Raw genomic sequence first — 72,089 nt, 5'->3', positions numbered from 1 at the left:
TTGCAACAGGCCACCTACGGACCCCTCAAAGAGTTGTTGCAAGGGTTCTTAACGTGCTAAGAACGTGGCACTCTCTTTACACGAGGCATCGGATTTAACGTCCCCATTCTGACCGGACGTGACTGCGAACTTGTACATCCCGCACAGTCAAACGGACGCCCTACTTTAACGAGGGTTTTACCGCCGGTCGGAGGAAGACCAATGGTGACCATATTTCTATTCCCCAGTCACCCTTGGGGTAAAAAAAAGTGGATTGCATTCCTAGAAGTGTGCAGCTGGTTGCGGCCAATAATGAACTGCCCAAAAACTTAGAAACTACTGTGCTTCTAAGACCCAAGAAGGACTCTTTCATTTCTGGACTGTAAAACAATGACGGCTGAAAATATTGTTAGGTAAATACTAATATTTATTTTGTTTTACCCATTTTAAAGAAATATTTAAGAAATAGGGGAATGACAAAACAAAAATCAACTGATTTGTACTGTTATTTTACCCCAAAAATAAAATTAATTCAATTATTTTTATGAAAGAAAAGCAAACTTTAATGAAAATAATTGTCAAACTTACTACATTTAATACTTTAAGACTTCTTTTCTATATTTTAATACACAAATTATACCTGTTTAGCTATTGAAATATATTTTTACACTATTTTAAAAATCTGGTGTAAGGGAGATTATTCTCGTTGAAAACTTCAGTCTTGAAAAAACTTAAAATTTTCCATTTAAATAAATTTTAACACTATCCCTGAATAGTTTTTTTTTGTTACGGTAGGGCAGAACAAGACACATACAGACTGGTACATTTACAAAAAATCATTGAAATGTGGAATGAAAGCTTTCGACAACATCTCAGTTAAAGTCCAACCTGTACAGGCAATCTTTAGTGGAATACTGATAAAGAAGAACAAAGAGGCTTTTGTATGGGAGCTACACTCAATTGTGATAATTGCAATTTCATTTCCAAAAAGTACAAGTTATAAAAAGAAGTCCAAACAACAAAAAAGGATCCAAAGCCTGCTGCAATTAATTATGGCATGCAAGTTGGTCTTCGCAAGTTTCAACGGGTTCGTCAGGCCTTCGAAAAATTTTATTGAGCGGCAATATTGCTGCTCCATCAACAAAGGGTATGCAAAATTCTGCCAACAAAGTGAACGAAAAGATTGAAATTCAAAATGTGGCTGATATAAGAACTGAACTCAAAACAATTAATAAAATGCGGGGTCATCCAGAATCTCATATTGATGTTGAAGGCGATGGATGTTATAATAATCCCCTATACAGTGGTATTGGTAAAACTCCATTTCAGCCGGCAACCCAAAGTTGTTATGTTGTTGTTGAAAACATGACAGATAAAAAGCTGTTAATTAATCTTGTCACAAAAAAAATAAACTGTGCAGTCACGGGAAGGATCATAGCAATGAAAATATCAACAACAAAATTGTAAATGCACACAAAATTTCCAAATGGTTGAAAGCATTGGGAACGAGCAGCGGAGTGCAAGCTAGAGTTTAACAAAACTGTACAGTGAAGGTTTTAAAGTGAGACACATCACTACAGATTCTGACAGCAGTGTCTACAGAGCAGCTGAGCAATTGGCATCTAATTATGATGCAAAATTAACACTAGAGCATCTAATAGATACACGACACTTTTAGGACAATCACAGAAAACATATAAAGAAAAATGAAATTTTAACAAACTTAATGCCGGCTAGGAATACAAAACAGCGAGATGATCTGATTGGCAGATTTGCATTAGATATAAGCCAAAGATGTCATGCTGAATATAAATCTGCATTAAAACATTGTGACGGGAATTTCCAAACCTTCAAAAGAAAGCTGTCTCACACAGTTGATGCTATAATTCTTTGTTATCAAAGTAAACATTGTATCTGCAAGAGAAATTCCGTTGTTTGCAAGGGGATAGAAGATCCATGGATCAACAAAAGCATCTATTTGCCTAAAACTTACAAATTAAATCTTACTCTCAAACAACAGACAGAATTAAGAAAATGTATAAATTATAGACGAAGCCCGAAAGAGTTAGAGCGCACTAAACTTGGAACCAATACCCAAAAATCTGAATGTGTCAACAGAATTATAAGGCGTTCCTTACCTAGAAGTAATACCTTCAGTAAAAATGTCCAAGGCAATGCCAATAGCGCTGTATCTTCAGCAAACCATGGCCCAGGTGAATCCGTGATGGCTTTATGCTTGTCTGTTGGTGCTCCGGTCACAGCTGGATCAAAAGTACACACACACACCTCTCATTTCCCGTGGCAATCTAAATTTCTCCGACCTTAATCCAAGACGCCCCTATAACAGAACCTACCTATTGTATTTATTGTTCATTTGTTCTCGTCCTGAATATGCATGAAATATTTGCCACTGGACGTTAAGCAACGAACAATCAATCACACACACCCTACAGCAAGAACAAAAAATATATGAGAACCACAAACAATATAAAAAATTAGCTAAAGATATGAAGAATAGGAAACAAAAAGCTAAAGCAAAATTTGTATAACACTCAAAAAATCAGGAGGAAAATAAATATGAGAAGGGTATGCTACTTCAGAGCAAAAAAAATATTCGACAAAAACTGGCCGACACAACAAGAGGTGATCATGAAGCGTACACAAAGAAGGCTAAAAAATCATAGGAATACCTTATGTATCAAACCATTCAGTGCGGATAGTGCAGTTTTGAACGGTTTCCTTTTTTAAAACATTCTTTTCTGTCCATATTTATGCAATGAGGCTCATGCACTAGATGTTCAATTAGAATACATTTCTTATTGTTGCATAGATGACCGACACCTAATTGTTCTCCATATTCATTTTTATTTTGTAAATAAGGATGTATTATTTGATTGTGTGCCATATATACAAGTCTATGAGTCTTTTCAACAGTCTTTTTTCCATCTGGCCAGGTTACTCTCTTTCGGCCAGATTCAGAACGGTCACCATTCCACTGCATGCATTTTTTGCCGAGGGGTAAAATCGATCTTCTTTGATATAGTAGTTAACCTCAATAATGAGTACTCAATACGTGTGCGTTACGTAGGTTTTGGTAATGTCTATTTACAATAAAAGATCAAAGATCAAAAAAAGAAAATATGCTGCATTCTGTACCTCGGCCTGGTACTGGATCCAGCTGTGGCCAGTATTACTGCCCAGTTTGCGTTCTTCACTGGAGGGTGATGGCAACCCTGATCTATTGGTTGCCACCCTCAAAACAGGACCTGCTGGCCACAGAGAAATTCAACCCCCATGGCCGAGGTGTAGACTTGGAGGATCTCAATCTCAGGAATAGGCAGTTTTTCCAGCCCTCAAAGGTAGCCACAGTGGTGGATATTCTAGTTCCAGCTGGAGCAGAAGGCGGAAGCTGTGGCCCTCAACAGAAGGTTGAGGAGTCAGTAGACATTTTTTCTGCAGCCTTACAAGAAGAGGAGGTTGCCCTGCAACAAGAAGAGGAGGTTGCCTTGCAACAAGAAGAGCAGAACAGCTCCATGTCCTCGGTTGAGGAGGTGCCACTGGAAGAACGACACATTGTTATCCTCCAGACTGGAGCCGAGCGGCGGATGGTGCCTACGCACTCGTTGAGGGAGCTTCGTCTGGTTGCCGAACAACGTTTCCCTGGCAGAGGAGAGGCTAGCCTGTTCTACCAGGGTATGGTCCTTGACCACTTGTTGACCCTGAAGGATATCATTGGGATGGACTCCAGACCTACCATCGAGGTCTGTTTTACAGAATCAACTCAACTCTGAGTGATTAAATCTCTGGGAAGATTAGATACCCAGTATGGGTTTGCTAAAGAGACATAGCCCGGGGATGTGAGGCCGTAAATTAATACTATGGGATTATAAATATGATAAAGTGAAACATTTATAAGTGTAACTATCTTATCATGTGAACAACTGGGCTTTCATATAATTAACATGGACATATATGTATATACTGTGAACTTTATTCCACAAGATGAAAGACTCTAATACTTGTGACTGGATTTATCTATATATATTCGTTAAAGGATCAATATGTGGAAAAGCATTTTTAATTTTTATGCTTGAACTGTTCGCTTCACATCCCATGTACAGTGTATACTTCGTTAAAGTAGTTCAACCGACAAGATCTGATAGCATCATCATGACCACTGTATATAGAAGTGTTCCTAGTAGAGTAGTTAACTTGTTAAAGCAGTGATGGTGGGATTGGACCAAACGTCATCTTTATTTAGTCACTTTCTTTTGTTGTAAACAGGAAGTTCATATTTTGAAGTCCCCTGTCGCCAATGTCAACAGTTGTGTCCAAATTTTTGTACAGTATCACCAGTTTAAACCACAGAACAATGTGATCTTGAACTTCATCTTTGTCCTCACAGATTTCTTCCACGGTAAGGTCACCAAGGTATTGACTTCTGTCTCGAATGATCCCCTTACAGCTGTTCAAACTGTTGTGAGGAGAGGCAGAAACAGGAAAGTTTGTAATTGTTGTCAGTGTAAGCAAACTTGTTGATTGACTTTTGTTGGAACATTCAACCAACAAATTGCCTGATCTCATTTTTGAAACTTTTTTTACAGTACCAGCAACGCTTTGAATTTGTTTGTGAATCACAAAGGGAGATATTTTGGAAATTGGTTTTTCATCTGTTCCTTTTATTACAATAAATCTGGGCCAACTGTCATCTTCCTGACAGGGCACTGAATCATCACATTTTCTTTTTTTATGTATTAAAGCTGATTTAGAGGGTTGGTTTTGTTGTGCCATAGGAAATGAGAAAGATTCACCATTCTTGTCATCCACCCACCTCGGAGTGCCTACAAGGGCGATGCTGTGTTTCCGTGGCGAGCCGGGGTCAAGTGCTAATGCTGAAAACGAGCTCCAAGTATAACATGTATAACGTAGCTGGTCCCCAAAATTAGCACCCAAGATCCACTGCGGAAAGCACCAGATGTTCCAAGAATGGTATACTCAAGCAGAGCGTATCCATCAAGCGAAATAGAAAGCGTACCACTTGATTGACCCATGAGCCATCGCCTTCTTCAGTTATCCGAAATATAAATAGCTTTATTTAAAACACATGTGTATATCATGAAAATTGTTACAAGAAAGCTTATTGTTGAGGATTAGCTGAAGGGCTCGACATGACCAGCCGATTGATCGAACCGGGTCCATCCGACCTCCCGTTTAGATGATATTGGAGCCAAAGCAGCTTATTGAACTATAGTCTTGTCCGTCCGGGTATTTTCTGACCGTAAGGAGTCTGGCTACAGCCCTCATCCGCAAGGATCTCGTCAACCACCGACACGGGTAGCAACCCACGGCCAACGGGTTGGAGAGCCTATTTTATTCAAAACATCGGGCAACTCGTACGATGTTCGGATCACTTTAGTCTGGTCTCTACCCTTCGACCTGTCCAGCATGGGTAACCCTACCAGGAGACGAAGCTCCAACTGGCATAGCTCTTGGGGTCACTGAGACACGCAAGCCCCCCGACCACGGCAAGGATAGCGATCCACCGGGGGGCGAAAGGTCAAGGAAGGACAACTTCTAATTTTACAAGAAGTCAGCATTTTTTGCAAATTCTGTCTTCTGAATAATGATATTTTGTATGGACATATGGAAATCTGTTAGAACAGATGTTAATAGTAACTTTTCAAAAGCACTTTGAAATTTTAATGTCGGATTTTTATTAAATAGCGCTGTTTTCCAGAAGCACCTGAGATCACCCCCAGTTTTTGGTGGGGTTCGTGTTGCTTAGTCTTTAGTTTTCTATGTTGTGTCATCTGTACTATTATTTGACTGTTGGGTTTTTTTTTTTTTGGCCATGGCGTTGTCAGTTTGTTTTCGATCTATGAGTTTGACTCGTTTTTGTTGGTAGCCACTTCGAATCTAGACTTCATTTAAAAACATTTTGCAAACAAGCTCACGGATCTGCTCGGCTGAAAACAACAACTCATTTTAATGTGGAATTGTCAGTTATGATTGATTGATTGTTGGTTGCTTAACGTCCAGTGGCAAATATTTCATGCATGTTCATGAGAAAAAATTAACATTAAATACAATAGGTAGGTTCGGTAATAGAGGTCAACTGGGTTGCAGGTCGGGAAAATTTGGACTGTCACAGGAAAATGAGGGTAAATTGGAAAGGGACAGAAATTTAGTCTTGCAACAGGCCACCTACGGACCCCTCAAAGAGTTGTTGCAATGGTTCTTAACGTGCAGAGAGCGTGACACTCTCTGCACGAGGCATCGGATTTAACGTCCCCTTTCTGACCGGACGTGGCTGCGTACTTGATACATCCCGAACAGCCAAACGGACGCCCCACTTTGGCAAGGGTTTTACTGCCGGGTGGAAGAAGACCATATTTCTATTCCCCAGTCACCCTTGGGGAGTTGTCAATTATGTGTTTCCTGACCATTAGAAAGCAGATAGCACAACATCGACAGTTTCCTGTCATTCTGCATAGTCTTGATAAAGGTAATGGTGAAGCAGCAGCCCTTGATTTGACCAACATTCGTAGTGGTTTTGATGAGTAACAGTTGAGGACTTGAGAAAATGACTAAGGATTCCTCGTGTTTTTTTATGGATAACTGGGAAGTTCTTGAAGGATATACCTGTTAACAGCAAAGATGCCAACCCCCATTGAGTGCAATCAGTAAAACGGTATTCACATTTCCGTAATTTGTCTTTTTTCAGTAATCATATGAACAACTGGGCACATAGTGATATGATTGATTATTGATCGCTAAACGTCCAGTGGCATATATTTCATGTATATTCAGGAAGAGAACAAATTAACAATAAATTCAAAAGGTAGGTCCTTTAACAGAGGTTGTCCGGGATGAGGGTCGGGAAAATTTACACTGCCACTGAAAAATGAGGGTATATTGGATATGGGACAGACATTTCGCATTGCAACAGGCCACCTACGGTCCTATCAAAGAGTTGTTTCAACGGTTATTATCGTAGTGTGTGTAGCACTCTTTTTTCAAGAGGTATATGAATTAACGTCCCCATTCCGACCGGACGTAGCTGCGTACTTGTACATCTACCACAGCCAAACGGACACCCAATTTGGCAAGAGTATTACAGCCTAATGGAAGAAAACCTGTAGTGACCATATTTCTATTCCTTAGTCACCCTTTTGGGTGTCATTCAGTGACAAAACGATGTCAGTTATTTATCAGAACTACGATTCAAAGTTGATTAGCACATGACCATCGCGTTAAATGGAAATAATTTTCATAATATATACAAAAGGCATAATGGTCCGGCTTTCTAGTTTTCTTTCTTTGTTTCAGAAATTTAAAATATTACACCAGACATTGTAAAATTAAAAACAAAGACTTGTTTCGTTCATTAATTATTCAATATTAGAGTAGTCCCGATTGATAGTTGGTTGCTTAATGTCCAATGGCAATTATTTCATGCTTGTTCAAAACGAGAAGTTAACAATAACTTCAATAGGTAGGTATTACAATAGAGGCTGTCCGGGATGAAGGTCGGGACAATTTAGAATACCGCGGGAAAATGAGGGTACAAAAATGTATATTGAATACGGACAGAAATTTAGCATTGCAAAAGGCCACTTACGTACCCCTCAAAGAGTTGTTGCAAGGGTTCTTAACGTTCAAAGAGCGTTGTACTCTCTCTACACGAGGCATCGGATTTAACGTTTTCATTCTGTCTGGACGTGACTGCGTACTTGATACATCCCTCACAGCCAAACGGACTCCCCACTTCGGCGAGGATTCTACTGCCGCTCGGAGGAAGACCAGTGGTGACCATATTTTTATTCCCCAGTCACCCTTTTAAGGCGTCACAATTATCAAAAATGATTTATAAACGAAGAACTGTTCTGGACAGGTAATGACCGTAAATCCGTAACAAATAGAATGTTCATCGTAACACCGTAATTTGGGTCCAAAAATCGTAACAATTACGGGAAAATCGTAATGGTTGGCATCTATGTGGTTTATAGATATCACGTGACTTTTTAGATCGAACATGCCGACAAGATGGCGATATGTCGAGAACTGATAGTGAATTTCAAAAATGGATTTTGATCTCTTTACATAGAGAATAAAAGTTTTTTTATTTATGAACATGTGGTTTTTTATGCTTAAAGAACAAAATATCATTTTTTATTTTTTTGCGGAGTTTTCCTTTAAGATAAGCAATAAAAAAATGAACGCAATGCTATGATAATGTCACAACACAAAAAGAAATGACATTCGTCATCTAGGACTGCATGTTTTACATAATTTTTGTGCTCTTGGAATGTTACTGTCTACCCAATTCAATGCCTAGGGAATGATCACTAAGTCTAAATTTTTATGAAAATGGAGATATTTTATGAAAATAGATGATGGTGAAGTGCAGTTTCCAATGCAGTTCAACAATAATAGTGAACACGCTTCAAGGTTTTGGAACATGTTGTGAATGACCAATCTCTCTTCTGTTTTCTACTTACTTCAACAAAAATTTATAACAGAGGGCCCAAGATATTAGGTTTCAATAAGGTTTGCATGGGAAATGCTGAAATTAAAGACGTCTGTAGATATAGGAATGCAGAAAATCTAGCCAGTTTGGCAATTCCGAAGGAGAAATAAGTGCACTAGAAGAGCTCAATAAAAATCGGAAAGTACTAGTAGTAAGAACTGTTAATTGTTTACGACTTTGTGCTGCAAGTGAAGACAGATGTAATGTTTGTTAAATATATAGAGTACGGCTGCATTCCGCTACATCTAAACCAAACCTGACACATAGACTCGATTACATGAATCCTAACATGTTACGAGAAAGATGCATCATCTCGCGTGATGAAATATGACGGCTGAAGAGAAGAGTTGATGTTCTGGATGACCAGATACAAACTGATCAGCGATTGGGTTTTGAGCACTTGTTCACATTTAAAACCCGGTCATTTTCTGCATGTGCTTGACCCAAGTCAGAAACAAGTATTTTGCTGGGGTGAATCATATTTTTTCTTTCACACTTACATATGATTGACCCTAGTCAGGAGCTAGTAATTCGTTGCTGTCAATTAAACGTTTTTTCATCTCTAATCATGACACAAACATTTTTAAATACCACCTTAAACAATCATTGTAAATGTTTTGTCTTTGAGGTGTTTTCTTGATTTACCTTCACCAAAATTCATCATGCATGAAAAATTTGCCACTGGATCAAATTAATTGCATTAATAACTGCACGCTACATTTTCTGAATTTATAGTATCTTAAGTTTAATTCAGTAAATTTTATTTTATACAAGTAGAACACTGATTCAATTGAGGTTTCTTTCCGCGTGTATATAACAATTGCCTTACCCACTTCCAGCCGAAAACCCATGCATGTCACTTTCTTATGCGTCTCTTCGTCAGCTTGAACTTGAATATGTTCGAATTTAAGAAGATGTCTGGGTGTGGGTGTTCTACATGTGTCTTCAGTTTTTGGTGACATCCGTCTGAATGGTTATTCCTTGGCTCATCCCCCCAAGGGTGACTGGGGAATAGAAATATGGTCACCATTGGTCTTCCTCCGACCGGCGGTAAAACCCTCGCTAAAGTGGGGGCGTCCGTTTGGCTGTGCGGGATGTACAAGTACGCAGCCACGTCCGGTCAGAATGGGGACGTTAAATCCGATGCCTCATGTAGAGAGAATGCCACGCTCTCTGCACGTTAAGAACCCTTGCAATAACTCTTTGAGGGGTCCGTAGGTGACCTGTTGCAAGGCGAAATTGCTGTCCCTATCCAATTTACCCTCATTTTCCAGTGGCAGTGTAAATTTCCACGACCTTCTTCCCGGATGGCCTACATTACAGAACCTACCTATTGTATTTATTGTTAATTTGTTCTCGTCCTGAATATGCATGAAATATTTCCCACTGGACGTTAAGCAACCAACAATCAATCAATCAATCTTTGGCTTACTGTGATAGTCTCAAAGACGGCTGTAAGTCTCAACCCAGTATTCGGTAACATAGTCTGTAAACTCAATAAAGTGTTGATGTTTGTGTGGGTTTTTTCAATTTTTTCTAATGAATTTAATCGAACATCCTCTATATTCTGCATTGGTACAAATGAAAGAACTGCTGCACGTGGAACCAATCTGTTAATGTAATTTTTGTTCTTGTAATGTGTCTGGAGACCAGTATCTTGTGCCTTTCGCCATATTCATTGGGTGTAGTGAAAGAAGCAACCTTTACCAGTTATACCATGAAATGTTTGACAAGCTGCGTTATACACTGCTACTTATAATCCAAGAATATAAAAGTTGGTTGTAGTTGTATTATATTTCCCTTTTTTATTCTTTTTTTATTATGACATCTATGCGTTCGTTTTAAGTATTTTAAAAAAGTTCAGCTCCTGCTCTTTCATTTTCTTTTTGGCATATACTTTTGCTTGCAGCTGTCTTATTCTTCTTTCTGATTTATTTTTGTTGTATTGAAACCCCTCAACAGTCTAAAATATAAAAATGTTGTATAAATTTAAAATGATTCTAATTTTCATCACGTTATCTTAGTTTTGAATTTTATTTGTAAATAATCAATTATGCTTTAGATTTGAGTTTAGTATATTGAAGGACCTTTTGTCTGATTTTAAAAATATACTTTAAATTGCTAAGGCGGCGTAAAGCAAACATCAATCAACCGACAGTATTGCTTTGTATTCGTGGACCTTCAAATGTAAAAACCATCATCATGATATGCTTACATGAATTTGCACGTAAAAAAAAAGCTTAAAATCAATGTAAGATAAAAGAAAAAAGTTAAAATTATGTGGCGGCTCTTTTAGGGGATGATTACAAGTTGTCCTCTTATAAAAGAAATAATTAATCTCTTATATCAAATGTGATGAATCCTGGTGTGGAATTTCGGAATGGTAGACAGATCTTTATCCACGTGTGGCAGTTCCATGTCTTGCTCATTAAAGTAAAAACCCGCCTTACGCTTAAGGCGCAGTATCCAAAATATAAGTCTTCATTTTTTGGCAACAACAACAAATGTTTTAAAATTTCATAAGGATTGATAAATCGGAATTAAAGCCAACTTTCTACAGCCCGTACAATGACAAGTTTAATATTATGTCTTATACGAAGAGTAATTAAAAAACTAAATATTGCCAAATTGCAGAAAATCCTACCATGTCTTCTTCTAGATATTTCCTTTAATAAATGAAGATCTATCCTCCTCAGTATTTGTCTTCTAGTACTTCCACACCTGTTTGGAATATTGAAGGAAAAAGATTGAAACTGGAATACTAGTAGTTTGATGCAAAAACCATGCCTTCATGCCAGAAATAAATAACAGGCATCAACCATTAAGAATATATAGTATTACCTTGAAACTATTACTATATTTAAAAGAAATATTCATTTTGTACCTGAAAAACAATATTCTTAAGGATTTCATCCAGTGTAATTTTTTGTGGCAGTTATTGTTTGACAGCTAAAAGCAAATATAAATATGTTCTTTTAATAATAGAAAATTCTAGTAAAGAAAGGCAACAGTAGTATACCGCTGTTCAAAAGTCATAAATCGATTGAGAGAAAACAAATCCGGGTTACAAACATAAACCGAGGGAAACGCATCAACTATAAGAGGAAAACCAAGGAACAACAGGAACCCTGAAGTGCAATAAAAACAAGTAAAAGATCGCCCATCACTCATAAGGTTGCTTGAAATGTTTTTACGAAATCCTGAAAGTGTGCATATTTAGAAGATTGATTGATTGTTGGTTGCTTAACGTCCAGTGGCAAATATTTCATGCATATTCAGGACGAGAACAAGTTCACAATAAATACAATAGGTAGGTTCTGTAATAGATTAAGGGATTAAGGTCGGAGAAATTTAGACTGCCACGGGAAATGAGGGTATATTGGATAGGGACAGAAATTTAGCCTTGCAACAGGTCACCTACGGACCCCTCAAAGAGTTGTTGCAAGGGTTCTTAACGTGCAAAGAGCGTGGCACTCTCTTTACACGAGACATCGGATTTAACGTCCCCATTCTGACCGGACGTGGCTGCAAATTTGTACATCCCGCACAGCCAAACGGACGCCCCACTTTAGCAAGGGTTTTACTGCCGGTCGGAGGAAGACCAATGGTGACCATACTTCTATTCCCCAGTCACCCTTGGGGGTCATATTTAGAAGAAAAGCAGCATGAAACTATAAACAAATATTTTGTTTGATCCTATCACACATCAAAATGAAAACGGAACGAGGAAAACGATTTGGCTTCAGCACCATGGTTAGAAATTGAAAGTGCAAAAAAAACCAGTAAAGGACATAAAAAGACTTCGAAAGTAAAGTTACAATGTATGTGACGTCATCATTGTTTACCCGGAATTTATTGACAGTCCCCTCGGTAAAATTGGTCGGGAAAAGCGGTCTCAACATTCCTCAGAGAAGGTGTACATGCCTCCATCTTCTATGTATATTGAATTTTCTCCGCTGAAAGACTTCTTACAACATGTCTTTAATCTGTTATTTTTTTCTTGAGCTCTTTTCAGTAAGGCATTTATATATTTTTTAGGAGATATGTTTGGTAATGTCTCTTTGAGTCCTAACATTGTGGATATCTCATTAATCTACATTGTATTTGATATTAAAGATACAAAGAGGAGACACGTACTTAAGATAAAAATAGATAATATATAATTATCACAGCTTTACTGCCTAGATGTCCAGTACATTTTAAAATATTTGTTTACAAATACTAATGAATTCTCCACATACTAATATTCATTGCAATATGTGGAATTAGTTGGAAAAAACTAACTCTTGAAATTTCTCCTCTTACAGAGATTCTTCTACCTACTGGTATGGTGCATACGTTGTCAAAAACATCCTGGATTTAACTGTTAATCTGATATAACTTGGTAGGTGTGTCACATTGCACCCAAGGGTCTTTACTTGGTCTGTTGCACTCCAGCATGTCACACATTGTTCGTTGAGCTTTAGGCTTCTTTGCTGATCTCACAATCTTTGAAGTGACATACTGTCTCATCATCAATGCACATTTTTGGGAAAGGTAGGATGACATGATACCTTTTGACAATGCTAGTGCATTCTGAAATTACAGAGAAAGAAAAGGAATCAAGAAACAAATTTATATATTTTTCATGTGAAAGTTGCAGTTCATTAATTTTGTTTTCGCACGTGTGACATCAATAATCAATTGCTCTGTTGCAAAAGAATGACCAATAGGTTAAGGTCAAGTTATTATATCACATCATATCTAACAGACAAAGAGACAACTACAACATTTAAAAGCTTCCATAAAGTTCCTTTATAGGATGATAAAGTACTTTGACCTCTAAAGGTTGTAGTGTGTCTTAAGTTGATAAACATTAGTATTGAAATTATTAGTTTTAATGTTAAGAATACCACTTGCAAAATGATGACATCCTTCTGGCATTTAGTTTGTGGGTGCTTTTTATTTGTACCTTTTGGGATATTTGTGTCTGATTTTTATTAGTGGCCTTCCCAAACTTGCTTTCTGCTTTGGGAGCTCCCACTTTTGAAGGCCTTATAATTGTTAAAGAAAGCCATCTCTTTGGCAATTGGCAAAAATGGTTGCAGGACAGTTCATTTTCATCGTTGTTTGAACATACTTACAGATTTAGCGGCTGGTCACTTCTTTCTACGACGTCGTCCAACTTCTCCTTGAAAATGTTGGCACAGCCATTATTGCAGCACAGCATGTAGCATCTAAATTCCGTAAAACATACATGAGAATATATATGACACAACGTTCTAATTTCCCCCATGGATATATCATAAACATTATTTTATGGCTTACATCATTCAAGGCAAGATGTTATGGGTTCAAAGATAATAAACAGAAAAGGAAACAATGTGTGTAAGCCAAGGCTCTGTGTTGAAGACTGTACTGTAACGTACAATTGCTTACGTTAACTACATTGTGTCTTGGATGTACATAAAGCTTTACTTAGAGTATGTATAATCCATACAATTACAAACATAAGCCCTGAAGAGCTTTTAAAACCGACAGAACATCCATGACTCTGCAATGTTTGTTGAATCATTTCCTTCCAGTCTTTCACTCTTTGTAGCAAGTCTATTCAATAGGACTGTAATATCTGATAGCATTTGCTTGTCTAAGTCAGTATATATTAAATTGCTACTTAATTCCTCCTGAACTAATAAAGATGTACCTTCTGACCAAAGCAAGCTTTGACTTTCAAAGATGTCTGGAATATCATTTGTACTAAAATATCACTACTTGATATTTCATTAAGTTTCTCATTAGCTTTACAAAATTTACTACAGTTTTTGTGATTACCAAATATGTGATGAACAGAATTTATGTCATGTGCCAAAAGTTTTATAGCTTCAGATCGATTAGACTCCTTGGACCTCATTCTAATAGCACATCTAAATGCACTTACAATTTTTACTCGGGTTGTCTTGATTAGCTTATTTTGACCCTTATAATTTGGATTGTCATTTACCAGTTTTTCCAAGTTTGAACGTAAACACTTACATGCATGATTCAAGCATTCCATTTTTTTCACGTATTTACCCCACATAGGTACTTCTTCCTGAATTTTAGCATATACCGATGAATCTCCATCTGCAATTAACTGCATGTATCTCAGACCATGAACTTTTTCTGCCTACTTGAACCCTTCAACTATAATGTCGCTTTCCATAGCCTGACTAGAGCCTGACCAATTTTTTAAACATACATGTTCTGGTGGTTCGGTTTGAGTATTTAACGCCCTGCTGCAGATATAACAATATTACAATACGTACACCTATATATAAAATTTTGCCAGTTTGTTGTCCAACTATGATGGCTAGCCCACCTGATGCATTATAAGTGTGTTTGTGGGACCTTTTATTCCAACCACCATCTGCGATAACAGTAATGCTTGGTACACCTTCATTAAAATTGTTGTTTTCAATCGCAATACGCTTTTCCTCTGCACCTGCTGCTAGCATTTCTTCTTTTAGTACCGTATGCCACATCTTACCTATTTCTTCTTCAATACTATTAAAAGTAGTTCGTCTCAAACCCGGTGAATTCATTGTCCCTAACAGTTCATTTAAATGTGATGCCCCATTGCCAGTCAGCATACTTCCTCACACAGATCTTACATTAACATCAAACCGATTAATCTTGTCCTTAGAGGTTTGTAATCTTGAACTTGTGTTCATTGTATGTATAAAATTACACCCTTTACATTTAACGACAAGAATACAGGCTATCCCATAAGATTTCATTTCAGTTAAATCGGTGTATGGAGATATACCTTTTGATGCAATTTCAACAGCACGTTCACATGATATGGAATGTATGGTTATTTGAAAAATGAATGATTGGATTTGTTGAAGATCAATAATGCGATAACCATTCTGTGTTGGAAGTTTTTTCTTTTTTCAAAATTGGCTTTAAATAGTTTGAATCTCTGTATACAATATCATATTGAGCATAAAAACATGATTGGTTTTTTGTTCTATTGATCTTTTGGTTCAATTTACATCTAGAAATGCAAATTTTAAGCCTGCTTCTGGCTGTACAGTTCAATTTTCTATTACTGTTACACGTAAATGAGTACACTGGTCTAACCCTTTTTACGGTATATTTCCCTTTTCTGATAGATGTTCGTTTAAAACGATAACCACCACCTCCTAAACCAAACCAATTGGTTCTCTTTCTATACTTCATGTCACTTAATATAATCTAATTCTATTCTTATCCTTCTTAATATAACTTTAAGCTTATGTGTTGAGGAGTTTAACATGTGTAAGACTTTTAAGACTTGTAACGCCAGCCATACATTGTATGATGTTTACATTCATTTTGGGAAATAGGAAAACAGACTTTAAAGTTTAAATTCATACTATACTCACTTCTGTAAAAGTGTATGAAGCAAACTATACCTTTAAATTTACCACAAAAAAAAATGATTAAAAAGTTAATTTAATACCGGAAGTTTTCCCTCATCAACCCGTTGCATGCGCTTGTAAATTACTTATTTTCGTTCATACCACTTACCCGATCTATAAACAATTTTGCTCTGTGCATAGATAATGCCAAAAGGCAAACATATGTTCTATTCAGTATGCAATTTTCATAAACGATTTTCTAGATTCCTCAATGTTTTCTTTGGTAGCCTAAGAGCACTTCCGGAAGTAAATGCGTAATAGTATAGTTCTAAAAGAAATATTTTTTATATTTTTTTCTTTTTCGAGAATTCATGTATCATTTTCTTTAAAAAACCATTTAGAAGAATTAAGTATAATTTGTTACGAAAAACAAGGAAAATTAAATGATACATCAATACGGCGTAGTAATTTATTCTTCAGCCGGGAAAGACAAATGTAAACATTACAAACATGTTCAAGGAAAATATTTTTTTATACTTTGTAAATAAAGCTGCAATGCAACACTCAGAAGTTCCCACTGAACATGATTGCCATGAAATGTATGTGAAAAAAAAATCAATACCAACCCATTTCGATTCTTCTATGCGTGTATTCTAAACATGTCTATAGTTTTCTAAAAAAAAAACCAAAACATGGCGGTCTCCATCAACACACAGGGACACATGTTTAACACCGAAGTACTGCATTACCTGGGGAAAAATAACAAGAAAAAATGCTAGCACGGTATTTATCATAATCGCATGTATCAATATATGTGAACAAGATTACCGAAAATATGATTTCAATGTGCTGGATTTTCTATAAATTTTGCAATTATTTAAAAAAATAAACCTAAATAGCTTCTTTAAGTACAACTTTTGACAACAAATATTATGTAAGAAACCTTTCCCCTGATATATATTACAGAGATAACCACTGATTCCTTTATTTTGAGTTTGAAAGAGCATGAAGGGGTCATAAACCCTATTTAAACTTGCATTTAAATTTCCCTTGGAGTTGAGTATTTCTGTGATTTTACTTTTTGCACACGTCACAAAGGTAAATATAAAATAATTTTGTCGTTTGTAGTACGACAATAACGTAACTTAGTGTTACCGCCCCATTAGAATGTAGGACAGAAAGTTACAGGACAAAAAGTCACATGTATTGAGATTATTTTTCTTTGGATAAGAAAACACTTATTTTTTAAAAACATTTTTGTATTTTTTTGAACTATTATATATAAAACAACTTTGTATTTAAAATGTATTTAATAAATTTCAATAATTAGCAAATAAGATAACAAAATCTCAAAGTGGCTTGGTACTAGTGGCTTCATGGTGCCAAGAAATATATCTTTTGTATGCTTAAAATTTAATAAATGTTCATTTATCAAGGCTAATGAACAATTTCCTAAGCTGTAAAAGGGATAAATGAAATGAAAAGAATATATGTCTCGATCTTTCACTAATATATTCAAACAATTGTCAACAAATTATTTGTGACTTTTTGTCCTATCAAATTTGTGACTTTTTGGCGCGGAATCACGGTCATACTTTCTCATTGTAGATCATTGTAAGCTGCTTTCATATTCTCTATCATTACAAAGTTTAGCATTTACTGAATAACATCATCTTTATCTTGTTTATTTCTGATTGGTTTTGATATTCCCATTAACTGATGCAGGGTTTCAGATTTTTCCAGATAACGTTTATCTCCTCTGCTGTCTGACCATCAGCCAGCTGGAATTTTCAAAATAAAATTGGTTCTAAATGGTTAATCTATAGAGGGCAGATCACTTACAATAACTTGTCTTGCTTTTGACACATGGAGGATTGCTGTGACTGTCTTTAACACAATCAATAGTATGTATATCCTAGAGCACTCGCTGTTCCTTGATGTCTCCTGCAGATTAATGCATACCAATCTATACTGTATCTCCAACAACTTTCAACTATTTCTGATGCTGCCAAAAAAATTATGTAAAAAAAAAAACTATAATAAATAATAAAAAAAATATGATTTATGGGTTGGTAAAAGGTTATTTTTGTGCAACGTTTTCATCGTTTTTTTATTTGATGACCCGTCAGATGCATGCAGTTATAAGCTCTGGTATGTGACGTTCATTTGAGCCTGACATGTTTTTGCATGAACTTATTCCCCATTCATCGTGAATTGCGTTTTTGTCTCGCCTGCGACAGAAGTCGCGGATAAATAGATTGCTTTTCCGACAGCTGCGGCGACGGCGTAAACTTTTATAAAAGTTATGATTACCTGGAAAAGATAAGAAAAAGTTAAAACATGTATGAATTGAAGGCACATGTTTTAACTGTGATGTCAAATTAGTTATGACATATGTTTCACATACAACTGAGATATCCAACAAATTGGTTTGAGGGGCTTATGTGAGATAGACGGTCTTGCAAAAAATTTGGTGATTAACAACAGATTTAACATAGTACACGTATCTTAAAATACTAGAACACCGATAGATAACTGACATAAAAAGTTTTGTATTTCTAAAAATGCATTTTTCTCCTTATTTTTTAAATAGATTTTGAACAAAGGGTTCAAGCCAATCCCTGGTCGCATAATTTTGAAAATGACGTCAGATTTATATTTCGATGCAATCATCGGAAATCAACGCAAATTTGTTTTTAAAGCGCATTAACCTGCTTGCGTATATATGCAACACTCATAAACGTGTCCATCCCCTCAAACGTGTCCGATTCCCCAATACGTGTCCATATAACGTCACTGAACTCCAAAACATGTCTAGTTGTGTATTAACACCTAATCCATTTTTATAAAAACGCCCATATGAAGCCTAACTTTTTCTTTTCTCTGAAAGCTCAACCGTGTCCTTATTTTAAAAATGTCCAAACGTGTCCCCCGTTATTTGGTTATTGCTCTTTCACTGACGTATACTCCTTATACTATTTCATTGCAAATTGAAATATAGTCCTTTATGTCTTTATCAAACTAACAGTGTAACCCGTGCCAAAGTGGGGCGTCCGTTCGGTTGTGCGGGGTGTTAAAGTACGCAGCAATGTTAGATAATAATGTGGATATTGATTCAGATACCTCCGCTATAGGGAGAATGCCCAATTTGCACATTAAAATCCTTGTAACAACTCTTTCGGGGTGCCGTCGATAGTATGCAGAAAGCCGGCCGTGCAATATCCCCATACATGATTAATATAGTAAGGAATCACCGCAGTTTTTTAGTACAACATAATTTACTCAGTAAACGATTAATTTTAACTGTACTAAACTAATTTGTTACGTTCCCTCTAAATATGCATGAAATACTTGCCACTAGACATTAAGCAAGCAACAGTCAAGATTTTTTTACATGTTGCTAATCAATTTTTAAATCATGCTAAATATAAACAATTTGCGTTGAACAAACTAGTGTTAATACATTTTGAATGTTCTTCTTTCAACTCTGTTCCGTTTTTAAGTTCGGTTAATTGTGCCCAAAAAACGAACACGTTTGAGAGTGTTACATATATACAAAGTATATGCATGCTGAACTAATTTGTATAGCTTCATTAAATTGAACGTATTTTTTTCCGGTCTTCAACTGTTATGTTGTGTATGTGCTACTTTTACAAATTCTCCAATGCTAAGCATAATTGTCTCGAACTCTGCATTGCTTTAAGCCCTTAATGGTGTTATTTTCCTGTATGTACATCTCATATAAGTTGCTAGGTCTCAGAATTCTTATCATGTCCAAGGGCTTCACTTATCCTTTTTTTTTTACTATATTATGTATTCCAAATATTGAAATCACTGTCAATTAGCGGAATTGCCACTTTTGCAGAATCTTCTTTTCCAGTTGGTTATATCATACTGATATAAAACAAAATGTAGCATACATTATTGTTGTATCTGAAAATATTTTCATCATTTCTATCATTGGATTCCCTCTATGAACCTAAATGTTCACAGAATCCTCGTGTAACGGCTAAACCAAAAAATGATCATTATTTATTTCTCCAGGATCATTGGCTATATTACTATTATCTGGCTGACTGTCAGACTGAGTGTGGATATCATACAGAGGAATTGTTGAATTATAGATACATCTTTTTTTGCATCAGATGTGTGTACATTTTCAATGCTACTGTACACTGTGAACTTTTCCATTTGTTCCATATCTTGCGTACACAATTTCTTGGGACTGAATGGCCTTGTCGGCAGCACCATCTTTGATAACAGATATACAATTTGCGTCTTTAACATTGCCAGGTTTTGACCTCCTAGTAATGGTAGTTAATATTTCATTGGCGTAAAATATAAGTCTTTTTCATTTTTTTCTTGACTGATATTTGAGAAATACCGTAACTTTTTTAATATATTCAATTCATTTCCTGAGGTCAATGGCTGTCCTTCAAATATGGTGACAATGTCCCCATTGCTAAAGTATTTGTAAAGTTTTCTCTTAATGTCATACAACAATAAGATTGATTGATTGTTGGTTGCTTAACGTCCAGTGGCAAATATTTCATGCATATTCAGGACGAGAACAAGTTCACAATAAATACAATAGGTAGGTTCTGTAATAGATTAAGGGATTAAGGTCGGAGAAATTTAGACTGCCACGGGAAATGAGGGTATATTGGATAGGGACAGAAATTTAGCCTTGCAACAGGTCACCTACGGACCCCTCAAAGAGTTGTTGCAAGGGTTCTTAACGTGCAAAGAGCGTGGCATTCTCTTTACACGAGGCATCGGATTTAACGTCCCCATTCTGACCGGACGTGGCTGCAAATTTTTACATCCCGCACAGCCAAACGGACGCCCCACTTTAGCACGGGTTTTACTGCCGGTCGGAGGAAGACCAATGGTGACCATACTTCTATTCCCCAGTCACCCTTGGGGGGTACAACAATAAGCCTTCCACGGGTTCGTATACCTGTACTTTGTTCATAATCTAGTATAATCTTTAATCTTAATCAGATTTTAATATCATATTTAATAATCAGTCATATACTCCATACTCGGAAATTGACCAAGGGAACAGTCATGGCAGTGTAAGTGATCTTGAAAAGAAGATAAAATAAACAATGAATTTGACCATGAACAGTATACTTTTAACAATCACTGAAACGTCAGTTTGACTGTTATAATACGCAACCACGTCCGGTCAAAATGGGGGGGGAAATGTAGAAATCATTCGTAGTTGATTGATTTATTGTTTAACGTCCAGTGGCAAATATTTCAAATTGTTTTACCAGGACAAAACAATGCTGCCAAACTTTGAAAATTACCCAGAAATTATTTGTTTACAGTATGAAGTGGTTCAATCTATTCTTAAAACCGATCGATAACTGTGTATGCGGTAGATGAATTCCTCAATAAGAAAGGACATGATTGATTGATTGTTGGTTGATTAACGTCCAGTGGCAAATATTTCATGCATATTCAGGACGAGAACAAATTAACAATAAATACAATAGGTAGGTACTGTAATAGGGGCGTCCGGGGTTAAAGTCGTCGAAATTTAGACTATCACGGGAAATGAGGGAATATTGGATAGGGGCAGAAATTTAGCCTTGCAACAGGTCACCTACGGATCCCTCAAAGAGTTGTTGCAAGGGTTCTTAACGTGCAAAGAGCGTGGCACTCTCTTTACACGAGGCATCGGATTTTAACGTCCCCATTCTGACCGGACGTGGCTGCAAACTTGTACATCCCGCACAGCCAAACGAACGCCCCACTTTAGCAAGGGTTTTACTGCCGGTCGGAGGAAGACCAATGATGACCATACTTCTATTCCCCAGTCACCCTTGGGGGAGAAAGGACATGAAGTACTAAGACTACTCCCTTACCATTATAAAATATAATTATTCTTCTATATCCCATTTTATTAATAATTCATGAATTACTTTAGTAGGAGAAATGCTTCTGGCTACTTAAAAATCAAAGGCAAAAAATCAAGAGAGAAGACATTCCAGATTAAAGAGAATGGGACCTGTTTGATTGTGAATGGTAATTGTATTCCGTTTTGAACATTGATTTATTTATTGCTTTATATTTTGTTCGTATTTCTTAAACAACATTGACCAGTTGATCAGACAAGTTTCAATGTAATTTGTAAGTTTCATATTATTGATGTTTATATCAAAGTATTCTCCATAATATTAATATGTTAATTGGAATTTTAAAAAGATGGAAGAACAGCTTTACATCTGGCTGCTGAGGATTGGCATCTACAGGTCACAAAATGTCTAGTAGAACAAGTTGGTATCAGTCCAGTGGTTAAAACACATGAGGGAATATTTTAGAGATTGATTGCTTATTGGTTGCTTAACGTCCATTGGTAAATATTTCGTGTATATTCAGGACGAAAAACAATTAAAAATAAATACAATAGGTAGGTTCTGAAATAGATCCGTTTGGGAATAAGGTCGGAGAAATTTAGACTGCCACTAGAAATGAGGGTATATTGGATAGGGAGATAAATCTAGCCTGGCAACAGGCCACCTATGGACCCCTATTGGAGTTGTTGCAGGGATTCTTAACGTGCAGAACGCGTGACACTATCTCTATACAAAGGTATCGGTTGAGGCTGAATAGTGGGTACATCCCGCACAGACAAACGGACGCACCGCTTCGACGGCACAAGGATAATAGTTACGCTGAACGGTGCCCACTGGTCACCTGAACAGAAACGGTTAAAATTGAGTCTATACGCGACAAAAAATAGTACATGATTTCCGGTTTAAAGTGAAAGTACGTTACTAAGGGGATACTCAGTGCAGCATACTCAGTTTATAATTGCTGTTATACAATACGGATATGAGCTTAATGCAAAGTTCTGGAATCACCATATTTCAAAGGATACTGTTGAGAGAGGTACAAAAAGTAAAAAATAATACACAAATAATCAATAATCATAATGATTCACTCAAAACAAACAATTGAAAATGCATAGAAGATTCATCTGTAACTCTATTAACGAGTGATATGGCTTATTTTTCAGAAAAAAAATAACCTAATGGCCTATATTGCACTCTCATGAAATATAACTAAAAAGATGGTATGCCTCGAACTCGGGTACCTTTAAACTGCCATTGGTTACCTCTGGTCACCCTATACAGAAAATAATAGTGCATACAGTTACACTGGTCATTTGATACAAAATGCATAGTAACTTTATTAACCTTACTTCCTTTGCAGATAAATTTACAGTGGTTCTTCTAATTAATTGACACAGATATAGATATTGAATGGCCCTTAAACAGATATTGAATTTCTATACATCTTGTCACCTTTTACATAATTAATTGTGGTGACCTCTGGTCACCCAACACATGTATTGAATTGCAATAAACATTATAAGATATTGAATTTGGTTACCTCTTGTCAACCCGGCAAGCCTTCACAGATATTGAATTTTGTTGCACCTTGTCACCTTTTACATAATTAATTGTGGTGACCTCTGGTCACCCTACACATATTTTCTATTTTTTTCTCTTTAGACACTGTGCATAACTATTGAATTTATTTAACTTTAATAACCCTACTTAGATGTTTAATTTGGTAATATATGGACACCCTACCAAGATGTTGTATATGGTTAACCCTAATCACTCTACAATGATGTTGAATATGGTTACCTCTGGGCACCCTACAAAGATATTGAATATGGTGACCTCTGGTCACCCTACCAAAATTTTGAATATGGTTCTTTCTGGTCACCCTACACATATATTGAATAAGGTTACATCTAGTCATCTTACAAAGATATTGCATATGGTTACCTCTGGTCACCCTTCACATATACTGAATATGGAAACCTCTGGTCACCCAACACAGATGTTTGAATTAGTTATAAACTTGCCATCCTACACAGATAATGATCACGGTTATATCTGGACATCTTTCAAATACTTTTAATTGAGTTATGTTCGGTTTCAAAACCTATATACTGGCTTTAACTACCTCTTGTTACCCTAAATATGTCTTGATTTTGGTAATCTCTGGTCACCCTACTAAGACAAATACAATCAAAACCAAGGAGTAAACAGATATACCAAAAGAAATTTACAACAACATTAAAAAAGTAAGGAACAACAGGAATCTTCTTAATCATGTCTTGAACGCTCCCATCGTGTGAGTTCTTTCTTAAGTCCGGTAATAATGAAAATGTACTGATGACTGTGCAAGAGTTTTAATATGATTAATCATACATAAATTACTAAAATATTGAATTTGGTGACCTCTGGTCACCCTATACATATATGAACTTTAAATACCTCAAGTTACCCTACACAAATACTGAATTGGGTTACCTCTGGTCACCCTTCACATATTTTGAATGTGGTTACCTCTTATCTTACACAGATAGAAAACTTGATTACCTCTAGTCACCGTGCATACATATTTAATTTGGTTACCTATAGTTAGCCTACTTAAATATTTAATTTTGTAAACTTCGGTCATAAATTGAACGTGGTAACCTCTGATCAACGTACACAAATATTGAAAAAGGTAACCTCTGGTAAACAATTACAGATATTGAAAATGGTTACCTCTGGTCAACCTACAATAAATTGGCTTATATTACCTATGGTTACAATTCATAAATAATGAATTTGGTAAGCATCGGTTATCCCGGTTCACACTTTTGCGCTACTTTTATAATTAATATAGCAACTTCTGGTCGCTGTACACATACATTGAATTATATTGCCATTGTCAACACACACATATATATATAGCAATTGCCTTTTTTGAATGTGGTAACCTCGGGTCGCCATACACAGATATAAAGTTATTTATCTTTAGACACCATACTTAAATATTGAATGTAGATACCTTTATTAAACCTACTAGTAAGCTGTTTATTTTGGTAATCTCTGGTCACACTGCCAAGATGATGAATGTGGTTACCTCTGGTCACCCTCCAAAGATATTGAATATGGTTACCTCTGGTCACCCAACCAAAACTTTGAATATGGTTACCTCTGGTCACCCTACACATATATTGAATAAGGTTACTTCTGTTCACCCAACCAAAACTTTAAATATGGTTACCTCTGGTCACCCTACTAAGATATTGAATAGGGTGACCTCTGGTCACACAACCAAAACTTTGAATATGGTTACCTCTGGTCACCCTACACAGATATTGAATAAGGTTACCTCTGGTCACCCAACCAAAACTTTGAATATGGTTACCTCTGGTCACCCTACACATATATTGAATAAGGTTACTTCTGGTCACCCAACCAGAACTTTAAATATGGTTACCTCTGGTCACCCTACACAGATATTGAATAAGGTTACCTCTGGTCACTTTACAAAGATATTGCATATGGTTATCTTTGGTCACCTAAAAAGATATTATATGTGGTAACCTCTGGTCTCCCTACACATATATTGACTATGGTTACCTCTGGTCACCCTACACATATTTTGAACATGGTAACCTCTGGTCACCTTACCAAAACTTTGAATATGGTTACCTCTGGTCACCTAACAAAGATATTGGATATGTTTTTTTTTGTCATCTAAAAAGATATTGAATGTGGTTACTTCTGGTCACCCTACAAAATATTGAGTATGGTTAGCTCTTGTTACTCTTCACAGATATTGAACATGGTAACCTCTGGTCAACCTACAATAAATTGGCTTATGTTACCTATGGTTACAATTCATAAATAATGTATTTGGTTAGCATCTGTTATCCCGGTTCACACTTTTGCGCTTCTTTTATAATTAATATAGCAACTTCTGGTCGCTGTACACATACATTGAATTATGTTGCCATTGTCAACACACACATATATATATAGCAATTGCCTTTTTTGAATGTGGTAACCTCGGGTCGCCATACACAGATATAAAGTTATTTATCTTTAGACACCATACATAAATATTGAATGTAGATACCTTTATTAAACCTACTAGTAAGCTGTTTATTTTGGTAATCTCTGGTCACACTGCCAAGATGATGAATGTGGTTACCTCTGGTCACCCTCCAAAGATATTGAATATGGTTACCTCTGGTCACCCTACAAAGATATTGAATAGGGTGACCTCTGGTCACCCAACCAAAACTTTGAATATGGTTACCTCTGGTCACCCTACACAGATATTGAATAAGGTTACCTCTGGACACCTCACACAGATATTGACTAAGGTAACCTCTGGTCACCTTACAAAGATATTGCATATGGTTACCTCTGGTCACCCACACAGATATTGGCTATGGTTACCTCTGGTCATCCTACACAGATATTGAAAATGGTTACTTTTGGTCACCCTACAATAAATTGGCTTATGTTAACTATGGTGACAGTTCATAAGATGAATATCGTTGGTCAATTTAAAAGATATTGAATGTGGTTAACTCAGGTCATTCTACACAGATATTAAATATGTTTACCTCTGGCCCCCCTACACAGATTTCGAATTGGGTAACCCTTTCATATTATTGAATGAGATTACCTCCGGTCATCGTATACATATATTTACTTAAATTACCTCTGGTCACCCTTTACAGATTTGGAATGTGGTTACCTTTGGTCACCATACACAGGTATTAACTTTAGGTTCTGGTCACAATTCATAATTAATGAATCTTTATTGGCATCGATTATCTCGTTTCACATTATCCAGATGTTAAATTTGGTTAACACTTCCCGCAACATTTATATTGAATATGAATATTGCTCATCATAAACAGATAATGATTATGGATATCTCTGGATACCCATCCTATAATTTATTTACTTTTGGTAATCTGACGCAAATAATGTCTTAGGCAACCTCTTATTACCCTGAACTGCAATTCATTTTGGTTAAATCTGTTCATCCTATATATAATTATATGACTTTTAAGGGGTCTCATGGTTTCTCCGGTTATATACAATTAATAAAAAAAAGATTTTGTTGACATTTTAAAAATAAATATGATATATTTCACATTCTCATTACAGGGTTTTTTGTTCGTGAATTAAATAGAGGAAATATGACAGGTGTAACAGGCGATTTTGAAGGTAATGGTTACAGTTTCAAACATAATTATTTCATTAATCATAGTAGAGGTCATATTAAGACCAATATTCAATTCCTAAAATCAGAATTCGAAACGTAGGGTTGATAGTACAAATCAAATACTTCAAAAACTAGAAAAACTGCACAAATTCCAAAATTATAGTTAAGGAATGTCAAATTATGATACATTATCGCGGTGTATATTTGAAACATCGTTATTTATTCCGCCATTTCCATATCTTACAGGTTTGGAAAACTTTAATTTGGAAGACCTCCATGAATTGCGACATGAACAAAAGAAAGAAGTTAAAAAACAGATTGAAGCCATATATATTGAGGCAACCTCTTTGGAGAAAAAAGCCAGAGAATTGGGTATGAATTGTGTTTTCTCATTTATGCCCAAACCGCCACAAATGTCGTGATATTTTTCATACAGTATTGTATAGATTACGCTGTTTAGATCATACAATTGAGAAATAATTCATTTAGGCTTGAATTTATACTGATTTTACCACGGATTGACCTTTTATGCTAAATATTTTACAACGACCGATGGCATGGATAATATGCTCTTCATTTTTTAAAACTTTATTCAGCTACGATCAATTATCCTTGGCCAATTTGTAATGGCTCAGCGACTGCGTATATATTTTTTTTAAAAGTGTTTCAAAATTAGTATCTTATTCCAACAAATCGAAAATTGTTACTGTTTTTGTTTTTTTGTGTACATATGCAAATTGAAAAAATATGATTTATTCTAGGAAATTACACGCACAAATATTATATTTCCCTACCATTTTAGCATGTGATACAAATTCAAAACAGTATATTCTTCGCCACGCACAAACCTTAACAGAAAAAGCAAATGAGATGAAAGAAAAGATATGCTTAGCATCAGGTGATTTATTTCTTTATCTGTATTATATTATAGATATACATTTATAACACAGTAGTGTTATTTTTATGTTAATACTGTAGACTTTTGTAGTTGAATATATCTGTTGGCACGCAAATTGGAAACTGAAAAACAGAAAATTCAAAAGGCACTTAATCAAATCCACTTGTCATAACCAAATTGACAAAGCCACGACAATAAACACAAAATCGGGAACAAGACAAACATCATTCCACGGAATTGGTTTGCGGTTTATTCCTTACTTTATCATTTGTTTATTATCTCAAAACTAGTGTACATAACACACTTTGGCAGTTCACTTAATACTGATCAGTGTTTTATTTCAATTTTCTTATGATGCCCTTTATTAGTAAAAAGAAAGGATTCATATCAAATTTTTACCTCCTCACACACACATACCAGCACACCCACATACACACCAACACACCAACACACATACACACACCAACACACCAACACACATACACACCTACACACACATTTTCTAAAACAAAATGTCAATACCAATTACATGCATCTAGTTGCTGCCATCATTCAAATTTTAGAATGTTTTTGGTTCTGTATCTTCATTTTATTTGTTTAATTCAAAACAAAATAATTTACACAAAACCAGTCAACCACCAGCATATTATCATTGCTTTCAATAATCATGAATAACAAAGTCAAATATTGTTTTTGAATAAATTTATGAATAGCCAAAAATGTCAGACTTTTGTGATACAAATATTTCAGAGCAGAAGGTCTGAAAAAGTTAATTTATAATTCTAAAGAGGTGAATGTCAACAACCTCACAAAGAAATGAAAGAATCATAATTCATATTTTATTGTAAAATTCAGAGTTTACCCAGAATCATATCACTCTTAACAAATCTGTCAAATGATCCCTGAATAAACAAGTAATATTTTCAATGATACGTTTTTATTACAATTGAATACACATAAGTATGTATAAACAATGTCATTTAGCTGTAAATTTGAAGTGAAGAAATTTTAACCTTATATTCTAATATTAAGGGAAATCATTCCAAACACCTGATGAACTACAAATTGCTATAAAGCAATCCATAGCTTCAAACGAGGAACAAACATTAATAGTTGAGAGACTTAAGAGGAACTGTTCATCCCATGGCTTAGAATACAGAGGTCAAACACCAGGGAATGGGAATTGTTTTTTTGAAGCAATCACATGCCAGCTAGATAGAATTGGCGCAGACGTTATTGCTCCCGAACAATTAAGAACAAATGTTGTAAACTACATATCAACACATCCTAGTTTTGAGGTAAACTAATTTACTTGTTAAATACATTCACTAATTATCAAACTCCTCCATGGACAGAAACATAAAGAATTAGTTGGACATGTTTTCAGGGGACAAATCAAAACCGTTGGCAACGTTAGTGGCGCATCAGCACAACTTAAATATATGATTTAAATCAGTTAAGAAGCTATTAACACACAAATACCATCAAAAATACTTCCGACAGAATATTAATTTGGAATTGACGTAACTGCCCGTAATACCTGTGATTAATGCAATTTAATATTTAAAGATTTACAAACTGATAAAAGAATAAGCATCAGTTAAGACTTTCATATCAACCAGAATGCTTTTTTCTGCAGATGTTTAAATAAATCATTTACAGTTAATATAGTACAATGCTAAATAATAGGTATTGACAAAAAACAATAAAATAAATAAAAAATGTATGTTATGATCATGATGATTTTTGATAAAATGTAGTTATAAAAGTATTTGTTTTGTATTAATCAATTTCAATGTACAGTAGTTAATAAAGACTTATGTAAGTAGCTTTCTTTCAATCAATAGGGCAGTCAAGGCATTGTGTTATTAGAAAACTTCGTTGAAGACAATTTTCCGGACTACTGTGACAGGATGTTACAGAATGGAGAGTACGCAGACCATGTTGTGGTCATTGGAATGTCCAGAATGCTACAGAGAGACATAGTTATTGTCACCAGTGCTCCCAGTACCAATAATGAGGATAGTGTCCTTTGGGTAACTGGTTGTGATGGTTTTTCCGGTAATCCTATTCTTCTTGGGCACATTTTCGAAAACCACTACCAGTCACTCCAGCCAAAAGGTAACTGATAATAGAAATTATATAATTTATGATTATCTCTCATAAAGAGATATCTTTACAGTTATAGTTTAAAGTAACGCATATGTAAATCTATGTTAAAAAAATAATGTCTACGGTTGATAGTTGGGAAATATCTTATAACACGAGATATAGTTGTGGAATCTGTTAATCTAATGATTCCAATAAAATTTGATAATTTGTTTAGATTATTTACAAAAAGTCATGCTCTTCTTGTCTGACTTCATCGGGCATGATCACCTATTCCAATGACGTCATTATATAAAATTCAGAGGAAAGCAAAATATTTGTCGTCATTATTATATTTCGACTAAGGAAGGACTTCGATCAAATGACCCACGTTTGGTAAAATGTTGATCAATATTGTGCTCAGAAAGGGATAAATACCATAGAATCAGTAAAATGTCCATATTTATATATTTGATATTTTATCAAATTGTTTTTGGCAAAACGAAATGAAATAAGTTTACTTTAACTTTGTTCTTCATTAGGGGACAACCATTTGATATTCTGGGGGGGGGGGGGGGGGGGGCCAGGAGGATTTTGAAAATAAATAACTCAGCCTTGATAATCACAAAAATAAATGGTTTGTTCTGTGGTAGTTTGAAAATAAATTACCTGACTTGCAATGTATTGAAAATAAATAACTCAGCAGGTCTAATCGAAAGTATGAGATGGCACCAGATTCTTCATAAATTCATCTTTTTTCCAAAAAAAAAAAAATCGGGGAAACACTTCCCATATCTTTTAATAATAAAAGTATAAATATTATTAAAATATACTTGAAATGTCAGAAAATTGGTTTCATTTAACTTGAGGTTAATTGTCTCAGGAACACTTACCTCACTTTTATTAAATCAGGGCCGTAACTACATTGAGACAAATGCCTCATGTAGGAAATTTCAAAACCAAACGCTTGTCTTCATATCAAATTGTGTTCACCGTAAGTGCCTTGCAAGAAGCAAGTTCTGTTCTCCCTCAGACGTAGCCCCTGATTTTTCGGGATCAATGTATCTTATTTATTTGTCTTTTGTTCATTGATTGCCCTTCTGTATTCTGTTAAGTGTTGCATTCATTTGTAATTTAGTAATTTTATTATTAACTTGATCATGAGTTTAAAAAAACACAGCAGCCACAGACTTAACTATGTGCATTACATTTTTGCTTTATCATGCATATTTGTCTTTTGATGTTGTTCCTAGAAACTTAAGTCTTACACTGAATCTATAACGTGATTTTGCTTTGAGACCAAAATATTGTCATTAAATTATTAAAACAGAACTTGCATTTTCAGTTTAAGAAAGGGTCTTGGGAACACCCAGAAGGCATGATTTTGCATCATTTGTTCTATATAGCTTCTTGGGCCTTCAGCGGTTCAAAAACCCTTAAAAAAAAAATTTGCCTCGCTCCGCTCGGCGAATCATGTTTGCCAATACTTTTAAAAGAGCCTTAGTTACAACCAAACTTTAATACTGTGTATGTATGCAATACATGTATATGCATTGGGGGATATAGAAGATTCATATCTACAAAGGATAATAATTAATTCTGATTAAATGGTACATAATGACTTGACTATACATGAATTATTTATAATAAACAAATAATTTAAAAATTGTATGTTTTCGAATATTATAAATATAGTTGTGGAAATAAATAATAAGTCCCTTGCTTTAATGAAAATGAAAAATCTTGCTTCAATAGTGCAGAAAATAGATAATCTGTCCTCTTAGTTTACAAAAATAAATAACCGATCCAAAACAAATCCTCCTGGCCCCCCCAGAATATCAAATGGTCGTCCCCTTAGGCATTTTCACATTTTCGATAGGAGCGACCCTAATGAGTCTTACGTAGACGGAACACATTTTTAAGCCTTATATCTTTGAATTAGGTAGATCATCACTATATATCTGTATATCGCCATCTTGAATTGTAAAATAGCAGCACACAAGCGACAAAGTTCTTTATTTAAAACTGCAAATTTTGAGACATAAATGCTATTCATTTTTAAAACTCTTGTTTGATAAATGTAAATAAGTGCATTATATCATTGAAAAAAATAAGTGTTATTGTAAAAACCGGCTATCAGTCTTTGTTTGATTCAATTTGTCAACTGAGCTAATTAACGGAAGATAACTTATTTGGTGAATTTTCTTTAAAGGAATGATAATGAAATTTCCATTTTTCGCAAGAAAACGAGATTTATTTTCACCCTTTTTCTTTTGATTTTCTACTAAATTGTGGCTATGTATAAGAAAATTATGTCTGAGAAAAAAATTCAGTAATGATCTACCTTAAATCGTTTTACGTTTTTTCACTGTAGACTGTTTTTGAAAAAAAAAAATATTAAAGGAAGTATTGTAAATGTGATATTTATATAAGTTTACTTTACATAATTTGATTGCATAATTACTGCATTGATATCAATCAGCATTAGAGGCAAAGTTTTTCTAATTGGCAAATACATTCAGATGCAAAAAAGCTTTATTTTAACAGATAAACTAGTATTAATTATAAATTATTACGTTTTTTTGTTAATTGTAACGTTTATACAACAAATTTTAGGTGACAGTGGCAAACTTGATCACCACACGAATGATAAGCATGCAACAAATGATGATAACCTTTTTATTCCTGTTGATGTGTGCAACGAAGAACTCAGCAACTATAACATGACACATGATGTTGAAGGTACAATATTGTTCCTTCGGAAATGTTCACTAGCCATACTTATCATCAGTGATTTTAAAATTATTTGAATAACTTATAATTAGCGGGAATTTCTCGCTACATTGAAGACCTGTTGGTGACCTTCTGCTGTTGAATTTTTCTACGGTCGGGTTGTTGTCTCTTTGACACATTCCCCATTTTTATTCTCAATTTTATTATAAAAAGTAAAAGTCATTTTATCATCCACTTTTGTACATAACCTACCATTAGTATACATAGACGTCAATATTCTATAAAAAATAATTAGTTGTATTATAAAGTTGCAGTTTATAGATACTACCAATGAGCATGACTTTATCAAAGGCTTTTCGAAAGTCAACAATGCATTTAAAACACATTTTATTTCCATTTCTCCGTACTTCCAACGACAAAATTATTATACTTAAATTTGACTTTACATGCGAAATTTAAAGTGGTTTATCTAACGTCATTTTGTCGCAATAGTTGTATCATGTGTCCTCCTTTTTTATTATTAACTGTAACGTCTATGTTATACTGCAAATGCGTTTTATTATTGTATTAATACTGTGTCGCGAAGTATACTTATGTTTATAATTGTATTTTTTGTAACTTGTTAATTGTTTTGTCAGAGTTAAGCCATTTTCCATTATTTGCTTTTATAGTGCGTCTTTTCTTTTAATGTTTTACTGCTGTTTTACGTGTAATGTGCAGGTTTGCGCCTGTTGAAACGTTCAAATATATTATATGCAACTATTTTTTTGTGTTATTAAAATTTGCTGTTACAAAATATTAGAAATTATTATAATTAAGGAATGTATCTCCCTCATGCAAAGCTCTGATTTCTTTCACGGATTTAGCTATACTTTTTGGACCTTTTGGATTATAGCTCTTCATCTTTTATATAAGCTTTGGATTTCAAATAATTTGGCAACGAGCATCACTGAAGAGACATGTATTGTCGAAATGCGCATCTGGTGCAAGAAAATTGGTACCGTTAATTTTATTGTGCAGAGGTCGTTTGTTGGTATTTTTCATCGATGTCATCATTTGTTTTTAAATTTATAACAAGTAAACTAGTGTTACTACATAGCAATACATATGCTTTTCTCACCCTAGATATGCCATTCGTAGAGTTTGTGAGATCCACCTTCATCAAAAAACGGAAAAATGGTACTGATTGCATTGTTAGACGTTTAAGGTATGGGAAATTTTATTTTAATCGAAAATATATAGTTTTGAAATCAACTAATTTCTATATGCTACCTTCTTCCTATGACCTAATGGTTTCAATAGAATTAAAAGAAAATAAATATCTATCACAGCAAAACATATACCTTCAGATTATTGAACAATAACTCTGTTTGTTATTCAGAATAATTTTACTGAACTTCAAATAGTCTTACAAAATATAAAAATCACTGTATTAACAAAGGGATCATTTTTAAGAACTCTATTTTTTGGGGGACAATTTAAGTCTATTATACTATGGTGTAACTCTTTCCAATGTTTCTGAATATATGGATGAATTTTTGGTCACACTATTACACTGTAACATATTGTTGTGTTTTATCAGCTAGCATTTGTGACTTTGGCTTCAGTTTTTGCTTATCATTCAACAGAAATGAAGTGGACAACGAAGACGTCATAACCAAGCATTTAATGGATATAACAATCACAGGGAATTTTATTCACAGGAAAGCAAATAAAACCACATTGCAATACAGGTGTGAAAGGTAACTTTAATCATCTAAGTCGATAATCTATAAAGGAATTTTATCTTGAAATAAATCCACTCTTGTTTTTCTCCAAATAAACAATAAATAGAAAAAGAGAACAACTTTAGTAACAATCGGAAACATTCTTAAAGAATCTATTTACATATCTTGCATATCAAATTTGCAAGACAATGCTGAGTTAAAAGATACATTTGTGACAGAAAATAATATTGGTATAGTTTTGAAAGAGATGAGTTGTATAATCTTGACTTCTGGTTGTATGTTATTCTCTTGCTTTTTTTCAATAATATACGTTTTGTGTTATAGTTTATACAGTAATTATAGTATGGCCTTTAATAACAGATAGTTCCGAAAGCTTTTAAACGTATTGAACTATGAATTTTCTGAAATATTGCACCACATTTTTCTCTTTGGTTATCTATAAAGTTAAGATGCATATTTGTTTAAATTTTATCATGTTTATTTTAGATGTAATACACCAAGAGGAAAAAAAACAGGTCCTTTGAATACCAGGGCAAATAATTGTCAGGCATATGTGTCATTCCAGTATGTTATGTTAATGTAATATTCATGTATCTCTTTTACTTTTCTTTTATGATGCAAAACTATAAATTAATTTATAACTTTTAAGCGTTTGAACATCATTATTTATTGATCCTAACATCCTTGTTGTAGTTAAGCAACCTTTTGTCCGTGTCTTGAGAGTGGGAATTAAATGCATTTATCATATTACTAAACCAAACACATTTAAACAGGTATTCACCGGGCATACACCATTCATGAGTTTCTGGCTAGTTTACCTGACATGTCATGTGATGAGCGGGTCAATACACCCTGTCATGGTTGAAATTATTATATAGAGAATCCCTGTATCAAATTATATAGAATTTGGTATATATCATTTTGATGATAAGTTATCAATTTACAAGGAGAACACAACAACCATAGCAGTTATTCGAAGTAGCCTTACACATATTTTTAGAAAAAATAATCCTTTTCTTCAAGTCCGATAGATCTTAAATATTGCTTACAAGCTGTTGTAATAAATATAATAATGATACGTTTGGCAAAACAGTACTAACCAGTGACGTTGTACATGTAAAAAAAAATCATTAAAGGGCATGTTAATATCTTCTTACACAGATTTTTGACCCATTTGAGTAAAAAAGCAGTAATAATTCGGCAACAACTAAAACACAATGGACACAGTTTACAGATAAAAGAGGAAAAACACCAATCACGCCCAGATCACAGCTTACTGCTTTATATAGATGCTTTACTTGATCAGGTATTCATGTCGTCGGTATTATATATAATTTATTGCTCATAACGAATTGACTTATTTTTCAATTATAAGTTGCTGGCACTCTTATAAACACAATGATAATAAAAATTGTGTATGCTGACATTATTGGAGTTTAATATTTTCTCAACCATTCTGTTCTTTTCGATGTCTGTGTTTGTCTTCCGGCGCATTTTTTCATAATTTGCAAAGATTATAATGAATGAATAGGTTGAAATAAATCAAAAATAAAATGATTAGGATAAAATTGGCTTGCCAGAGAGTCATTTAATGCATTTACATAAATATCGGACAAACCCCAAGGGTGACTGGGGTATAGAAGTATGGTCACCATTGGTCTTCCTCCGACCGGCAGTAAAACCCTTGCTAAAGTGGGGCGTCCGTTTGGCTGTGCGGGATGTACAAATTTGCAGCCACGTCCGGTCAGAATGGGGACGTTAAATCCGATGCCTCGTGTAAAGAGAGTGCCACGCTCTTTGCACGTTAAGAACCCTTGCAACAACTCTTTGAGGGGTCCGTAGGTGACCTGTTACAAGGCTAAATTTCTGTCCCTATCCAATATACCCTCATTTCCCGTGGCAGTCTAAATTTCTCCGACCTTAATCCCTTAATCTATTACAGATCCTACCTATTGTATTTATTGTGAACTTGTTCTCGTCCTGAATATGCATGAAATATTTGCCACTGGACGTTAAGCAACCAACAATCAATCAATCATTAAATATCGGACGCTTGTATGAAATATTTTAATGAAAAAACCAGTTTAAAGCTGAATAGCATTGATGATAAAATATTCTAGAAGACATATATTTTTACAATGACATATATTGATACAACGACATATTTTGTGTTGATTTGAAAAAATCCTTAAGCTCAGAAAGATTTTAACTAAATTTGAAATTAATTGTAATTGACACGAATTTAATTTTATTTCATTATCAATAGGGGAAAAACCCATGGAAATATTGTGCAAAGCATGGAAATGGTCTAGAGATCAAGGGCATTTTGATGTGCACGATAGAAGATACTATCTGACACCAGTTGACATTAAGAATATATGTCAACGTTACAAAATGGATAAAAGGTATCAAAACATAATCAAAAGATTTACTTAAAATATGTACTTACTACTTTGTTCTTCTAAAAAATCCAAAGAAACAGGCTCATTGTTGAAGGCCGTATGGTGACCTATAGTTGTTAATGTTTGTGTCATTTTTGGTCTTTTGTGGATAGTTGTCTCATTGGTAATCATACCATATCTTCTTTTTTATATTTGTCTCTACGTATCCAGTCATCGAACCACATCTTCTTTTTTATATTTGTCTCTACGTATCCAGTCATCGAAAAATAACACATTATCCGGACTTCAGTTACCTCTGATAACTTGAACCAAATCTTAATATTGACAAAGACTTTGCTACCTCTGATAACACTTAACATATACAGACTTTGGTAACCTCTGGTTAATGAACACATATATGGACCTGGGTCGCCACTTGTACCCTTAAATGTTTGTAGAATTTGATAATCACTTTTCACCATTTTGTTAACTTTGGTCACCTGAAACATATATATAATGATACACAGGTATTGACTAGGGCTACCTTAATCATACTTGTGTTTCCTATGTCTATTTTAGATATGTATATAATCTATATCCCTTTTGAAACCGTACACATATATTGACTTTGGTTACCACTGTTCACCGCAACTTTGGTCACATCTGGACAATTTAAAAAAAAATGATAGCTTTACACAAAGTATATCCTTGGTTCCGTCTTGTTACATCTACATACTTTAGTAAAGTGAAATTTAAAGAGCATTTGGTATTTAGTACCTTACACTGGAAATGACGTTGGTTACCTCCATCACATTTATAGATACAGCCTTTGGTTTGTGGTTCTTTAAACTGATGCACTGTTTGCAAACCCAATGGTTCGTCTGTTAAAATCATTACTTTATTCACCATTTTAATCTTTTTACCAATCTGATTGTAAACATGCACTTTACACAGTAAATTAACTTTGGTGTTTTCTGGTCAAATTATACAGATGTACTGTTGACATTGATTTTGTATATGTCAGTACTGGTATTGATCTATGATATTTCCTCATTTGTTTTAGAATTCACCAGAATGATGCTGTAGCTGTACACGAGCTATGCACACAAATACTGAAGGAAGAGATAATTTTCTACCAAGAATTGAAAGAGTAATTATTCTTATATAATAATGTACTTTTGTAAATTTTAATAACTGATATAAGCATAATGCTGATAAAGAGTAATTCTGAAATTACTGATTGATACCCTGTTTTGTTCTTCAGACATGACTGGATTGCCTTATGTTCAAATAGTTTTTATAGTACTCGTCTGTCCAATTTCGTATATGATTTTGTCTGTAAAATGTTTCAATGAGAGCTGTACAGATGAGTTTTCTGTAGACTGAACGTATATCTGACTTCTCATAATAGATGATTTGTATTTTTGGTTTTTATCCTTTTGAGTGTTTTAGTGCTACACTTGTTCACAAGTCATATATTTTGTCAATATATTTTACATTTTTGTCTTTTTCAGTTTTAATAGAGGTTATTTAATATGAGTACAATGTAGCTAGTTTGTCGTCTTCTTTTCCATTAAATGGACATGATTTCAACATAAAATATATAATTCATACTCATACTTTTGGTCATTAAATATGTAACATTTACATTGTAGGGGAGTACAGCCATTAGTAATTATTTACCAGAATGAAGCACAAAGAAAAAGAATGGTGAAACTAGCAGAAAATGTGGTGTTTTTAGATGCTACATATAAAGGTATATACTTGTATATAATCATGGAAATTTCAATTTAAAATATTGATACGTTTAAAAGAATTGAACTGTGTGACAATAAACTTACAACATGTTTTTTGTTTGTTTTAAGGATTAACTGCCTATGGTTATTCATTCTATGCTCTTGTTGCAAGAGATGAACAGCAAGGCCGAGGCACTCCTCTTTCGTACTGTATCTCGTCAGATGATACTGGTGAAGTTGTCAAAATATTTCTGAGATCTCTGAAGACTACGGCTGAAAATCATGGATTTGATTTCCGTCCAAGGTTTGTGGGTATCAAAGTTGACAATATTTCGAATTCAATATCATTGCTTATTAACACTTTTCATTTTCGTCTTATTATTTGTTTACAATTAGTAACATTATTCGGAGTCAACATCAAATCTGATATGGATATAAAAGATAAATAAATACCATTCAATTATATGTTTTAATTAATTTGGCTGTAAAAATTACAGGTTAAACTATGACATTATTCACATATTCGTGCAGTGATAGTTATTTGAAATGACAAATAGACAATGCTATGAAAGATTCATCTAAAGAAACATTTTTTTATGCATATCAAAATTAATACAATTAAGGTCCACAATAATTTCAGTTGAATTTTGGCAAAGAATATTAGATAAATAATTTTTGCATAATAATATTTTTCTAATGGACTAATGAAACTTACAAAAACATCAATTTCCTTAAAATCTTTTGAGTGTGATCTATAGCAAGGCTTTAAAACCAAAGCATTTAAGATTAAAGCATAGTCAGGTTTATACATAACATTATAATTAAAGCTTTTTTAGGCTTGTTTCCAAACTTTTTAATCACAAATTAAAAATCTAATTGATATAAAAAAAAAAAGAATTTACATAATTATTTACAAATTAACAAATAGTATTATAGAATAAAACCAATATGAGATAAAGATATAGATTGTTGATACTGCAGTGTTACATTTTGTTTACTAGATCTTTTATGGTAGACAGAGATACCAAAGAAATCAGCGCAATTAATGAAGTATTCCCAAACAGCTCTGTTTTACTTTGCTGGTTTCATGTTTTACAGGTATTATATTATTCAATATATGTATCATACATTTTACCTTATTCTTTATGGGAAAAAATCAGTTATTAAATGAGAGTTATTCTGTGAAGTTTCACTCTTTTGGATCAGTAAGTATTAATTGCATTGGATTTAACATTTTATATCTTTTTTTTGTGTTTATAAGCTTGAGGTCAGTTTTGAATTAGTAAATAGACTCTTTCGCATTAATACTTTCATAGATCAAATATTATCTTGTTGAAAAATAATTAGTCATGATATATTCAAGACAATGTTTAATTATTATTATCAAGAATCTTTAAGACATGAACTAAATATAAATGATTTGATTTACAGGCTGTGTACAGATTTTTGAATAAAAATGAATCTGATGTATCAGGACCCATGCACGCACATACCAGAAAAAAAGTTATTGACTATATTAGAACTATGAAAATATGTACCAAGGTAATCAAACGTGATAGTTAAGACAAATAAAATATAATGAACCTATGATACCACAGTGAAATATAATAATTTTTAAATTGGTCAATAGTTTTGAGTTGGTCCTGACAAATTCAAATAATGTATTCGAATATTTAATATGTACTAGGTGAATGTTAATTTACATAGTATAACTTGACCTGCTTCTGATAATAACAGTTTTATATGCAGAGGATGTGAAACATTGTTAAAAAATTAATCACGAGTGTGTTGCCTCACAATGAAACACGATTGGTTATTGATATGTTTATATTATAAGAAAAATCCCTGTAGAAATGAAACCTCAGTGGGATCTTTTTCTCCTTTTCCAACATTGTAATTGTTTTAATATCAAAATCATATCAACAAGATTTTTCAAATAGAGTCAATTAAAACGCAATAATAATAATAATAAAAAATACAATCAATGAATTTTGGTTGATAAAAGATGAAAAAAAAACCACTGAAACATATAGAAATGAATCTCTATTGAATTAAAGCAGTAAAATAATTTAGAAAGTACAAATAGTTGCTTAATGCGATTTAAAGATCTTACCTATAAATATACAATGCTTATGAGTACACGCGTGTTTAATCTATAAAATCTGATTTTATACTCAAAAGAAATGTGTCAATATAATTTTTCATCAGAAAGAAGACTTTTCTCAAAAAGTTAAAATGTTGCAAGAGAAGATGCCTTCCAAACAAATAGCAGACTACTTGTTAGACAACTGGTGTACTGACAAGTGGGGATGTCGATGGGCCAACTATGGAAGACATTTTTTTCATGAAGATCAAGATACAAATAACTTAGTTGAAAGGTTATTAATACATTTTATTACTATACACCTTATATTTTACAAGATCGAAATTTTAAGCATCATCTAATTATCATCTGTTTGATAATAGTAACTAAGTATATTTTATTTTGGGGATAAATTTTCTGAACTGTCTCTGTTTTTATGACCTGATTTATAAAAAGTATTACACTTTGTCTAAATCCTACTTCTTCATGGGTAACCAAAGACATAGCATGATATAAACTTTACAATTTTTAACTATATGGAGAGGATTTTTGCCGTTCTTTCATGATAGGGTTATGCAAATTTAATACAAATATCATAATTGTCAATGCAAGTCGATATTTAAATAAAAAGCAGACAAAATGAAAAAATGTAGTCTAGCAAAACCTGATGTGTATGAGGATATTAAAACAAAAAAATATAATGCTACTTATAACATTCAAATGTTAACACATTAATATTTTATGTACTTTCTATTTGTACATTCAAATATAAATCATAAATTCAAAGTCCTTAACATTTTGTCATTTTCAGGTTTTTCCTGGGCATGAAATACCATTTCCTTGGTGGGTATGCCAATAGCAGAGTAGAGGACTTACTACTCCTTCTCCATGGAAATGTAACTATGTTTTATGAGTAAGTAAGTTTAAATTTGTCACAATCCTGTTCTTCTTATCGTTCACTTGAATCGTCTGAAATTAGAAAGATCATTTTAATTTAAGATGCAAATACATTGAATATTAAATACTGTGAATTCAATTTTTTAAGAAATAATTTATTATTAGATCTTTGAATTATGTTTTCATAACCAACAATAAATTAAAAAAAACATCGTAATTTTAGCTATCTGGATGAACTCGCAAAGATTGGTCGCCTTAAAAATATGGGAGGACAAAGGGGAGACAAAAGTAAATTGACAGCAGAGAATATGCTCAAGGCAGGACTCGACCAAACTGTGCAATGGACTTCATCCACAGAATGCACTGTTCCATCACAGACAGCATTTGGGACGATTTATAATGTGGACATTGTCAATGAAGTGTGCAATTGTCCAGCAGCAACAACAAGAGGTATTTTTTTAGCATCTTAAGTCAGTCCAACAATGTTTAAAAGTACACCATCAAGTATGAATTGTTGAAATCAAGATTATTAATTTCGGGTACCGTATATGGTTCCCGGAAATGCTTATCCTTCTAAAGCACCTAATTTCACTTCAGGTATTCAGTGGAATTCGTGTTGTTTATTATTGTTTTTTACTGTTGTTGTAAATGTCTTATGGTTTTATGAGTCTCCTCGGTTTTGATTGTTTTTGTCTTCCAACAAGGCATTATCAACCGTCATCAGGTTATACAAGTGCAAATAATCATTTTCCTCATCAAATTTTCTAAAACAATACGATCCAATTTAAGTAAATCTTTACTCAACGTTCATTAGTGGTTTTGTTTAAAGTTTGTACAATTGAAAGTGAACCATAAAGGTACAAGTTATTTATGTTCCATTCTCTACTATTTTTCAGGAATGTGTAAGCATGTTCATTTAGCTGAATTGATTGCTTCTAAAAGGAACATCGACCTTACTGTAGAGCGCAGATCAGAAGCAATGGATGTATTTAATGCAGAACAATATTTTTATGACAGAGATAACAACCAGGTAGAGGTTTTGTCAAGATTGGGAAATGTATCAGTTGTTAATTTGACCTCTTTCAAATGTACATGTTTTGCCAATAGCCATGGTAAACATTGTGTTTGTGTGATGGTAGCAAAACTGGTAGTTCCATCACCTGACATAGAGTCTACCTCAATTGATGAAACAAAACAACAATTAATTGAAGACAAAGAAACAACCGACCAGGCTATTAAAAGAAAAATTGAGGAAATCAATTTATATGTAAACAATAAAAATTTCCAGACAATTGACGTGAAAAAAAAGAAAGCTATTTGTCAAGCACTCACAACGGCATTACATATTTGTAAGACAACCAACTTTTCCAAAACAACAAGAAAGCGAAAGCAGCAACCGCTGTTTCCAAGCAGAAAATCCAAAAGTCCAAAAACTGATCATGACTATTCAGTAAGCCGAAAGTGTGTTCTGAAAAAACGGGGGCGTAAAGTTAATGATGATGGCAGTTTCAAATCTACGCACAGAAAGAAAGGATCCATTCGTAAACCATTTCAATGAAAAAAATAATGAAATATTATACTGATTTTGAAAAACTGCCTTTTCTAGATATTCGTTTAAAAATTGTATATGTTACATAGGTGCTTAAATGCTTTAAAAGTAGGACATATACAGTTTGCTCTTGAAATGTTTTGCAAAGATACTGATGTGAACAAATGGATATAATTTAATATAACAAATACCTATTCCTAATGATGATTTTGTCAAGCAGATAACTTGGCTAATTATTACATTGGACTAGGTCTGTTTGTTGTCTCAAGTAGGTTATATTTTTTAAGCAAATGATCAAATATGTTTTAAGTTAAGATAATACGTGTCATGTGTCTAATAAATCATTACCTGGCAGCATTGTCTGTATTGTCTTCCAAAAGGCCTCAAAAACTTTCCCATGCATTGCCTTGTTTACATTAGTTTTATTTAGTTCGGCTATAACATGGCCAACAATTTCTCTGCAAATATAAGTTAAGACAGCAATTTTATTATTATAGGACATTTCTTTACCTACACAATTTTATATAATGACACCATCTTAATTATTCTAGTTTTAATAAGAATCACTTAATCTAAGCAAATAAAAGACTTAATTTACAAGAATGCATTTTATTTTATTGACTTAAATATTTTTTTTTAAATGTTTTAATATGTTAATACTATATTGCTTAATTTATGTCATTACTAACAAAAATTGTATTCAATAATTTCAAATGTTTCCTAGCTACAACAAAATAGAGCATGTTAAACCGTTGGAAAATAAATGAGAATAGCAATGTTATACATATCAATAATAAAACAAAGGACCAAGTCGAATTGTAAGGCCAAATTAAATAGTAATTTGTACATCAATAATTATAAGTCAATTGTTCTACCTAGCTTTCTGATAAACATGTAGTGTGGATTGTTTCAAGTTTATGACCAGTAAGAAGTAGATTGTATATGATTTTATAGTTAGTATTCTAACGATGCTATTAATTTTAAAATGATTGATTCCATGTCATTTTGCTTTGAAAAGTTTATTATTTAGTACACAGAGAAATGTGAAACCTTGAGTTGTTTTTTACGTTTTGGTCGGGTTGTTGTTTCTTTGACATAATCCCTGTGTCCATAAAGTTATATTAAAACGAAATCTGTTTTTAAACAGCTGGTAGTATGTTTGTGTTTGACTGTATATTAAAATGATAACTACACATTTCCATTCGCTTTTAACACAATTGTTCATTTTCTATATATAGACCTCGAGTGTAAAAAGATAGATTGCATTATAGACTTGATTATGAATTTATGATCTGAATTTTGTCACAAATTTAGTCTAGAATAATTATTGAAACAGATAAGCAATCAATTGAATAGATGAGAACTCAGTTTATAATTGATTGTTGAGAAGATAAATACATAATGATCATGGTATTTGGAAAATGTATGTTTTATATATTTCATGTTAATCTAGATGTTTGCATTTTCTATTGTGTATTTTATTCCATACTCTTAGTATGTAATAAAGATGTCAAGAAGACGATTGCCTTTGTAGCCATTATAAATCCAATGTTCATAAAATCTGAACAATTGAATTCTCCTCAAACACTTACTTAGTTTTTTCAGTGTCACCCTTTTTTGGGCAGATGTCCCTTTCTTTTTTTTGCATACAGCCTTTTTGGTTGCTTCTTTGTCAACAAGAGCCTCGGTCAAAGTGTTTAAAGATTGAACTTGATAGTCAACATCACCTGAAAATGAAGTGAAATACAGTTGTGATCTTTTCTTGAAGTTAAGCTGATAAATATATGTAATAAGACACATTAAGCACCGTTATGAAAGTTCTTACAACTTAAAAAAATGTCTTACAGATTGGCAAAGCGACATGTATATGATTCACAGTAGACATATGATTTCAAAAGATACAGTTATATACCAAGGGATCATAAACTCAAGCATGAACAATATTATGGGCACCACATAATAAGCTGGATCTGCTAACCAATATAGATAACCTGAGACCACCCTAGTTTTTTATGGGGTTTATGTTGCTCAGTTTTATTTTTTCTATATTGAATTATAATGATTACATTTTTAACTTTCCATCATTTTTTTAAATTTTTTTGCTCAGCTTTGTCAGTTTGTTCTCCAAATTTCAGTTTGATTGTTCCTTTCGACCCATTCACCATTCCTTACCTTCTAATCAATCAATGCTTAAAAAAACACGAGATCATCAATTTATGTGTTTTAACCAGCATAAACTGTTTTCTTTGAGAATCAAGTGTATTCACTAAAGTCTTACCGTTTGTTAACATGGACCAGGCTGATGTGATCGGTGGCACTATGTTTGTTGGTTTTGGAATCAAATTGACTAGTCTTGAAAGTTCCTTTCGATTTTGTTGAGTAGTATTTGATTTCCCTATTGTCAAGTAATCACCTATCTGGTGAACTGACATTCTGTCTGGTCCCTGGACTCTGGCCGTGATTTCATCTCCCTTCACCATATAAATCATTCTTTTCTCCGTTTTGTTTGTTTTCATTGACTGTAGTCTACTTCTCACAGGTCTAATGTCTTTTTAAAATAAATTGGAAAATAATCATGAACCCTTATGATAAGATTAATGAGAAACTTAAAATTGTGTTTTTGTTAGCCTATTAAAAGAAATCAATGACTTGAATTATTTAAGGCACAATGTAAAAATAAATGATACAGGGAGCTTCTAAATGTATAAAATTACCAAGTAAATATCAAACTAGTATATGTATAGGTTGTTACTAAACAGATAAAAGCCATTCCTGAAAATGTGAAGGTACAGTCATCACACAGGACATTTAGCTTTGTTATTCATAAAAAGTAATTGGAAAGACAATAATAAACAAGTAATGATTCATATCCAAATCCATGAAGTGCTAAATATAATGATTGTTGAGGTGAAATATAGATTGTTGGTGATCATGGTATGCAAATGATCAAAAATATAATGTACATACTTGCAATCCTAAACTCCTCAAAAGAAGTAATCTCATTCCAATCCGTCGTCTCACTTGTACCTGTTGAGATAAGAGTATTATTCAGGATAATTGATAAGAAACCAATCAAAACACAATTACTTTAATCATAAAATGTAATCCTAGTTATCTTCGGTAATTAATTCCTGGTGGTTGTATTGATTTTGTGTACAAAATAACTACATAATATCAATGTCTTGATCATTATGATACCATTTTTAGAAACAAAGTGACATTTTACTACCCCAATATCTCCTAAATAAAATTAGGTTGGGGGTTGAGCCAGTCAACTCCAAAGCCTGCCCTGTGAAGAAGTATATTAAAAACTTCAATTGTTTTCTTTATATAAAGTATAACAAAAACTATTATATGCTTCATATTTAAAAATATATCATTCTAAAATAGGAAAATAATTCATTTTGGTCAATTTCCCTACTTTTTTGTCACCTTTTTCAATGTTCATAAATTTAACTATGGCGCCACATCTTGCCCATTCAATTTTGATGAAATTGGCAATATCTTGTTAAGTTGACCACATGTAACCAATTCAATATTTTTGTAAAGTAATCTCAACAAAATGAAATTACTTTTCAATCAAACCTAAGTAGCATTTTTACAAATATCAATAACAAGTTTTAAGTTCAAAAAGAATGATAGTTTCAGTATCATAAAACTTAATGAACTTATCCATCATGATTAAATGCATACATACCACTCTCATCTACATTTTCTGTTGACTTCTAAAAATAGAAGATAAAAATTATAATGATTGTATTAGGAAATCAATTGATTTATCAAGAATTATCTAATAATGATAAGTATAAATTGTCTACATAATCAATTTTAAAAATCCTCTTGACAAAGTAAGAAATTTTAATTGTTTTCTAAGATTTGTTTTTTAGACGACTCTGAAAGACAATGTACATTTTTTAATGGTTATTAATATATTGAAATTAATATAACAATATAACATATTCTCCCTGAACCAAGAATGTATATCTAACCTGATCTTCATCTTTTTTCTGGATCTTCGGTTGTCTAACATTATCTACTAATGAAAAGAAATAAGACCATGAACCATTCAAATGTAAATGTTGATATTTTTTTGCAATTTATATTAACATTAATTGTTTCATTTTCTGTTATAAAAGACTAAATAAAACAAATTTTATTTGCGTAAGTGTGTCCAGAGGTTACCATATTTCATATCAACATAAGGTGATCAGAGGTGACAAAATCTGAAATCTACAGAAGGTGACCAGAGGTAACCAAATCCCATGTATGAATAAGATGACCAGATGTAACCAAATCAATTATCTGCATAAGGTGACCAGAGGAAGCCAAATCCGAAATATGCAGAAGATGACCAGATAATTACAATATCTGCATAAACTTAGGTAACCAAAACTTATATTTAAATCAGGTGACCAACAGTAACAAAACCCTATTATATCTTTTAAAAGTGACCAGTAATTACCAGATATCATATCTTGGGAAGATGACCACATGTATCCAAAATTAAGAATTTTGTAAGGAAATTCTAAAAGAATATTGAATTTACTTTTCAATCAAACCTAAGTAGCCGTTTTAACAAAAAATGATAACCAGTTTTGTGTTAGAATAGAATGATAATTTCAGTATTATAAAAACTTCATGTACTTATGCATCATATATAATGATTATATATCACAAATTAAATGCGTACATACCTCTTTCATCTACATTTTCTAGTGACTTCTGAAAAAAAAGATAACAAATACAATAATCGTATAAGGAAATCAATTGATTTATCAAAAATATCTACAGAGGATAAGTATCAATTATCAACTGAACATGCTCTTGGCAACGTTTGCAAATTAAATCATTCTCTAACGTTTGTTTATAGATGATCATGGTAGACAAAGTTCATTCTGTTAATTGTAATAAAATATTAAAAGTAATATATAATACTTTTCTATATTCTTGTTGAACCCATGATGTATATCAAACCTGTTTTTCTACTTTTTTCCCTCTCTTTGATTTTCTAGCATGTTCTAAAATGATAAAAAAAACACAACATGACCAGTTGTAGGTAAATATTGATGACAAGAAATAACCAAATTCGAATAATACATAGGGTGGCCAGAGATTTCCAATATATGCATGAAATGAACGGAGGTAAACAAATCCAATATCGTCGTAAGGTGACCAGAGGTAAGTAAACACATTCAATATCGTCGTAAGGTGACCAGAGGTAACCAAATTCTATATGTTGTTCAGATGACCAGAGGTTACCATATACCATATCTTGTAAAGTTGACAACATGTAGCCAATTTAAATTTTTATAAGGTTATCCCAAAAGAAAAATGTTTTTTTTAATTAAACCTTAAATGCCATTTCACAAAATTCGTAACAAGTTTAAAGTTTCAATAGAATAATAGTTGCAGTATTATATAGACACAAGGCGCTTATCCATCATAAATAAGAATTATATTTAACAAATTTAATGCATACATACCTCTTTTATCTACATTTTCTAGTGACTGAACAAGAAGATAAAATATATAATGATTACATTAGGAAATCAATTGATTTATCCAAAATAATATAATGAGGGTAAGTATACATTGACTTAATAATCAACTTTAAATGCTCTTGTCAACGTTTGCAAGTTCAAGCATTTTCTAAGATTTGTTTTTTAAAAGATCAGGATAGACAATGTTCATTCTGTTGAGATCATTAATATTTTAAATGTAATATGCAATACAATTCTATAGTCTTGCTGAACCAGTAATGCATATCAAACCTGTTCTTGTTCTTTTTTCCTTCTCTTCGATTGTCTTACATTTCCTACAAATAATAACAAAAAATAACATGACTTATGTTTTGATGACCAGAGTTAATTAAATCTGAAATCTGCATAAGGTGACCAGAGGTCCTCAAATCCAATATCTGCATAAGGTGACCAGAGGTTCCCAAATCCAATATCTGCATAAGGTGACCAAAGGTCCCCAAATTATATATCTGCATAAGGTGAACAGATATATAACAAATCAAATTTCTTCATAGAGTCACCAGAGGTCCCCAAATCGGAAATCTGCATAAGAAGACCAGAGGTCCTCAAATCCAATATCTGCATAAGGTGACCAGGAACTCTAATCCAATATCTGCATAAGGTGAACAGAGGTCCCAAAATCCAATATCTGCATGAGGTGACCAGATTTATCCAAATCCAATATCTTCATAAGGTGACCAGAGGTCCCCAAATCCAATATTTGCATAAAGTGACCAGAGGTCCTAAAATCCAATATCTGCATAAGGTGACCAGAGGTCCCCAAATCCAATATCTGCATAAGGTGACAAGAGGTTACTAAATCTAGTATCTGCATTAGATGACCAATGGTAATCCGATTCCATATCATGTTTAGATCACTAGAGATAATCTGATACCATATATGATAAAATTGATCACTTATAGCTAATTAAATATTTTTCTAAGTTAATCCAAAGAGAAAAAGAAATTTTTCAATCAAACCTAAGTAGCGATTTTAAAGCTATCGATAACAAGTTGTAAGTTTAAATAGAAATTTAGTTTCAGTATCATATAGACGTAATGAACCTATCCATCATACTAAAAAAATGATAAAATAAATACAAACCACTTTCATCTTCATTTTCTGTTGACTTCTGAAAAAAGAAGTTAAATATTAAATAATCGTATAGGAAATCAACTGATTTATCCAAAGGATCTAATGAAGATACGTATAAATTGACTTCATTATCGGCTCTTGACAACGCAAGCAAATTCAATTATTTTTAAGATTTATTTCTAAATGATCATGGAAAATAATGTTCATTTTTTCTGTTCAGTGTTACTTAGATAGTAAATATAATGTTATAGTATTCTATATTTTGAACCAATGATATATACAAACCTGTTCTTCTTTTTTCACCCTCTTCAAATTTCTCACATTTTCTACAAATGATAAAAACAACTCAACATTTAAAAAAGAAATTGTGGTATTATTGTCAATGAGACAACTGTTCACAACAAACCAAATGACACAGAAATTAACAAGTATAAGTGACTGTACGGCCTTCAACAATGAGCAACGTCCATACCGCATAGTCAGTTATTAAAGGCCCGGAAATAAGAAATGTAAAATAATTCAAACGATCATACATCTAAGACTACATATGACCAATTTTTGTAAAATTTAATGACCAGTGAATAACAAAATCCGAAATCTGCAAAAGGTGTCAACTGTCAAGAGAATTCCAATAACAACAGAAAGTGACCAAAGATAACTAAATACAGTATCTGCTTCAGGTGATCAGTGTTAACACAATTCTATATCATTTTAAGGTTGCTTAGGGTACTCAAATACCATATCTGGGAAAGTTGACCATATGCAGCCAATTAAATATACCAAAAATAATTAATTTCAATCAAACCGAAGAAGCCATTTTACAGCTATCGATAACAAGTTTTAAGTTCAAAAAGAAAAATAGTTGTAGCATTATATAAACATAGTGTATGTTTTCATCATATTAAAGGTTTGATACAATAAATTAAATGCATACATACCACTTTCATCTACATTTTCTGAGGACTTCTAAAAAAAAGAAGATAAACATCTGATATTTGTATTAGTAAATTCAATTTTATTTATCCATAATTATCTTATGAGGATAAGTAAAAATTGACAAAATTTTCAACTGTCAATGCTCTTGGCAATGTTTGCAAGGTCAATGATTTTCAAAGATTTGTTCTTTAAAAGATCAGGATAGACAATGATCATTCTGTTGAGTGCTATTAATATTTTAAATGTAATATGCAATACAATTCTATAGCCTTGCTGAACCAGTAATGCATATTAACCTTTTCTTGTTCTTTTTTTCCTCTCTTCGATTGTCTTACGTTTCCTACAAATGATAAAAAACATAACATGACTTATGTTTTGATGACCAAAGGTAACAAAATCCAATATTTACATAGGGTGACCAGAGGTCACCAAATCCAATATTTACATAAGGTGATCAGAGGTCACCAAATCTAATATTAACATTAGGTGACCAGAAGTCACCAAATCCAGTATTTACATAAGATGAACTGAGGTCACCAAATCCAATATATGAATAAGGTGACTAGAAGTTACTCCATTCTAGCATATTAAGGCAAACAGAGGTTAACAAATCCGAAGTGGTTAAGATGACCACATGTAATCAACTTAAATATTTGTGTAAGGTAATCAAGAAACAAAAAAAAATGATTAGTTCAATCGAGCCTAAGTGGCCATTTTACCAGAAACGATTGCAAGTTTCAAGTTCAAAAAGAATAATAGTTGCAGCATTATATAAATATAGTGTATGTTTCCATCATATTAAAAGTTTGATACAATGAATTAAATGCATACATACCACTCTCATCTACATTTTCTGAGGACTTCTGAAAAAAGAAGATAAGTATATGATAATTGTATTAGTAAATTCAATTTTATTTATCCAAAAGTATCTTATGAGGATCAGTTTTATTTTATTTAATTATCAACTGTCCGTGCTCTTGGCAATGTTTGAAAGATCAATGATTTTTCTTAAATTTGTTTGTAGATGATCATGAAAGATAATGATCATTGTGTAAAGTTTTATCGGTACATTAAACTTAATGTAATAATATTCTATATTCTTGTTGAATCCATAATGTATATCAAACCTGTTCTTCTTCTTTTTTGTCTTTCTTTGATTGTCTCAAATTTTCTACAAATGATATGAAAAACATCAACTAGTTGTATGCAAATGTTATTTACCAGAGATAACCAAATCTGAAAACTACATAAGGTGACCAGAGGTAACCAAATCCAATATTAACATAAGGTGACCAGAGGTCACCAAATCCTATATTTCCATAAGATGACCAGAGGTAACCAAATCCAATATATGAATAAGGTGACTAGAAGTTACCCCATTCTAGCATATTAAGGCCAACAGAAGTTAACAAATCCCATTTCTGGCTAAGATGACCACATGATATCAACTTAAATATTTGTGTAAGGTAATCAAGAAACAAAAAAAAATGATTAGTTCAATCGAGCCTAAGTGGCCATTTTACCAGAAACGATTGATAGTTTCAAGTTCAAAAAGAATAATAGTTGCAGCATTATATAAACATAGTGTATGTTTCCATCATATTAAAAGTTTGATACAATAAATTAAATGCATACATACCACTCTGATCTACATTTTCTGAGGACTCCTGAAAAAAGAAGATAAGCATATGATAATTGTATTAGTAAATTCAATTTTATTTATCCAAAAATATCTAATGAGGATCAGTATTATTTTTATTTAATTATCAACTGTCAGTGTTTTTGGCAATGTTTGAAAGATCAATGATTTTTCTTAAATTTGTTTGTAGATGATCATGAAAGATAATGATCAATGTGTAAAGTTTATCGGTATATTAAACTTAATGTAATAATATTCTATATTCTTGTTGAATCCATAATGTATATCAAACCTGTTCTTCTTCTTTTTTGTCTTTCTTTGATTGTCTAAAACTTTCTACAAATGAAATGAAAAACATCAACTAGTTGTATGTAAATGTTAATTACCAGAGATAACCAAATCTAAAATATGCATATGGTGACCAGAGGTAACCGAATCCAATATTAACATAAGGTGACCAGAGGTCACCAAATCTGAAATCTACATTAGGTGACCAGAGGTAACCAAATCCAGTATTTCCATAAGGTGACCAGAGATAACCAAATCTTATATATGAATAAGGTGACCAGAGGTAACCAAACCCGTTATTAACATAAGGTGACCAGAGGTCACCAAATCCAATATATGAATAAGGTGACCAGAAGTAACCCCGTTGTAGTAAGGCAAACAGAGGTTAACAGATCTAATTTCTGGTAAAAATGACCACATGTAATCAAAATTAAATATTTGTGTAAGGTAATCAAGAAACAAAAAATGATTTGTTCAACTAAGCCTAAGTGGCCATTACCAGAAACGATTGCAAGTTTTAAGTTCAAAAAGAATATTAGTTGCAGCATTATATGAACTTTGTGTACATATCTATCATATTAAAGGTTTAATACAATAAATTAAATGCATACAAACCACTCTCAAGGTGACCACAAGTATTCAGATGCAATATCGCGGTAAGGTGAGCAGAGGTAACAAAACCTAATATTTACATTATGTGACAAGAGCTAGCAAATCCAATAAATACATATGGTGACCAGAGGTAACCAAATCCAATATCAGCATAGGTGACTAGATGAACGTATTCCAATATTTACATAAGTTGACCTGAAGTAACCAAATCCGTTATCTTCATTAGGTGACAAGAGGTTACCAAATCAATTATCTGCATAAGGTACACAGAGGTAACCAAATCCTATATATGCGTAAGATGACCAGATGTCACCAAATCCTATATGCGGAAGGTGACCAGTGGTAACAATTCAAATATTTGCAGAAGGTAACCAGAGTTAACCGAATACTATTTTAGCATAAGTTGACCAGATGTAACAAAAGCCGCTATTTGCATAAACTAACAGAGGTAATCAAATCCAATAATTGCATAGGTTGACCAGAGGTAATACAATACTTTTTTGCATAAGATAACCAGAGGTAACCAAATTCAATATTTGCATTAGTTGATCAGAGTTAACAAAATCTGAAATCTGCATAAGGTATTATCCATCATATTAATTGATTTAATCAACAAATTAAATGCATACATACCATTCTCATCTAAAATTTGTATGGACTTCTGAAAAAAGAAGATAAAAATATAATAATTGTATAAGGAAATCAATTGATTTATTCAGAAGTATCAAGTGAGAACAAGCATAAATTGACCCGATTTTTAATTGTGAATGTTCTTGACAATTTTTGCAAGTTCGTTAATTTTTTTTAGATGATCAGGAAGAAAATTCGATGGTAAAGTGTTTTCAATGAATAAACATTTAAAATGTTATGCAACAATCATCTGTAGTCTTGATGAACCAATTATAGATATCAAACCTGTTGTTGTTCTTTTTTTCCTCTCTTTGAATGTCTAACTTTTTCTAAAAAAAAGAATAAACAAAATCCATGAAGAGAAACTAAAGGTTAATATTTTTAAAGTCAGTACAATTCAGAGTAAAAATATATACTCAAATTATTAAATTGCAATATAAAAAAAGGGTAACCTCTCTGTCAAGTATAGATTACCTTGAACAACACGAACTATTTAGTGCTTTTAAATAAGTGTGGGTGAAACATAAAAAAATTAATAGCTTAACGTGAACTTACTTCTAGCGAAAACTGTGTGAATTATATATATTCATAGGAATTAATTCAGAAGCATGCTTTATTATTTTTTCTGCATGCATTTATGTTTATCTATCATTGATTATAATGTAATGTAAAATTGATACAGGATAGAAATGAAGTTGTGATAAAGATACATGACTTCACAGCAGAGATAATAAATAAGGAAATTGTAATTATTGTGTCAAGCAGAACATTAAGTGAGAACTATAATATGTAAAAGTAGTGGCATATTGACTACACATTGATTATATTTGAAGCGTACAGATTTAGGATAAAGCACACCAAACTAAAAGTTCACAGTATTTTATACATTACCATACATCTGTATATAAGAAACAAAAAAATAAATAAAATCCAACAGCTTATACAATGCAAACAAGAAACTGACAAGTTATATAACAAAATCATTTGAAAAGACAATATTTAAAGAAGACTTAAAAAGTAGTGTGCACTAAGCAAACGGTACCTATGCCAGCGTCATTCTGTATTAATCAACTAAGTCATGAGGGGGAACATTAAACGTCTGCCTTTACCATGTGAGTCTGAATGTGAGAACAACAAATCTTTGGATTTCAAAGATATCTTAGAATAAGTTCATTTAGTGCAATCTATAAAAAATGTAAGAAATATCAACATGAATATATCTACAAAAATTAATAAGTCGACTTCTGTTATGAAATTAAACGCAACTTATAGAATTATTGAACAAATGGAAGAACAATGATCATTCTACAATTTTGTTATATCGCATTTTGTCCTTGCAAATTAAATTCTATTTCATTGTATTACTTTAAAAAAAACTTAGAAATGGTAGAATTTTCTATTGCACTCACCAGGTGGAAAAATTGAGCACAGACTGCATAGTCCTGGAGTCATACACTTTTTGTGGAAATTCCTTTTACAGCATGAACATGCTCTCTGCAATATTTAATAGACATGTTCAAATTCTATGAATTAATGTAGTTATTGCGAAAAATGTTAATATTAGTGAAAGTTCATCAAATTGATATAAAAAAAAAACATTTATATTCTAACCTACAATATCACAAGGTTCTGTTAAAAAATTATCAATTTTAACCATAAAACAATTTAAATAAGCAATAAAAATAATAAAGCACCCTGTTAAGTTGAACATCAACGATCTATAAATGTATATTTACCATGTTAGTTGGTTCTTTAGCACACAAGAAGCATGTCATAACAGCACCTTTTGTTTCTATAGTAAAATAGAAATAGATGTTAACATGAATTAGGAACAACATTCTTCTGCTCCAAATCACAAATTGCAGCAGCTGATAATAAGTCATAAAATTGAAAATGTTTACACTTGGTTGATGTTATTTTTTACGTTCCTTCCCGTAGATGGTAATTATGATGGTGATGCTCATTGATGACAGCGGCAGTTTATATGAAGAAGACAATCGCATAAATATATCGGCTAACTTAATTAGACCTACAAAAACTAGTTGATTATTAAACATCTACTTTCCATGTTTATATTTCCATTAATAAGATCGTTATATTTGACAACAACACATTATCATACATATATAAGACATGGAATATCATAAAAATAAGTACAGTTTGAGCTGTAGAAAAAAGAGAGAAATTATTACAGAAAACAACCGGAATTATTAAGCTATTATTTCCAAACTACATTTTTAAGTATAACATATCAATAATGAATAATACATTAAAGAAACATAAATACATCATTTATAGCGTAAAGAAATTTGGTCAGAAACAATAGATAAAATTAAAAACAAATCATCAATGAATTGAGATAAACATCAAAGAAAAGGATTTCAAACACATTATTGAACATGTTAAAATTCATATTCCCTTTTTATTAGATTCACTTATTGTCTAGCAAGAAGATATTAAGTATTTACATAACATACGGTACTATTAGTAAATGCTTTTATTCTATTGATTACTTACGCACAGCTTGAACAATTTCACTGCCAATTGTGAATCTTTCAGCTTGGACGTTTAATTCCAAAGATGTATCTGTCTTACTTAGGTATCGGTCGAGGAACTAAAAAAATAATTCTTAAATGTACACATTGTTTTGTAAATTTTCTATGGCCTGTTCAAAACTGAATGTTTAAATTACTGAAATGATTCGTGTAGGCCTAATAATGATATAAAAATGTTTTTTTTTACAAAAGGTTAATTAAAAGTACCACATATTTATTTGTTTTTCTTTCCATTACATTTAAAGTAATTTATGCAAATCATAGATTTGGTTAAATTTCACACAACCTTTGTGCTTTGCGGATTTTACTGAAATAGTTTACATGATATATATTCCAAGTTATTGTTTACACATATTTAAATAAACAGGTTTGGGAAACAAGTTGTTTACAACTTACAACAATATTTTGTTCATCTTGTTTGTACGATTCTGCCTTTTTTTCAAAATTGTGATCTTTATTAGTATATATATATCATTGATTTAAGATTCAAGCTTCAATTGAACTTTCATTTATTAACTCTCAATTCATACATGCAAAGCCCAATGTTTTATGTACCTTCAAACAATAAACACCACATGAGCTAAAATCATTTTGCAGAGGATACCCAACTGCTGTACAGATTGTCCATGTACCAAGATCTCTGCTTTTAGTGAAGTAGCTACATAATATAATATGAAAAGAAAAATGTGTTACTTAAAATTGATATATATTAAAAAGTCAAGCTGGCTATAGCCATAATGCCAGCCATTGCCTTACCCCGGACTGTATCATAGAACTTACATGTCTAGCTAGATGTATGATACTTAAGGAGATATTGCACATTCCATAGAAAACCGTTCATTTGACCAACCTTTCTAATGTAGGAAAAAAAATAATTGCAGCTGTTTTAAAGTTGATATCAACAACGTTTGGAAAAAAATAACTGGTCTTCAGTTCTTACTGCTATATTCAATTTACAAAGCTGTGCAATCAATAATACAATTATAGTTCAATTCCAGTATCAACCAGAAGTAATTTTCATTTTAGATTAACAAATTATATTTCTCTAGATTTGTCCTTATAACTTGTGACTCACTTCTGAAAATTTCAGAATTATAAACTTTTTTTTAAGTATATATATCAAACACAGAAATAAAAATTTACTTTGAAACAAATCACATGCATTAAAGCAATAAACGACTGTCATGTAACTACAGTTTCAATCTTACTTGAAATTCTTTTCATATGTTCTCAATTTCTTTGATATTTTGAGCGGGTCCATAATTGTCACAATATGGTGTTGGACATCCATAACCTGAAACAAAAATTATTCTCTCTTTTTAATTTCACATACTTAAATCTGTTTACATTAACATTTATAAAAAAATAAATATTTTGCTTAATTACTGGTTGTTGCTCAATGTTCAGAAGCAAATATTTGATAATATTCTATACGAAGAAGCCAATATTTTATATCTGATATTTCTTTTCTAACTATCATTTCCATGCAGTATAAATGCTTTCATATAAATGAGTGCAAAATCAGTTGGAAAAATGTATGAGAAAATATATATATTAAGTCAAGTAAGTTGAATTAAGTTATAGAAGAACAACTAACATGACTAAAAACTCAACGAAATGTCTGAAATGCTGTTCTTGCAACTCATTTTTCTATTAACTTATAACCTCATGGAAAAATGCCTGAATAGTGTAATTAATAACATTAATTGAGCAAATAAACCTACCACAGCAACCCAATGACACTTCCCGTCATTAATGCACCCAATGACAGTGTCATACTGTTGTATATCGTCCTAAAAAAGTATTGTAAAATGTTATTATTAACTTGCAAACTGATAAAAAAAAGACCGATGAAACATTAAATACATTTTATAAACAGCAATATAATACCATACACAATACAATATTTAGCATATTGTTTTATTATTTATCATTTGATAATTTACATATATCATCAATATGTTAGAATGTCTTATTATTTTGTTAAAACGTGAAAGGCGAATTGGTAATATCCAGCTTTTAGCTGTAAAAAGAGTAATCTATGTGTAAATCAAAAGCACTTATATAAAAAGAGTTTATAACAGATGATTATATAGTATTATACCTTTTTAAACCAAGTTACGCTTTTCCTCCCTTCAAAAATTGAGGTCAGAATCAGACAATCTGCACGGGACACTTTCTGGAAAACGGAAATATGTATAAAACAAATTGTGTGACAAGAACATTGGATTTATTTAACTGTTTCTATTACATCGGAACGTGAAATTATATAAGGTTTTTCTTGCCTGGTTCAATACTTCTTCAAAGTCAGTATGAAATTACCCATCAAAAATACGAGGAATAAAAGTAAATTCATTTTTCTCATAGTTAATGAGTTGTGCATATATTTCCTTAACGACAATTCCAAATGGGATATAACTCTTATAAGGAATATCCAGATAGCTTCGGTTAAATAATATATGACATCATAAGGGTGTAACGAGTAATTGAGTAAACTAATAAAATATCGCAGTAGATGTATCTACACGCAAAATCGAGATTGGGGAGGTAACTCTATTAATGAGAGTAAAAAGTCTTCGTTAGGGCAATGGCGAAAGCTCATAAGCTGTACGATATCATATAAAACAAAGTCAAAGCTACATCTGTTAAAAATAATAGCTCAACTTAAAAAAGGCGAACAAAATATAAATAATAATATCAAAATAATGATAATAATTATAATCCTTAAGTAAAGCTAAAAGTCTTTCAACCGAAAGGTAGAAAGACCTTAAATTATATAAAAGGGAAACAATAAAAGATGATTTAGTGGAACAAATATTTCATTCTCTGCAAAAAGGGTGGTGGGTGCGAAAGTAACTTTTACAATACACAGTTTACTTTGGTGAAATTGGAAATGAATAAAAAATGCATAAAACAAGTTTAGAATGATAATTCAGATACCCTTAATGGAGGAATGGATCATGTAGAAAAAGCGAAATTAAATGAATTGATCCTGGAAGTTACAAAAAAATAAGCATGCTTTAAAGTAGCCGATGAAAAAATCAGTCAACTCTAAAATAAATGCACTGAAATATGATAAAACGGTTATTAAATAAATACTTTTAATTCGTTTACCTGTTCACACTGATCCGTCCGTTTTTGCAGTACACTACAATAAAGATTAATTATCTGAAAAAAAAAAGAAAATGATAAGGTCAGATCTTTTCAATCAGTATGATACAAAGGAAACCATCAACAAAACTAAATATCACAAAGGTGAAGACATACAAGTTTGATCAAGATAACACATAACATAAAGTACCATGATTATGTTATCAGTTTAAGACAGATTATTTAAAAAAATCCTTGTACATTTTATAGAACTAAATAAAATCAAAAGACCTCCAAAAACCTGAATGACTTACCTGCATTTTTTTTGTTGTTAAATCTTTCATCAATGATTATTTCTGCTTTTCAATGGAAATAAAGTAGTGCTTACATTGTCAAATTGGTATTTAATTTTTTTTGGTATCTGTCATATTTTCTTCAATGGCAAAACAATGCATTTTAAACCAATATGCTATTAAGCCATAGTGACTATATTTCTTGGCATAAAAGAAAACACAATTACTTACAGGCCAGTAACTCTTTAAGGGGTCACAAAAATTAGCAATTTAGTGGCATCAACCAAACAATGGGTAGTTTTATTTGTCTGAAAATGCTTTACCTAATGAACCTTTTCACCAATGTCAGATTTAATTTTATTTTAGATACCCTAAGGATGATTAAGCTTACGTTTGGTTGGAATTGGTTCAGTAGTTTCAGAGGAGAGTTCAAGATCTTTGAAAACGTTTAACCTTTATTACATAAATTAAACCATTAGTACTGTTACCTGATCATTCAACTCCTCCTCAATTTTTAAGCTCATTAAATCCGATACGTAAAGAACATTCCCATACACCGTACCAAACTTTTCGTCAGCATTTCCTTTCCATGAATCCCATATAGTTTCCAAAAATGCTTTAAATAAATAATCATTTTTAACAATCAAAGTAATACAAATAATAATACCTGAAACAAATGACATCAATTAAGTTTCTTTTAAATTTTGGAATTCTACGAAAACAGAAGTGCAATCTTGTTTAGCACAGAAGATCACAATATTTGGGTAGGGTGACCAGAAGTAGCCGCAGTCAATATTATATAAACAATAGGTGCCATATTATTTAAGTCTATAACCGTTTAAATTGCAAAGAGGTAATAAAGGTGTACAAGTTACAGAATGACATGAGGTAATTAATATCAACATATGTGTAGGGTTAGCAGAGTAAGTCAGAAACTATGTAGGGTGACCAGAGGTCAACCAAAGTCACTATCAGTGAAGGGCGACAAGATGTAACCAGTCAATATATTTGTAAGGTAAGCGAATGTTAACTAAGACAATATGCGTAGGGTGACCAGATTTAATCAAAGAATATATATCTGTTTAAATGTCGCAGAGCTAGCCAAAGTTCATAACTTTGTCACCTGACTAAAGTTAACTAAAATCAATATATGTGTAAGATGACCACAGGTTACAAAAGTCAATTACTATGTAAGGTGACCAAATGTAGAGAAAGTCAATAAATGGGAAGGGGTGACCAGAGGGCACCAGTCCATAAATCTGTAGGGGACAAATGTAACCCAAATCTGTATATGTGTGAACTGCCTACAAGTTAACAAGTTTGATAATTGTGCGGGGGTAACTCAGGTCAATAACTTAGTAGGAAAAGAGGTTATAAAGTCATTTTATGTGAAGGGTGACCAGAGGCAACCTAAGTCAATATATGAGTAGGGTGACCAGAGATAACCGAAGTTAATATCTGTGTTAGGTGACCAGAGGTAACCAAAGTTAATATATGTGAAAGGTGACCAGAGGGCACCAGTCAATAAATCTCTATGGCGACCAGATGTAATCTTTAATCAAAATCTATATCTATGTAAACTGCCGACAGCAAACGAAAGACAATATCTGTCACGTGTATGGCGTTAGGAAGTAACCAGTTTCAATATATATGAAGGGTGACCAAAGGTAACCATTGTTTAATCTGGAAGATATGATTTTAGTATGCACACAATTACTGCACAGAGTTTGGTAATTTTAATTTTCCAACGAAAGAAAGAGGTAGGGCCAATATGCCGAGGATTTTTTTTCACAGAAGGGCCAATTTCAAAAAGTGCCGACAGAATAAAATTTACTATAAAAACAAAAAATAAAAATGCTTTTTGATCAATATCTCGATTTACATATAGTATGATATGTGTGATCAATAGTCAATTTAACCCTAAAAAATGATGAAAATCTAATATCCGGATTTTCGGGTGTTTTTATGTGGAAAAAACAGGGAATCCCCCAAGAAGGACATTTCAAACCAAAAAAAAGTTATGCTTTTTATGACTGTTGTTATTCATACTACTTTTTACTTCAAAAATGAAATTGGTTTAGTGTGTCCTTATTACATAAAAAAAAACTTTTTAAAGAAAAAATTGTAACATCGATAAATTGTACCGATATACCTTCTAAATAAGAGTCATAATGATCAGAATCGCCGTAGCTCCACCATTAGAGCACAGAACTACTAATAAATGATGAATTTGAAGAAAGGGTTCGAACCTCGCTCAGAACTTTTGCATTTTTTTGTGTTGTTATATTAAATTTTAAAGTTTCTATCATATTTTTTCGGATGTTTGCTTGACTCATAGAGTCATTCTGGTTCATTTTGACTATTCAGTTAGTTTTATATGCATAGACCTCTCCTCGTTTTGGGGCGTCGATTGGTAGACGACCTAAAGTATAATATGGCAAGTCTCTTGTAAAAACGCGATTATATTTCAATAATTGTATCTTTTATTATCGACGTGAATCATAGTATTCTAAAGCAGTACGAGTTTCCTCTTCCGTCACCTTATAGATTCTGTAAGTTTGGGTGAAATGTGGGTCCTCTTATCTTCAATATTATATTTTGTTTACAGATACTATTTAAATTACAAATTCGAAAGCATATGGACATATCAAAACAGGTTAAAATGGGCCACAAAGGTTACCTTCTTACTCAGAGCCCCCAAGGGTGACTAGGGAATAGAAGTATGGTCACCATTGGTCTTCCTCCGACCGGCAGTAAAACCCTTGCTAAAGTGGGGCGTCCGTTTGGTAGTGCGGGATGTACAAATTTGCAGCCACGTCCGGTCAGAATGGGGACGTTGAATCCGATGCCTCGTGTAAAGAGACTGCCACGCTCTTTGCACGTTAAGAATCCTTGCAAAACTCTTTGAGGGGTCCGTAGGTGATCCGTAGGTAATCCCGGAAGCCCCTATTACAGAGCCTACCTATTGTATTTATTGTTAACTTGTTCTCGTGCTGAATATGCATGAAATATTTGCCACTGGACGTTAAGCAACCAACAATCAATCAACCAATCTGACTCAGAGAAAATGGCTTGCAGCACCTCTAGTCCATCATCTAATCCGACTATGGGGAATACTTTGTTCTTGGCTCCTCTACGTCGATATTTGTGGCACTGTGAAGAATTTCTCAGCCACTCTTCCACACATACCTTGCAACCTACAATTGTGTTACAGCATTTCGCAAACATAGGCTCCTCAAGTAAATCTACAACACAATAGGGCTATCATTTATTATAATATAAAATATATCGATATTACCTCAAATGATTAGTTAATGAATAAAATATTTAGTTCAATCCATGTAACAATAAACAAAAATTCATTTGACTATCAATTTTTAACAATTTTTGTCTTCGTGAAACAAATCTGTCAGTCGGTACCAGCACTTAAATCAGTAAACATATTGCATCTCCATATTGCCAAGACAGAGCAATGAAAATCTAAACCAGGGTATAAAAATAAAAGGCAGGATACGCGAACGTGTTGTTGCTAGACAATTTCACACCAGAAGCTCATATCACTGTCCTGTCAACAACGGCAACAGGCATACGGGATTTTATTGATAATCACCCTTAACCAGATTATTATGTAGTGGGAACGCCATGTCCAAATAATTTGATTAAGCAACGTCTTTTGCGACACGTGTTTACGACCGCAACGTCAATTGCTAATCAAATCGTCGAATGCCATGGCAGACAGAGTCACGCCATAAATGTTTCCCTTATACTGAAATAATCGTCTGTAGAAAACATTTAAAGTCCTAAAGTTTACACCGCATAATTGTCAAAACACACTGTAATGGTGGGAACATAGGCCAATCAAAAGGTACACAACAGATCTTTGTACAGAAATTGTTGCCCTTTCTGTCAATCATTTAGGCGTTTGTTACAGGCAGACATTGCCTTCGACGTCGACATATCCATTGATAAGTAGAACCCGTGGGTTTCAGAGCATACCACAAGCATAACAAGCTAAGTATGAGCTTATCTATCAAAAAAAGTTGCATGACCTATCTAACTACTTATTATTGGTCATTATAATGGGGATATTAAAAGCATTACTAATCAAATTGATACGTGTTTTACTCTTTATATGATTTGGTCACATCTACTTAATTTTGAAGATGGTATGTTAATGTTTTAACTGTGAAAGGTAACGATTTCGATAGACTTTTTGAGCCCTGCCACACATCAATATGCCTGTTCAAATTCATGAACTTCGTTTGTTTTCCTATGTTTTACCTTTAAGTGATTTGGGATTTATAACCAGATCTTTAATAATTAAAACTATGTCCAATTATTCGAACATGTTTAGACACATGACAATTTTGAGCTTGATATTCTGCTTACATATTTGATTAAGACCAAGTGTTGACCTCCAGTATTCATTGGTTAGCTGTGTCGTTTGGTTGCCCTCTTAATGACATATTACCTATAAATGCTTGCATCTTCATTTATTGATATCAATAAAGATTTTAAATTTCAAAACAATGTGGCTATGAGCATCACGGAGGTAAAATTTGTTCCGAAAATGTAACTTCATTTTGACGAAGCAAGTCCTACAAACGAGAAGACATTTCGGGAATTTATCGCTGCATTGAAGACCTGTTGGTGATCTGCTGTTGTCTGTTCTATGGTCGGGTTGTTGTCTCTTTGACACATTCCCCATTTCCATTCTCAATTTTATTACATATTATCCAATCGAAACCATAACACAATCATCAAAATAAATACATGAATGTTGGATGTACAAAATACCTAGACACGTCGTGTTGCAATTCAAATGCACACTTGGTATAACAGTCATATTCGGGAATAGGTCACGTTCGTTACCTAGCAGACAGCCGACATAAATGTTACACCACAATCTAAGACGTGTTATAGTTTATATGTTCACGCAATACTTTGCTAAACATGCACTTTCTGGTACGGTTATATTGATGGCAGTGTTTTTTTCGAAGCAACCTTGGAAGCGGAGCTATGGATACTCCTGTCATAATGGAATGCGGCTGGAAATGCCAATTATAGTATGGGTGTTTTCAACATTCCATTACAAAAACAAATACTTCTGCACAATATCATTGATTGATTGATTGATGTTTGCTTTGCGCCGCCTTAGCGCTAAAAGACTATATCGCGGCGAGAACTAATTTAAATATTATAACAATTTAATGGAAAGTTTTAAAATCAGACAAAAGGAGGTCCTTCATTATACTAAAACTAAAGTCTAAAGCAAAATTGCTTATTTGCAAATAAAAAATCAACACTAAGATAACATGAAATGTTTATATATGTTCTCCAAATTAAAAATCAACTGCGTGTGGTAACCACATCTGCCACATAACAACTCTTAGAGGGGTCCATAGGTGACATATCGCAAGGCTAAATTTCTGCCCCTACAACATCACTTTTTGGTTAGACAATCGGCAATGTACAAGAGTTTGTCTAGTTTTTCTTAGCTGCTTTAGCACACATTTCTTTGGCTTTCCTTTTTGTAACCATCGCTGCCTTTGGTCTACCAGTTAACCTGTTTTTTTTTTCTCTCTTCTAGAGCATTTCTCATTTCTGAGTAAAGCTTACACTGCTTGCACGATGTTTTCATGTTTTTAACGAGCTTATTGACAATGATGTCATTAATTATGTTGAAATAAGATTCAACTTGGGGGCCCATGCAAACATGACAGTAAAGATCTGACCATTTTACAGAGACGATGGTTTCATTTCCTTATGTCATCCCTACCCTACCAGTGTTCAATTCTCGTTCCATCTTCAGGTAGGTCATGTGTTGTAGATGCTATCTGATGGAGTGGAGATTGCTGAACACTTGTAGATGCCATCTGGTGGAGTGGAGATTGCTGACCACTTGTAGATGCCATCTGATGGAGTAGATATTGCTGAACACTTGTTGCTGCCACCTGATGGAGTGGTGATTGCTGAACACTTGTAGATGCCACCTGATGGAGTGGAGATTGCTGAACACTTGTAGATGCCATCTGATGGAGTAGTGATTGCTGAACACTTGTAGATGCCACCTGATGGAGTGGAGATTGCTGAACACTTATACATGCCATCTAATGGAGTGGAGATTACTGAACACTTGTAGATGCCATCTGCTCAAGTGGATATTGCTGAACACTTGAAGATGCCATCGGATGGAGTGGAGATTGCTGAACACTTGAAGATGCCATCTGCTGAAGTGGAGATTGCTGAACACTTGTAGATGCTATCTGATGGAGTGGATATTGCTGAACATTTGTAGATGCCATCTGATGGAGTGGATATTGCTGAACACTTGAAGATGCCATCTGATGAGTGCAGATTGCTGAACACTTGTAGATGCCATCTGATGGAGTGGATATTGCTGAACACTTGTAGATGCCATCTGATGGAGTGCAGATTACTGAAAACTTGTTGATGCCATCTGACGGGGTGGAGATTACTAAAAACTTGTTTATGCCATCTGATAAAGTGGATATTGCTGAACACTTGTAGATGCCATCTGATGGAGTGGATATTGTTGAACACTTGTAGATGCAATCTGATGAGTGCAAATTGCTGAACACTTGTAGATGCCATCTAATGGAGTGGATATTGCTGAACACTTGTAGATGCCATCTGATGGAGTGCAGATTACTGAAAACTTGTTGATGCCATCTGACGGAGTGGAGATTACTGAAAACTTGTTGATGCCATCTGTTGAAGTGGATATTGCTGAACACTTGTAGATGCCATCTGATGGAGTGGATATTGTTGAACACTTGTAGATGCAATCTGATAAGTGCAAATTGCTGAACACTTGTAGATGCCATCTGATGGAGTGGATATTGCTGAACACTTGTAGATGCCACCTGATGGAGTGTCGTGTCTGTAAAGTTGTATCATGTCCAGTACTATAGAAAAAAATTTCACTTAACATTTCATTGCATATAAGAAAATAACCATCCCTGGAAGTTAACCAATCAAATTTTCCGCCTTTTTTAACCTGTGTACAAGCTATAGTAACCATGTAACCTCAAGTTTCCAAAATATTCTATAGAAACCTCAAATAAAAAAATAATGGTGCTTTGAAATAGCCAAAATATATGTTTATGACCCAGAAATGTTTTACTGCAATGAAATGAAGGATCAATAACCTACAACTGTCAAATTCAAGGGAATATTTTTTTTCGACCTATTTTCGTATGCAACCGGATGTGGCGTACAATGATTTGGTGGTATTACACCTAAATAGTGTTTTTGTGGTGATGGTTTTTAAGCAATTTAGCGTTTCTTCGTGGTGTGGTGGAATATTGGAATATTTATGTTGATCATCACTGTCATCTAGTATCAATATTAGATATGTTTTATTAAATTAAACTCTTAAAAACGATAATTTGATATGAAGTAACATAAATAGATTGTGGTGGTGAGCGATGCAGGATCAGAGCATCTTGTTTATATTGAGAACAAACCATGTAGATTATCTATGTACCTGCATACCGATGATTGATTGATTGTTGGTTGTTTAACGTCCAGTGGCAAATATTTTATGCATGTTCAGGACAAGAACAAGTTATCAATCAATACAATAGGTAGTCTTGTAATAGAGGCCAGGGTACATTGGATCGGGACAGACATTTTGCCTCGCAACAGGCCACCTACGGACCCCTCAAAGAGTTGTTGCAAGGGTTCTTAACGTGCAAAGAGCGTGGCACTCTCTATACGAGGCATCGGATTTAACGTCCCATTCTGACCGGACGTGGCTGCAAACTTGCTACATCCCACACATCGCTCTTGGGGAACCTGCATACCGAAAAAAAGTGTTCAATTTAATACATGTAACACTTAATATTGTCTTTGATGGAGGTATATGAATAGATCTTCTTAATGATATTTAATTTTTTATATGGTTATAGAGTAATTATAAAATTTTGAAAAGAAAACAATATTCAGAAAAAAATCAGCTAGAGATGGTTACAAGAAGACCACTTAAGGTGGAAGATGTGTGCCAATGTGTTGAAGGTGACATTAATTTCATCCCGGTGTCCCGATTCAACCTTCTCCAAACAGCAAGGGATGAAGTTGAGTCATTGAAAAATATGGACGTAGTACTGAAAGTACCTTTAATAACATAAACGGTTTTTAATTATAAGCTTGTCTCACAGAAATCCATGCAAAAGTGTCCAGGAGTGATTCTCACAGAATGTCATGAAATTTGGTACACACAACACTTATGCCATGCCAATTCCACTTGTAAAATTTTTTACTTGAATTTTATTGGATTGCAGAGTTTTGCAGCGCCATCTATTTTTCACCTTTTTTTACGGGAAAATTGTCAAATTTTAGTGTTTTTTAAGCATTTTTATCTAACAAATAAGCAATTATAGTCATGATCAATATCTTTTTTGACCAATTCATGTGACAAACTATTATAAAAGGAATAAAAAGACAAAATAAGAAATATATATTTATTTCTATGGTAGTCCAATTTCTCTATTCATAGTACTGGTGTACAGTGAATTGGCTATTTCAGCCAAATCAACACCAGACAAAAATGCTAAAATGTCGAAAAGGTGAAGCTGTAATTAAAAGTTAACTGTATCAAAATAAACTTATTTGATAAGTTAAAGAAATAAAAAAAAATCCACCCACGGCAAATAATCAGAAATATCTGTAGTATGTTTCATAGTACAGCTAGTCCGCTACATATTTCAATCTGTATTTGTATACTATTTTCATGTTATGAACTCATTCTTTTTCTAAATAAAGCAATTACTACTGGTTTAGATTTTATAAAGCAATCGTTTATTAATACGAATGCTGTTTTCTGTAATTCAAAGCAATATTATACAGCAAACATAAAATCAAAGTACTAAAAGCACTCTTGGAAAGCTCTATAAAACAATTAAAAATGACAAATTATTAATACAACATAAAAAATCTACCAAGTGAATGCTAGTTTTCTATCACATTTCAATACAATTGATTAATTCAAATCAGCACAATCCTGTGAACAAATAATCAAAGTTCACAAAGTACTCTAAGAATGTATTTTTATATGTATGAATCAGTCAGGGGAATTACTAAAACAAGAAATTTTTAAATCACACGTTTACAATTGATCAACATGATCAAGGGTTTATTTCATTTAAAAGGCATTTCTAAATACTCAGAAAAGGGACATATATATGCAATTACAAATAGAGTAAAATATGTCTTTTTGTTGTAAAAAGAATGATGAGAAGGAATGATAATGTTTTAGCTTTAACACTAGTTTATCTGATTGTTTGCGCTTGAACCTTTTTTGGAGGAAAATCTGAAATGTTTATATGCTTAATATAAGAGACCATCTTTCATATAAATAAAGTAAAGGGAAAATTCCATTAAATGATTTATGAATTAAGTGATTTCAGACTTGCAATAAAGGTAGATAACTCCTATTTGCAATGTGACTAAACAAAATACACTATTACATGTATTATATAAGTAATTCCCAAATCATAATTTCAGTAAACGTTATTAAATGTTTAACCTTGTTAATTGAAATAAGACATTTTAAAATTTGTAAAAAAGAAATCAGAAACTACTACAATATATAACATCATTCCGGATATTAAATGAGTAAAACTATTTTTTTTCTAAATTCAGGACTTTTAGAATAGAGATAACTGTATTGTATTTGAAGCTTTACGGATGCTCATCGGTAGTTTTACTGTTGCAAATTAAGTTTTAACATGCAACAAATAAAACTACAGATGAACATCTGAAAAACTTTAAATACAACACACTTATATCTACTGTAATGCAAAATAAACAAACTATTCAATTCAAGTCATTATTTCAATGTAAAATTTTCATTAAAAGAAAATTCCGCGAAATGATGTTATATTCTTTAACACCTAAACTAGTCAAACTCAGAGAATCTTTTACATTAAGCATTGCAAACTCAAAGAGGAGCATATCAACAGTTAAAAAGAACAAAAGGAAAAGCATACCTCAATGCAACAGCAAGCAATTATGTCAACAACACAAATAACCAAAAACACACCCAGTAGTCAACACATACATATACTTGTAATAATGATATACAGGCAAAATGACAGGGGTGTCTATCAAATGCCAAGTTATAAATTATTGATGGTTAAAGTTATATTATGATCATTTTCTTTTTTAAGTTTACATCTAACTATTTTGAGACATACATGTATATATAAACAAAGAGTCAAACATGAAACGTCTTTACTGCTCCACTGATCAGGATAAAATATTATGAAGAAAAATCATTTTAGAAGTACCCATGAAAGTAAGGTCAAGGGCATAAAAAACATGTAAGTTTGACAAATACATCAAATATTAATTTAAAAAAAATATTTATAATTCATTTGAAACTGATGTAACTATAAAACTTAATGTAGATCACTGAATCATGCATGAACTGATTAAAATTAACATTGATCAAGGATGTACAAAAATGTACTTAGATGAATTAAAAAAAAAACGAGAATAAAAAATGTATACTATAAGACTTAAAGTACATGTTGTATAAGTAAGAGGAACATTAGTTCAAGAACAAAATAAGCTAAAATTATTGATACTTTATTGCGCTCCTTTTCCAGATATTTAATTTAAAAAAAAGGCTGTCTCAGACTTTAATCTTATATTTGCATTTTTTAGTACTTTTGGGTCTGAAAATCAAAAGAAAATAAATTTAGAATCTGCTCAAAATGTATTTTTATATGGGGTAAAATATTTTACCTTGTAACAAATAAAAAAAACAAAGGAGTCCGAAAATCTGATACAAATTCCTAAACCTGACTTAAGTCGTGTAAGTACATCCTTAAAGTAACAAGCGTTCTGTGAGTATTGCATGGCAATACATAGTCCCCTACCGGTTACAAATTCATTGTAATGGAACGAAATTCTAATTTGATCTATAACTTGTCATGGTGTAAACTACATAAAATATCAAGTTAAAATCTTCAAGCATGACGAAAAAAACTGTTGAAAACTGATTATTTAAGTGAATTTTCTATGTCCAAAGATCATAACTCTGCACAAAATTATCAGACTGGAACAAAATTCCAACTTGATCTGTAACTTGTCATGATAAAACTATATACTTATTATCTAATCAATACCTTCCAGAATGAATAACAAACCTACCACTAAATTCTTGAAACAATTTACCAAAGAAAAGGAAAAAAATCCAAAATGTCATTTTGTCTTTTAAAAAATGAGTTATTTCCCTTTGAACAGAAATCTACTAATTAATAAGTATTTCATCAAAAATTTAATTCTAGGGAAAGGGCTTTAACTGAACAAAGTGAAAAGCTAAAATCGTGAAAATTGAACTTGACCTGTAACTTGTCATAATAAATCAATAAACCAAATAGCAAATCAATATCTTCAAGCACGAAGAAAAAAAGTCTGGCAAACTGATTTGCCGGACTGACAGACAGACAGACAGACGGACAGAGTGCAAACCTAAAGTCCCCTTCGACTTCGTCGGTAGGGGACTAATAAAACCATGAAAATATCTACAATTGTGTATCTATACTGAGAGACTATGATTATGATTGTATGTTAATAGCTAAGAAAACATTGTCAACCATATTATTCATATTTTCATTGTAGTCGTCCGTTTCTAAAGCTGCCACGATTTCAGAAAGTTTCTCGTCATCTTCCATTCTAACTTCTTCAAACACATATTCATTTTGAGAAACTGATTGTTTTTTAGATGGAGGAGGTGTAGTGTCATGGTCAGATGACTTTGATTTTCTAGACAAATAGGATGCAATGAATCCTTTAATTTGTGTGCTGCTCAACCATTCTTCTTTTTTGAAAAGTTTTTCCCCATTTTCATTGGAAGCTTTCTTTATTTCTTCAGATAAAGAACCACAATCTGGACGTTTTCCAGTTTTGTCACAAGCTTCACAAATTTGAATTAAGTAATCTTTCACTTGTAGTGAGAATTGGGTCGATTTTCTCTTGTTTTTTATAGCCCATCCAATTCTGTCCTTTGAATCACTGTTCATATTAAGTTCAGTATCTGTTGTAAATGTTGACACTAATAAATTATTGGATTTCCTGAGTGTTTCACATTTTGAGGCATACATATTTACAGCTTCATCCATACTTGTACATGAATTTGTGAGATATGAATGATTTCCTATTGCTAAATGTCTTTCAAGATTGAAACACTTGGCAAATATCTTCTGACATGAAGGATCTGGACATGAAAAGAATGAATCAGTTTCAGCATTGTGGTCATTTCCAACTGTTCCAGAAACTTCGTTGGCAACACTTTCATAAGTCATGTTAGTAGTGTTTTCATCAACATGGTGCTGGTTAAGTGAAACAGCTCCAGGAAAAGGATAATTTACCTGAAAACATGAAACA

The 72,089-nt window shown here is 32.9% G+C and overlaps 4 protein-coding genes and 1 long non-coding RNA gene across 5 annotated transcripts; 3 read left to right on the top strand and 2 right to left on the bottom strand.

The window, feature by feature from the left end:
* The first annotated feature begins 22,539 nt into the window (after positions 1-22,539).
* Positions 22,540-34,479, top strand: LOC127732440 (uncharacterized). Its single transcript, XM_052241475.1, has 9 exons — positions 22,540-22,773; positions 26,865-26,924; positions 27,169-27,294; positions 27,725-27,820; positions 28,853-29,118; positions 29,668-29,941; positions 32,525-32,650; positions 33,767-33,848; positions 34,270-34,479. The coding sequence occupies exons 2-9, from the start codon at positions 26,897-26,899 to the stop codon at positions 34,385-34,387; spliced, it is 1,116 nt and encodes a 371-aa protein (XP_052097435.1). The 5' UTR covers positions 22,540-22,773; positions 26,865-26,896; the 3' UTR covers positions 34,388-34,479.
* Positions 34,480-39,957: 5,478 nt separating this feature from the next.
* On the top strand, positions 39,958-41,724 carry LOC127732444 (uncharacterized). Its single transcript, XR_007996259.1, has 3 exons — positions 39,958-40,863; positions 41,380-41,481; positions 41,689-41,724. It is a non-coding gene; the product is annotated as an uncharacterized LOC127732444 (long non-coding RNA).
* Position 41,725: 1 nt separating this feature from the next.
* On the top strand, positions 41,726-43,368 carry LOC127732442 (uncharacterized). The gene is made up of 2 exons (XM_052241477.1): positions 41,726-41,915; positions 42,362-43,368. Exons 1-2 carry the CDS (start codon positions 41,729-41,731, stop codon positions 43,021-43,023), a joined length of 849 nt encoding a protein of 282 aa, XP_052097437.1. The 5' UTR covers positions 41,726-41,728; the 3' UTR covers positions 43,024-43,368.
* On the bottom strand, positions 43,365-54,632 carry LOC127732378 (cilia- and flagella-associated protein 251-like). Its single transcript, XM_052241412.1, has 19 exons — positions 54,626-54,632; positions 54,020-54,099; positions 53,738-53,765; positions 52,497-52,540; positions 52,205-52,232; positions 51,693-51,736; positions 51,401-51,428; positions 50,862-50,905; positions 50,568-50,595; positions 49,915-49,955; positions 49,639-49,666; positions 48,786-48,829; positions 47,709-47,733; positions 47,004-47,050; positions 46,712-46,739; positions 45,982-46,041; positions 45,293-45,562; positions 44,607-44,741; positions 43,365-43,472 (listed from the first exon to the last, which is right to left on the bottom strand). Exons 1-19 carry the CDS (start codon positions 54,630-54,632, stop codon positions 43,450-43,452), a joined length of 1,032 nt encoding a protein of 343 aa, XP_052097372.1. The 3' UTR covers positions 43,365-43,449.
* A 479-nt stretch (positions 54,633-55,111) lies between these two features.
* On the bottom strand, positions 55,112-58,465 carry LOC127732377 (uncharacterized). Its single transcript, XM_052241411.1, has 7 exons — positions 58,394-58,465; positions 58,014-58,082; positions 57,498-57,583; positions 56,845-56,947; positions 56,252-56,348; positions 55,471-55,526; positions 55,112-55,228 (listed from the first exon to the last, which is right to left on the bottom strand). The coding sequence occupies exons 3-7, from the start codon at positions 57,578-57,580 to the stop codon at positions 55,112-55,114; spliced, it is 456 nt and encodes a 151-aa protein (XP_052097371.1). The 5' UTR covers positions 57,581-57,583; positions 58,014-58,082; positions 58,394-58,465.
* Between the last annotated feature and the right edge of the window lie 13,624 nt (positions 58,466-72,089).

Source organism: Mytilus californianus, unplaced genomic scaffold, assembly GCF_021869535.1.
Source record: "Mytilus californianus isolate M0D057914Y unplaced genomic scaffold, xbMytCali1.0.p SCAF_24, whole genome shotgun sequence".
Taxonomy (NCBI): domain Eukaryota; kingdom Metazoa; phylum Mollusca; class Bivalvia; order Mytilida; family Mytilidae; genus Mytilus; species Mytilus californianus.
This window is presented reverse-complemented; position numbering and strand designations above follow the sequence as displayed.

What these genes read in the sequence shown, in the direction of transcription:
- LOC127732440 (XM_052241475.1), top strand. Translation starts at nt 26,897, where the DNA reads ATGACAGGTGTAACAGGCGATTTTGAAG. An exon ending in AAAGATATGCTTAGCATCAG is followed by an intron (nt 27,821 to 28,852) that starts GTGATTTATTTC and finishes TCTAATATTAAG; the next exon opens with GGAAATCATTCCAAACACCT. An exon ending in CCAGTCACTCCAGCCAAAAG is followed by an intron (nt 29,942 to 32,524) that starts GTAACTGATAAT and finishes AACAAATTTTAG; the next exon opens with GTGACAGTGGCAAACTTGAT.
- LOC127732442 (XM_052241477.1), top strand. Translation starts at nt 41,729, where the DNA reads ATGGGAGGACAAAGGGGAGACAAAAGTAAATTGACAGCAGAGAATATG. An exon ending in TCCAGCAGCAACAACAAGAG is followed by an intron (nt 41,916 to 42,361) that starts GTATTTTTTTAG and finishes ACTATTTTTCAG; the next exon opens with GAATGTGTAAGCATGTTCAT.
- LOC127732378 (XM_052241412.1), bottom strand. An exon ending in AGAAAATGTAGATGAGAGTG is followed by an intron (nt 50,906 to 51,400) that starts GTATGTATGCAT and finishes TATCATTTGTAG; the next exon opens with GAAACGTAAGACAATCGAAG. An exon ending in GAAAAAAAGAACAAGAAAAG is followed by an intron (nt 50,596 to 50,861) that starts GTTAATATGCAT and finishes TCTTTTTTTTAG; the next exon opens with AAGTCCTCAGAAAATGTAGA.
- LOC127732377 (XM_052241411.1), bottom strand. Translation starts at nt 57,580, where the DNA reads ATGGATGTCCAACACCATATTGTGACAATTATGGACCCGCTCAAAATA. An exon ending in ACATATGAAAAGAATTTCAA is followed by an intron (nt 56,948 to 57,497) that starts GTAAGATTGAAA and finishes TATATTATGTAG; the next exon opens with CTACTTCACTAAAAGCAGAG. An exon ending in TGAAATTGTTCAAGCTGTGC is followed by an intron (nt 55,527 to 56,251) that starts GTAAGTAATCAA and finishes ATTTTACTATAG; the next exon opens with AAACAAAAGGTGCTGTTATG.